The sequence below is a fragment of the Trachypithecus francoisi genome, unplaced genomic scaffold (assembly GCF_009764315.1).
Source record: "Trachypithecus francoisi isolate TF-2019V2 unplaced genomic scaffold, Tfra_2.0 Lachesis_group6, whole genome shotgun sequence".
Lineage (NCBI taxonomy): Eukaryota > Metazoa > Chordata > Mammalia > Primates > Cercopithecidae > Trachypithecus > Trachypithecus francoisi.
The window spans coordinates 32,758,509-32,828,794 of record NW_022681471.1 but is presented as its reverse complement, the minus strand read 5'-3'; the positions used below and the strand labels follow the sequence as shown (position 1 = coordinate 32,828,794).

At 45.0% G+C, this 70,286-nt stretch overlaps 4 protein-coding genes across 4 annotated transcripts in view; 2 read left to right on the top strand and 2 right to left on the bottom strand.

Annotated features, from left to right (window-relative positions):
- Positions 1–906, bottom strand: part of RNF113A (ring finger protein 113A) — a 1,296-nt gene extending 390 nt beyond the window's left edge. The window contains exon 1 of the mRNA XM_033200969.1: positions 1–906. This exon is cut by the window's left edge and continues 390 nt beyond it. Coding sequence (XP_033056860.1) covers positions 1–698 — 698 coding nt within the window. The 5' untranslated portion in view covers positions 699–906.
- Positions 842–6,689, top strand: NDUFA1 (NADH:ubiquinone oxidoreductase subunit A1). The gene is made up of 3 exons (XM_033200971.1): positions 842–1,097; positions 2,391–2,480; positions 6,534–6,689. The coding sequence occupies exons 1-3, from the start codon at positions 996–998 to the stop codon at positions 6,552–6,554; spliced, it is 213 nt and encodes a 70-aa protein (XP_033056862.1). The 5' UTR covers positions 842–995; the 3' UTR covers positions 6,555–6,689.
- Positions 6,690–22,234: 15,545 nt separating this feature from the next.
- Positions 22,235–46,060, top strand: AKAP14 (A-kinase anchoring protein 14). The gene is given in 9 exon segments (XM_033200968.1): positions 22,235–22,363; positions 22,530–22,642; positions 28,049–28,227; positions 28,326–28,353; positions 28,355–28,415; positions 39,571–39,750; positions 44,424–44,439; positions 44,442–44,475; positions 45,017–46,060. Coding segments are annotated over 7 exon segments (633 nt in total). The 5' UTR covers positions 22,235–22,363; positions 22,530–22,642; positions 28,049–28,058; the 3' UTR covers positions 45,162–46,060.
- A 3,170-nt stretch (positions 46,061–49,230) lies between these two features.
- Positions 49,231–69,119, bottom strand: NKAP (NFKB activating protein). The gene is made up of 9 exons (XM_033201281.1): positions 68,558–69,119; positions 64,207–64,287; positions 62,094–62,164; positions 61,446–61,586; positions 59,661–59,728; positions 57,426–57,531; positions 57,253–57,328; positions 54,715–54,864; positions 49,231–49,571 (listed from the first exon to the last, which is right to left on the bottom strand). Exons 1-9 carry the CDS (start codon positions 68,941–68,943, stop codon positions 49,397–49,399), a joined length of 1,254 nt encoding a protein of 417 aa, XP_033057172.1. The 5' UTR covers positions 68,944–69,119; the 3' UTR covers positions 49,231–49,396.
- Between the last annotated feature and the right edge of the window lie 1,167 nt (positions 69,120–70,286).

The following is a 70,286-nucleotide window of genomic DNA, read 5'->3' as shown; positions in this document are numbered from 1 at the left end:
TCGATCTGCCACCCATGCTTGTAATCTGAACGGTCATGGAGGAATTTGCAGCTGTCTCCGAAGCCGCAGAAGCCAGTCTCTTTGTAGTCCTTACAGATGTCGGGCTGGTAATCCCAGCGCACGGTGGCACGTAGATGCTCGGGCGCTCGGATGGGGCCCTTCCTCACCATCCCGGAAGAGGCATTGCCCATAGACGTATCCTTGGGCTTCATGTATTTCTGATAATTGTTGATTCCCCGATAGATCTTGTCATCCTCCTTGCCCCTCAGCTCCTCCTGGATCTTCTGGCTGCGCTCAAAGATGGCTTGTGCATCGCGCTCTTTCTCTGTGTCCAGCTCATAGACAGCTGTCGCCCCCATATCCTCTGGTCCCACGGGTTTCGCGGAGCGGGTGGATTTATAAACCACGCCGAGACTCTCGGGCTCATTTGCCTCCTCCTCCTCGCTGCTCAAGTCGCCGTAAGCTGCCTTCTGTTTACCACTGTCACGAGTCTTCTGTATCATTGGATTGTGGGTCGCCCGCTTCTTTTCCGGTCGAACCACAGTGCAGCCTTCGTCGCTACTGCTGCCGCTGTCTCCGGGCTCTGGGTCGCAGGCCGGGCGCTTTCTGCGTCCAGCAGCCCCTTTCCGCCCAGGCTTTTTGAAAAGGAAGGTGCACACCTGATCCGCCGTCTTCCCTGGAGAAAACTGCTCTGCCATTTTAGAGTCCCGAGCTCCGAAACGGCCGTGGCTGCCTGGGTTGCACTTGGCCTCTGCACGTCACTCCACGTCGCGCGCTCCGCCGGGAGTTGAAGCAAAAGACACTGACGGAAGAGAACTGCGAGAGCGCGAGCGCCAGCCTCTCTTGAGCCCTGGCAGATTCCGTCGCTTCCTCCGGAGCCGTACGTGGCACCGCCCCGCTCGCGGGCGGCCGCGGGGCTTAATGGGAAGGAAGCCGATCCCGGTCACCTTTCTAGGACCCAGAAGTAGGGTTTTGGCCTAGGTAACGGGGCAGAGATGTGGTTCGAGGTACTCCCCGGACTCGCCGTCATGGGCGTGTGCTTGTTTATTCCAGGACTGGCTACTGCGTACATCCAGAGGTTCACTAACGGGGGCAAGGTAAGGCGGCTTCCTGGGCCCGGGGGCCGACTCCACGGGCTGATTTCCGAAAAGGGTGGTGGGCAGAGAGGCAGTCAGCCTGCGGACCCTCTCTCCGAGGCCGGCCCTCTGCTTTCTTCCGGTTGCCTAGAAGCCGAGGCTTGCGAAACGAAGCGCGGTAGAAACCACATCCTGCTCTAGTGAAAAACAGCGTTTCTGGGTATATCAAAGTGGGCCTTAGGGCAGAGTAGCGACGCGGGGGCCGGAAAGGTAGATTAGAAGAGGTGGTTCAAGCATGAGAATCGCTCACTGCAACCTCCGCCTTCCGGGTTCAAGAGATTCTCCTGGCTGGGCGCGGTGGCTCACCCCTGTAATCCCAGCACTTTGGGAGACCGAGGCGGGCGGATCACCTGAGGTCGGGAGTTCGATACCAGCCTGACCAACATGGAGAAACCCTGTCTCTACTAAAATACAAAATTAGCCGGGCGTGGTGGCGCATGCCTGTAATCCCAGCTACTCGGGAGGCTGAGGCAGGAGAATCGCTTGAACCCAGGAGGCGGAGGTTGCAGTGAGCCGAGATCGCGACACTGCACTCCAGCCTGGACAACAAGAGCGAAACTCCGTCTCAAAAAAAAAAAAAAGAGAGAGAGATTTTCCTGTCGCACCCTCCTGAGTAGCCGGGACCACGCCCGGCTGTTTATTTATTTATTTTGGTAGAGACGGGGTTTCATCATGTTGGCGGGCGAGGCTGGTCTCGAACTTCTGACCTCAGGTGATCCACCCGCCTTGACCTCCCAAAGTGCTGGGATTACAGGCGTGAGCCGCCGCTCCCGGCCACCCTTGACTTTTTTATTCCCCACTTTTTCTTGCAAGCGTTTAGGAATTTACTGCAAGGTCTTGTTTTTTACATCAGGATTCATTTTCCCCTCTTAGCCCTTCACATCATCTCTAGAGTACAGAGTATAAGTTTATTTACTTTTTGAATTTGTGATTGTCCACGTGTGATCTACAGCTGTTGTTTCTTAGTGTCCCAAAAGGCAACAACTAGATATTTCTTCTTCTTTTTTTCTTTTTTTTAAAAAGGAAAAAAATTCATGTTGGTTAAAATAGTGTAAGAAGTCACGGTCACCAACTTAATCCTAAAGTTTAGTGGTCTGATTTCATTTAGGAGATTCTGTTCTTGTACTACTAATTTGCATTTTTATTTGAATGATGATTCCATTTCTTTAGAATGTCCCTTCTAAAAATTGTAATATCCATCAATTGGGTCACTCACTTTTATAAACTGCAACAATAATTGTCTCTTATTTGAAGGAAAAAAGGATTGCTCATCTTGGGTATCACTGGAAACTGATAGAAAGAGATAGGCGCATCTCTGGAATTAATCGTTACTATGTGTCAAAGGTAAGAAGCCACTCTGATGCCAGCCTTCTGCCAGGGTTGAGGTGGGTTCTGGTAATGCCTTGCCAAGGGTCATACAGTGCTAATATATAATTAGCATTTTCTTATCTACTAGTGAGGTTGGCATCTTTTTACATATTTAATCTTTTATGTTTCTTATTTTTTTTAGTTTTTCTTACTGCCATATATTTCTTATTCTGTGGATTGTTGCCTATATCCTTTGCCTATTCTATTGTTTTGTCTTTTTTCTTTTCAATCTATAGTTCTTTATATATTCTAGACTTTAATTTTTTGTCTGTTTTATATATGACAAACGTTTTTCCCAGTCTGCTGTTTGTCTTTTCACTTTATGATGTTTTTCATCAGGTAGTTTTAAATTTTGATATTCAATTTATCATGTTTTGTTGTTCTGGATTCTGAGTTTTTATGTCTCCCGTACAAAGGCCTTTTTACCTAAGGTTATAAAAATACGTTAAAAAAAAAAAAAATAGAGACAGTCTTGCTGTGTTGCCCTGGCTTGCCTCAAACTCATAGGCTCAAGTGATGTTGCCTCAGCCTTCAAAGGAGCTGGGACTACAAGTGTGCCATACCTGGCTCATAAAAATAGTTTTAAAAAGTAATTTCTCCTAATATTGTTAGTTTCTTTTTAAAAAATTAGTTATTTGGTCCCATCTACAGGTCATTTTGGAGTATAATGTGAAGGGAGGATTAACTTTACTTTTTTTCAAGAGGTAGCTAATTATCGCAATTACCCATTTATAGAACAATTTAGTAGTCCTAGCTACTCAGAAGGCTGAGGCAGGAGGATAGCCTGAGCCCAGGGGTTCAAGGCTGTAGTGTGGTAGGATCGTACCACTGCACGCCAGCCTGGGTGAGAGAATGAGAGCCTGTCTCAAAAAAAAAAAAAAACCCACCAAACACCCAGTTCATTTTTATTTGTAATACCACTCTGGTATACTAAATTTCCATATACACATAGGCCTCTTTCACAGATGTGCTTTTCTGTACTCTAGGTCTGCCTGTTCCTGCAACAATACCTCATTAAAAAGAATTACTATATTTTATATATATATATATATATATTTTTTTTGAGGCGGAGTCTCGCTCTGTCGCCCGGACTGGAGTGCAGTGGCCAGATCTCAGCTCACTGCAAGCTCTGCCTCCCGGGTTTACGCCATTCTCCTGCCTCAGCCTCCCGAGCAGCTGGGACTACAGGCGCCCGCCACCTCGCCTGGCTAATTTTTGTATTTTTAGTAGAGACAGGGTTTCACCGTGTTAGCCAGGATGGTCTCGATCTCCTGACCTTGTGATCCGCCCGTCTCGGCCTCCCAAAGTGCTGGGATTACAGGCTTGAGCCACCGCGCCCGGCCAATATAATTTTATATTTGATTCAGTTATGGCATTGCCATTTTTGTTGGTCAAAAGCGATCAAGCAGTAGCATTTTCATAAGGTTCAACCTAATCGTATGTTTTTGTTTTTGTTTTTTTTTGAGACAAGGTCTCACTCTGTCACCTAGTCTGGAGTGCAGTGGTGCAATCTTGGCTCACTGCAACCCCCACCTGCCAGGTTCAAGCGATTCTTGTGCCTCAGCCTCCTGAGTAGCTGGGATTACAGGCATCCACCACCATGCCAGCTAATTTTTTTTTTTTTTTGTATTTTTGGTAGAGACGGAGTTTCACCATGTTGGCCAGGCAGGTTTCCTAACTCCTGACCTCAAGTGATCCACCACCTCAGCCTCCCAAAGTGTTAGGATTACAGGCGTGAGCCCCTATTCCTGGCCCTGATAGTACGTTTTTATATTTTGTAAGAGTAGTTCATTCTCATAATTCTTTTAAAATGTTTACTTTTTTTTTTTTTTTTTTTCCAAGACAGAGTCTCACTTTGTCGCCCATGCTGGAGTGCAGTGGTGCGATCTCGGCTCACTGCGAGCTCTGCCTCCCGAGTTCACGCCATTCTCCTGCCTCAGCCTCCGAGTAGTTGGGACTACAGGCGCGCACCACCACGCCCGGCTAATTTTTTGTATTTTTGGTAGAGACGGAGTTTCACCGTGTTAGCCAGGATGGTCTTGATCTCCTGACCTCGTGATCCGCCCACCTCGGCCTCCCAAAGTGCTAGGATTACAGGCGTGAGCCACCATGCCCAGCCAAAATGTTTACTTTTTAATATTTTCTCCTTGCTCATTTATTCCTCACAGCAAACCTAAGTAAATAGTATTTCCATTTTATAGACAAGGGTCAGAGTGATTAAATAATATTATAGGGACTCAACCTGGGTGATACGCCTCTCAGTGGAGGGGTAGTTGAGAATCTAATCTAATGCACATGATAATAGATATCTACTTATCTGGAGCCATATTTCTCAAAGTATGGTCTAAGAATAACCATCAGAATCACTGGCATGTGAGACAGAATTAGGATTTCTAAGAGATGGCTCCAAGAAGATGCAATTTTAACTTCTCTTAAGGCAGTTCTTCCTGTAATAGTAAACCAATACCTGGACTATGTTATTTAATACCTTTTTTTTTTTTTTTTTTTTTGAGACGGAGTCTTGCTCTGTCGCCCGGGCTGAGTGCAGTGGCCGGATCTCAGCTCGCTGCAAGCTCCGCCTCCCAGGTTCACGCCATCTCCTGCCTCAGCCTCCCGAGTAGCTGGGACTACAGCGCCTGCCACCACGCCCGGCTAGTTTTTTGTATTTTTTAGTAGAGATGGGGTTTCACCGTGTTAGCCAGGATGGTCTCGATCTCCTGACCTCGTGATCCGCCCATCTCGGCCTCCCAAAGTGCTGGGATTACAGGCTTGAGTCACCGCGCCTGGCCTTAATACCTTTTAATACCTAGAAGAGGTGTCATCACTGATTAGTCTTTTTTTTTTTTTTTTTGAGACAAAGTCTTGCTCTGTTGCCCAGGCTGGAGTGCAGTGGCACGAGCTCGGCACACTGCAAGCTCCACCCCCCAGGTTTAAGCGATTCTCCTGCCTCAGCCTCCCGAGTAGCTGGGATTACAGGCACGCTGTAATTTTTGTACTTTTAGTAGAGACGGGGTTTCACCATCTTGGCCAAGCTGGTCTTGAACTCCTGACCTCGTGATCCACCCGCCTCGGCCTGCCAGAGTGCTGGGGTTACAGGCATGAGCCACCGTGCCCGGCCTCATCTTTTAATTTATAGCTTCTGAAGTATTTGGTTGTCAACTTAGTGAGATCCAGTAGGTATTTTGAATAGATAGTGTAGTGCTTGTCGGAGAGGGTTCTGGAGTTGGGGTCCCTGGACTTGAATTCTGGCTCTGCTAATTCCTTATGGACTTAAGCAGGTGACTTTTAACCTCTCTGAGCCTCCATTTCCTCGTTTGTAAAAAAATGGAATGAGAATAATAGTATCTATCTCATGTTGGCTGTTATTTTTTAAAACAGATTTTACCTTGTCCTCTGACTCATTGAGGTGCTTTGTAAAAGGATCCAGGTGGAGGCTGGGCACAGTGACTCACGCCTGTAATCCTAGCACTTTGGGAGGCCGAGGCAGGTGGATCACCTGAGGTCAGGAGTTCGAGATCAGCCTGGCCAACATGGCGAAACCCCTTCTCTACTAAAAATACAAAAAATCAGCTGGGCATGGTGGCGCACGCCTTTAATCCCAGCTACTTGGGAGGCTGAGGAAGGAGAATCACTTGAACCCAGGAGGTGGAGGTTGCAGTGAGGCGAGATCGCGTCACTGCACTCCAGCCTGTGTGATGGGAGCGAGACTCCATCTCAAAAAAAAAAAAAAGAAAGGATCCAGGTGGTAAGGAGTTGCTTGACTTTAGTTCTGATTGGGGGTGGGGGAAGGTTTGTTTACTATAAAGCAATATGCTGCTGTCAGAAAATGAAAACTAGAAATCATTACAAGTTATTCTTTAGTGATTATAAAATTTAATCCAATGTATTGTTGCAGTTAGAGAAATGTGGGATGTGGAAGCACTCTTTTTAATAACAAAATGCCATTTAGTGACACTGGAAATAAAAGTACATGGCATGTCTTTGATGGGAACAGACTTGTCACATTCTCCTTTTTAAACTGTTTTTCAGGGTTTGGAGAACATTGATTAAGGAAGCATTTTCCTGATTGATGAAAAAAGTAACTCAGTTATGGCCATCTACCCCTGCTAGAAGGGTTATACAGTGTATTATGTAACATGCAATGTGTTATGTAGTGCTTAATAAAAATAAAATGAAAAAAATGCATTTCTTTTTTTTTAAATATGTTACACAAAATCAAGCAATCTACCCAATGTAATCTTTATCACTGAAAAAAAACTGGAAGGCAATTGTGAGGCTTGTACAGACATAATGTACATCCATAATGTACATCAAGCATCTGTCTCTGTGCCTAGCACCTAATACTTCATAAATTGTAGTTGCTACTACTGTAGTAGACACTAGTATATTTTATTTAACTTTATTTATTTTTTATTTTTTATGTATGTATGTATGTGTGTATTTATTTATTTATTTATTTTTGAGATGGAGTCTCGCTCTGTCGCCCAGGCTGGAGTGCAGTGGCCGGATCTCAGCTCACTGCAAGCTCCGCCTCCCAGGTTCACGCCATTCTCCTGCCTCAGCCTCCCGAGTAGCTGGGACTACAGGCGCCTGCCACCTCGCCCGGCTAGTTTTTTGTATTTTTTAGTAGAGACGGGGTTTCACCGTGTTAGCCAGGATGGTCTTGATCTTGTGACCTCGTGATCCGCCCGTCTCGGCCTCCCAAAGTGTTGGGATTACAGGCTTGAGCCACCGCGCCCGGCCTATTTGTTTTTTAGACAGACTCTTGCTCTCTTGCCCAGGCTGGAGTGCAGTGGCTCAATCTCGGCTCATTGCAATCTCCACCTCCCAAGTTCAAGTGATTCTCCTGCCTCAGCCTCCTGAGTAGCTGGGATTACAGGCACCTGCCACTGCACCTGGCTAATTTTTGTATTTTCAGTAAAGACGGGGTTTCACCATGTTGGTCAGGCTGGTCTTGAACTCCTGACCCTATGATCCACCTGCCTCGGTCTCTCAAAGTGCTGGGATTACAGGTGTGAGCCACCGCACCTGGCCAGTTTTTATGTTTTTAGTAGAGATGGGGTTTCACCATGTTGGCCAGGCTGGTCTTGAATTCCTGACCTCAAGTGATCCATCCGCCTTGGCATCCGAAAGTGCTGGGATTACAGGCGTGAGCCATTGTGCCCGGCTGACACTAGTAAATTTTACAAACATAGTTTCTTCAGAGATGACTGGGGAATACAGAAAAAGTATTTTTTTCTAGTTCCTTTTCTGAGTGGATCCTACAATATTTAAAATTCCAGTTGGTTAGGTTTGAGCTGAGAGGGGTGTAAGAAAATAATTCCAGGTTGGGCGCGGTGGCGGTGTGAGACAGGAGAATGGTTTGAACCCGGGAGGCAGAGGTTACCTTGAGCTGAGATTGTGCCACTGCACCCCAGCCTGGGTGACAGAGTGAGACTGTCTCCAAAAAAAAAAAAAAACCAAATTCCAGCTGGGACATGTTTAAAACAGATTGCACCTTCAACCTTCATGCATTATGTATAGTATCTAACAAATAGTATATGCTTAAGTTAATTTTCGTTTTAGTATACGGCAACAGCAATCATTTGGTTTATTAAAATGAGAGTGTACTGAGCACTTGAAATAGAGATGCATGTTCAACGTTAAAGGTAACTAAAGATGAAGATCTGAAAAGATAAAACTAAAGATGGTGATAACTCCGTGTGTATAAAGCAACACCACAGATGACACTTCCAGGTGAGAATACTAAGTTGCTTTTCATCGCTTATCCAGTTAACATTTGATCTGAACATGCCTGCGCTGTGTGATTGCCATTGATTTCATTGTATAGGGCGGGGTTTATAGAAGGAAGTGGCGTTTAAACTTACAGTGGTGGCTAGATTGTGCCATCCCTTGATCGGCAATGACCTTTACTTTTTACTGTATAAGGAAAGCCTGGTCATGATTACAAATTTAATACAACTGTATTATCATTTAGTGCTTCACAGGCCTTGGGTAATTGACTGTTAGAAAACTATCCCTGGCCGGGCGCGGTGGCTCAAGCCTGTAATCCCAGCACTTTGGGAGGCCGAGACGGGCGGATCACGAGGTCAGGAGATCGAGACCATCCTGGCTAACACGGTGAAACCCCGTCTCTACTAAAATATACAAAAAAAAAAAGAGCCGGGCGAGGTGGCGGGCGCCTGTAGTCCCAGCTACTCGGGAGGCTGAGGCAGGAGAATGGCGTGAACCCGGGAGGTGGAGCTTGCAGTGAGCTGAGATCCGGCCACTGCCCTCCAGCCTGGGCGACAGAGCGAGACTCCGTCTCAAAAAAAAAAAAAAAAAAAAAAAAGAAAAACTATCCCTGGCCGGGTGGTGGCTCACACCTGTAATCCCAGCACTTTGGGAGGCCAAGGCAGGTGGATCACCTGACATCGGGAGTTCAAGACATGACCGATCAACATAGAGAAACCCCGTCCCTACTAAAAATACAAAATTAGCTGGGCGTGGTGGCGCATGCCTGTAATCCCAGCTACTCTGGAGGCTGAGGCAGGAGAACTGCTTGAACCTAGGAGGCAGAGGTTGCAGTGAGGCGAGATTGCGCCACCGCACTCCAGCCTGGGCGACGAGCGAAACTCTGTCTCAAAAAAAAAAAAAAAAAAAACTGTCCCTCGAAAGGACGAAAGAGGACAGGTAGTACACATAGGGAGTTGTGGATACAGATGTGTTGAAAACATGACTGATCTGTTACTACTTTTATTGATTTTTAGGTCTGTTATTTCTCCATTTTGCCTGTGGGCAGGGAGCATCCCCTGAATTTTTATGTCCTTAGATGACTGTCACAGCTGCACAGCTGTATAGTGAGGGGCTACAAAATAACAGGTAGAGTTGGTTAGGTTCACGGTTAGAGTCCAGATTCTTCACTGCCCTTTTTTGTAGCGTCTGCTATGAAATTGAGCTTTATTTTTGTACTCTACTGCTAGGGGATGAGCCAGATTAAAGCACTTTGAAGATAGAAGATTTAACGGTGGTGTGTAGTCTAGATTTCTTTCTTTTTTTTTTTTTTGCAAGTGCAATTAGAAGGATTTTCTTACAGCAGCTCTAACTGATGTGGTACAGCTACTGATCTCAGATCCATCTGTCACCAGTTTTTAAGGCCTGTTAAAATGCTGCTTAGGAAACAATCCCATTTGCTCGGTTTTATTTACTATCATTAAGTTTTTTAAAAATAGATGTTATATTCAACTAGCTCAAAATCCAACAATATGAGGTATGCAGTGAAAATAGTTGCTCTAATCCCCTGCCCAGCACCTGTCAATTGTCACACCACCCCAAAGGGTTTCTTTTTACTTTATTTTTTTTTGAGATGGTGTTTTCGCTCTTGTCACCCAGGCTGGAGTGCAGTGGCGTGATCTCAGCTCACTGGCAACCTCTGCCTCCTGGGTTCAAGCGATTCTCCTGCGTCAGCCTCCTGAGTAGCTGGGATTACAGGTGCCTGCCACCACGCCCAGCTAGTTTTTGTATTTTTAATAGATACGGGATTTCACCATGTTGGCCATGAACTCGAACTCCAGACCTCAGGTGATCCACCTGCCTTGGCCTCCCAAAGTGCTAGGATTACAGGTGTGAGCCACTGCGTCTGGTGTGGGTTTCTTTTTACTTTAAAAATAATCCTTTTTGACTAGGTGTGGTGGCTCAAAAAAAAAAAAAAATCCTTTTTTATTAAACCCAAACCAAAAATGTTCAATAGTGTTTCTTTTTCTTTCTTTTTCTCTTTTTTTGAGACAGGGTCTCACTCTGTCACCCAGGCTGGAGTGCAGTGGCGAGATCTTAGGTCACTGCAACCACTGCTTCCTGGGCTCAAGTGATCCTCCCACTTCAGCCTCCTGAGTAGCTGGGACCACAAGCACTTACTCCACACCTGGCTAATTGTATTTTTCATAGAGACAGGGTTTTGCCATATTGCCCAGGCTGGTTTCGAACTCCTGGGCTCGAGAGATCGGCCAGCCTCGGCCAGGTATGAGCCACCACACCTGGCCAATAGGGTTTCTTTATGCACATACAAATACAAACGGGCTCTTCTGTCTTGTATGCAATGGTAGTGTCTGACACATACTATTCTCACTTCTTTGGAAGTTTGGAAGAATGGTTCTTGTTTGAAATTACATCTACCAGGTTGTTACTTGTAGGGTCAAATAAAGTAGTCAATAGGAAGAGACTGAAAAAAGATAGAGGAAGCCATACATATTCAGAAGGAAGAGGAAGAGAATGGCGCTGCCTTTTCTTTGGGAACCAAATGATCATTTAGCCAGTGGCAGAGCTGGGACTGGAATCCTGATGTTTTGACTCCCAACCTAGTGTATTGTTCTTTGTGGCTTACTTCACTAAACACTAATTGAGTAAATGCTACATGGCAGGTGCTGTACCTCAGATTTGAATATGACACCACAGGCCGGGTGCGGTGGTTCACGCCTGTAATCCCAACACTTTGGGAGGCTGAGGTGGGCAGATCACTTGAGGCCAGGAGTTCGAGACCAGCCTGGCCAACATAGTGAAACTCCATCTCTACCAAATCATAAAATGACTTAAAATAAATGAATGTGACACAGAACTGCTCTGCAGGAACTTAGTGGGAGTGACAGACAATTATGTGAAGGATAAGTGCTGTGACAGAAGTTTGCAGAAGGTGCTGTGGGAGCGCAGAGGTGGGGTAACCCAGCCTTGGGTTGAGGGGAAAGGAAAGAGCTTAGGGATACGTTTCCAGAGGATGTCTACACTAAGCCGTCTGGAAGGCTGGATAGGATTTATGAGACAGAACTGAGGGGAGCACATTCCAAGCAGAGAGAACAGCATGAGGGTGGGGACACAAATAGCATGGCTATGTGGGAAACTCTACAAGCAGTTCTGCAGAGCAAAGAGTGCGAGGCAGAAGAGAGGGACTAGAGAGGTTGGCAGGGCCCAGAACCTGAATGTCTACCACTGGGTGTTGGAATTCCTCCTGAGGGCGACTGGGGAGTCTAGCAGGAAGCAGGAGAGTGATGCGACTTGTGCACATCTGCCTGGCTGCTCTGCACAGGTTGGGTTTAAAGCAGTGGTTCTCAGCTGGGTGAGTTTGCGTCCCAGGGCATATTGGAACATTTGCAGACATTATTCCTGGAGGCAACAGGAGGTATGGGTGGGGAGGTGTTGCTGCCATCTAGTGGGTAGAAGCCAGAGATGCTTCTAAACATCCTAAATTGTACAGGACAGTCCCACATGACAGTTTCCGGTAGCCTTAAGTGTCAATAGTGCCAAGATTGAGAAACTCTGAAAACAGTAGCAGGGTCTCCATTAAGGAACACAGTAGGAAGTATTTTTTAAAAAATTCTGCCTGGGCACAGTGGCTCACACTTGTAATCCCAGCACTTTGGGTGGTTGAGACAGGAGAACTGCTTGAGCCCAGGAGTTCAAGACCAGCCTGGGCAACAGCAAAACTCCTTATCTGTTTTGAAAAAAGTATTAAAGAGTCCAGGCGCAGTGGTTCACACCTGTAATCCCAGCACTTTGGGAGGCCAAAGTGGGTGGACCACTTGAGGCCAGGAGTTTGAGACCAGCCTGGCCAACATGGTGAAACCTCATCTCTACTAAAAATACAAAATTAGGCCAGGCGTGGTGGCTCACACCTGTAATCCCGGCACTTTGAGAGGTCGAGGCAGGTGGATCACCTGAGGTCAGGAGTTCGAGACCAGCCTGGCCCTGGCCAACATGGTGAAACCCCATCTGTACCAAAAATTACAAAAATTAGGCGTGGTGGTGTGCACCTGTAATCCCAGCTACTTGGGAGGCTGAGGCAGGAGAATCACTTGAAGCCGGGAGGTGAAGGTTGCAGTGAGCCGAGATCAAGCCACTGCACTCCATCCTGGGTGACAGAGGGAGATAAATAAATAAAATCAAAAATTGTTGGGCCTTATGGCGGGCACCTGTAATCCCAGCTACTAGAGAGGTTGCAGCACAAGAACTACTTGAACCCAGGAGGCAGAGGTTGCAGTGAACTGAGATGGTGCCACTGCACTCCAGCCTGGGTGACAGAGTGAGACTCCCTCTCAAAAAAAAAAAAAAAAAAAAACCCATTACAGAGAGAAAAAAGTTTTAAAAATTCCTAATTATTCGGAAACGTATGGGAGCAATTTCCCTTCTCCCTCCCTCTCCTGGTTCTTTTTTTGATCCAGATCTCTGTTGGCTCATCTGTAAACTTGAACCATATCCTTCCCCTGGAAGCCTTTGTTTTTCCAAGGAAGTATCCTAATGTACTTTTTTTCTTTCTTTCTTTCTTTTCTTTTTTTTTTTTTTGAGATGGAGTTTTGCTCTTGTTGCTCAGGCTGGAGTGCAGTGGCGCAGTCTCGGCTCACTGCAACCTCTACCCCCAGGGTTCAAGCAGTTCTCCTGCCTCAGCCTCCCAAACAGTTGGGATTACAGTCATGTGCCACCACACCCAGCTAATTTTTTGTATTTTTAGTAGATACAAATCTACTTGGCCAGGCTGGTCTCAAACTCCTGACTTCAGGTGATCCACCTGCCTCGGCCTCTCAAAGTGCTGGGATTACAGGCGTAAGCCACCATGCCTGGCCTCCCAATGTACTGTCAGTGATGTGCCTCAGCTTGAGAAGGCACAAAACAACATGTTTCTTTTCCAAACAGATGATATAAGATGTGGCGACACAGAATGTTGGGAGTAACTTCACGTCAGGAAGCTGCACCACCTGTGGGTTGTGTGGCCTTTGGTCGGTCACATCACCGATCTTAGCTTCAGTTCTCCCATCTCTCAAGTGAGGACAGTATGTGCTCTGCATACATCCCTGGGTAGCTGAGAAGATCTCACAAAATCATGTATGTGAAGTAGTTTGTAAGTGTACAGCCTTGTGCATGTGGAATGGACCATTGCTGCATTTTGAGTACCCCTTTAACAGCTCTCCAGCCGACCCCCAAATCTCTCAGGCACTTACACAAAAGTGATGTTGGGAGGACCCTCAGGCCAGGTCTTTGGTCCCCTGTTAGAGTGGTCACAGCTAGGGAATCCCAGAGCACTGCAAGGACAACAGACAGTAGGAACTTTGATGAAGACACTAATTGTTTGGAAGGTGTTTTCTGAAAGCAGAGGTGAAAACGCAGTTTCATGCTACTGTGAGAACTGAGTGCCTAGTTACCTCTCTAAACTCTTGCTACTTGCTCTGCTCTAAGGGAAGGTGCTGAATGGACTTAAGACTGAAGCTGACCATTCTTACCAAGAAGCTTCTGGTTGAGGGTAAGGGATGGAGGATGAGAGTTAAACATCAGTTGGTTTTCAAGATTCCATATCACTCTGATACTTCTGTGAACTGAGAAATTATTCTCCTGTACTTCTGTGGGAAACAAGGCTCATGGTACAATTTTAGGGTTGTTTTTTTTTTTTCTATACCAAGTGTATAGATGTGGATTTTAGATATCGAAAGAGACTGTCATTCAGCGTATTGGTTTGGGTCTGTGTGTGCTTGTGTAATGCTCCCTCTGTCACCTCATCCATATCCTCCAGGCCAAATATTTTATCTCTGAGGTTTGAATACTCTAGAATATTCCTTTTTTTTTGAGATGGAATCTCACTGTGTCACCCAGGCTGGAGTGCAATGGCATGAGTGGTGGAGTGCTTGGCTCACTGCAACCTCCGCCTCCTGGGTTCAAGTGATTCTCCTGCCTCCGCCTCCAAGTAGCTGGGATTACAGGCACCCCCCACCACGCCTGGCTAATTTTGTATTTTTAGTAGAGACGGGGTTTCACCATGTTGGCCAAGCTGGTCTTGAACTCCTGGCCTCAAGTGATCAACCCGTCTCAGCCTCCCAAAGTGCTAGGGTTACAAATGTGAGCCACCACATATGGCCAATTGTCACATTTTGATGCAGTTTTGATAAAAGGCAGGGAAAAAAATTCCTATAAAGAATAAATCCTATGTTATGTTTACATAATCTTTAATTGTTAAGTTTTTTGGCATATTTCTGTACCCTATATGTCTTATGCTGTTGTCTGTAATACTCCTTCGTCCAACCCCAAATACTCTTCTGCAACAAAAATCCAAATAATTGCTTTTAGGATTTCCACAAATCTTGATTCACCGTTAGACACATAATTGTTCTTTACAGGGCACCACTGAGAAAATGGCCCAGCAGATATTACTTGTATAAACTCAAGTAACTCTTGCTTTATTAGTTTGAACACATTTGGTATCATCTGTTGTTTTGGTTCTTGGTAGGTGCCTTCCTCAGTTCCAGCAAACATGGAGAGACCAATTATTATATTTGGGCTGGAGAGTGGTCAGGCAATAAAATTTATAAACAACCATGCAATTTTAATTATGACCCCAAATAACTATAATCCCAAAGGCAACAGCGAGAAGGTAGGGAGAACACTGGGAACACTGAGCATTACTGCCCCAAGAAAACAAAGATATTTTCCATGTGATTAAGAGTTTCTTCGCCGGGCGCGGTGGCTCAAGCCTGTAATCCCAGCACTTTGAGAGGCCGAGACGGGCGGATCACGAGGTCAGGAGATCGAGACCATCCTGGCTAACACGGTGAAACCCCGTCTCTACTAAAAAAATACAAAAAGAAAACTAGCCGGGCGAGGTGGCGGGCGCCTGTAGTCCCAGCTACTCGGGAGGCTGAGGCAGGAGAATGGGGTGAACCCGGGAGGCGGAGCTTGCCGTGAGCTGAGATCCGGCCACTGCACTCCAGCCTGGGCGACAGAGTGAGACTCCGTCTCAAAAAAAAAAAAAAAAGTTTCTTTGGTGGCCGGGCGCGGCAGCTCACGCCTGTAATCCCAGCACTTTGAGAGGCCAAGGCAGGCGGATCACCTGAGGTCAGGAGTTCGAGACCAGCCTGACCAACATGGAGAAACCCTGTCTCTACTAAAAATAAAAAATTAGCCCAGGCATGGTGGTGCATACCTGTAATCCCAGCTACTCGGTAGGCTGAGGCAGGAGAATCGCTTGAACTTGGGAGGCGGAGGTTGTGGTGAGCTGAGATCATGCCATTGCACTCCAGCCTGGGCAGCAAGAGTGAGATTCTATCTCAAAAAACAAAACAAACAAACAAAACAAAATAAAAAACCCCAACCAAACAAAAAAACAGAGTTTCTCTGGTATACAGTGCCTATCCGCTCTGTACCACCTGCCATGTTGCTGGGGAGTGTTTCATTCAGCAGATAGATTTTCCCTCTAAGCCTAATAAACTTCGTTTCTAGAGGCCAGAAGTCACCCCGGCTACCAGAAGCTTCCTCTTCTCTCTTACATCTAAGAACTTAGTATTTGGGGTGGGGTTGGTCTGGTCTCTAGGGAAACCCTGGAGTTTTCATACAGTGCCTACAAGAGCAGCCCACTCTAGTTATGACCGTGGATCTCAACCTCAAGACATCACTATCAAAAATCCAGCCATCGGATTATAAATCATGCTACTATAAAGACACATGCACACGAATGTTTATTGCGGCACTATTCACAATAGCAAAGACTTGGAACCAACCCAAATGTCCATCAATGATAGACTGGATTAAGAAAATGTGGCACACATACACCATGGAATACTATGCAGCCATAAAAGAGGATGACTTCATGTCCTTTGTAGGGACATGGATGAAGCTGGAAACCATCATTCTGAGCAAACTATCGCAAGGACGGAAAACCGAACACCGTATGTTCTCACTCATAGGTGGGAATTGAACAATGAGATCACTTGGACACAGGGTGGGGAACATCACACACCGGGGCCTGTCGTGGGGTAGGGGGAGAGGGGGAGGAATAGCATTAGGAGATATACGTAATGTAAATGACGAGTTAATGGGTGCAGCACACCAACATGGCACATGTACACATATGTAACAAACCTGCTTGTTGTGCACATGTACCCTAGAACTTAAAGTATAATAAAAAAATGTTTTTTAATCCAGCCATCAGGAACAGTTTTGCCATAGTACTTTTGTTCTGAGGGAGGCACTATTCAATGAGGTACTCATGCTCAAGGATGGCCAGGATATTCTGAGAGGTTTTTGTGACATCATGACTCTCAAGGACCCACCCACCTGGGCCTGACTACCACAGTACTCAGGTCTTGGCCTTTACTGTTAGAGGATGGGCCTCTGCTTGGGAAAGGCCCTGGTTTCCTACCACCTCCTCCCTCTTTCTTCACTCCCACTAGGGCAGTCCGGTGGCCTTTGAGACGTGAAGCAAAGTCACTTGCTTAGAACTGAGGCAGGAGAATAGGGTCTGGAGGCAGGGAACCTAAGGCCATTTCACGCTGACTTCCTAGAACTAAATTGAAAGGAAAGCCCTAACTTTCCACGCCTAAGTAACAAAAGAACCAGAGGTTGCTCCCCTTGCAAACCCCCACCTTTCTGTGTGGCAGATGGGAAATTGAAAGTACCTCTGATTGGTTGAAAAAAGCAGATGGGAAATTGAAAGTACCTCTGATTGGTTGCTTTTTGCAACCAATCAGACGTTTGCATAGGAGTGTAACTTTGTAACTTCACTTCAACCTCTGATTGGTTGCTATCCTAACCAATCAGACGGATTGGGGACCAAGTCTTCGTTTGTATAGAAGGGCAACTTTGTAACTTCACTCTAGCCTCTGATTGGCTGCTTTCCACAACCAATAAGATGTTTGCATAGGAGTATGACCTTTGTAACTTCACTTCAGCCTCTGATTGTGGGCTACAACTTCATGAACATGGGGGTGAACACCAAGTGACCAATGGTAAACCTCTAGTGGGTATTTGGACCCCAGAAGATTGTGTATCAGGGCCCTTAAGCCACTGCTCTGCCGTTCTCACACTGTGGAGTATATTTTCACTTTCAATAAATCTCTGCTTTCCTTGCTTCTTTCTTTCCTGGCTTTGCTGTGCGTTTTATCCAATTCTTTGTTCAAAATGCCAAGAACCTGGACAATTTGCAGTAAAGACCCTCTACTGGTAACAGAACCTGCCCAAATCCAACATGCCTCATGTTTTGGGTAAGAAAGCATTTCATTGTCCCCTGCTTTGACTTACTTGCTATTTTTTCATGTGAACACACTTTGTCTTCCCAACTACATTGTAAGTGCATCGAGGGTGGGAACCTCGTCTTAAGTCAGTTTTACTTCTCACAATTCCTGCCACCTGCGCACTTTACAGTCCCTAAAAGATACATGGTGGCCAACTGGGTTCATTTGACAAGCAGAGAATGTCAGCGTTTAGCTTAGGCTTGTGGCTAGCCTAGGCTAGACAGAGCCCTCTCTTCCTTGTGCTGTGATGTAGACTACCCCTGCCTAGGGCATCTCCCTGGATTTTCTTCAGTTCAAGAAGCTAGGCCAGGCGCGGTGGCTCACGCCTGTAATCCCAGCACTTTGGGAGGCTAAGGTGGGCAGGTCAGTTGAGGACGGGAGTTCGAGACCAGCCTGGCCAACATGGCAAAACCCCGTCTCTACTAAAAATACAAAAATTAGCAGGGTGTGGTGATGCATGCCTGTAATCCCAGCTACTTGGGAGGCTGAAGCAGGAGAATCGCTTGAACCGGGAGGGGGAGGTTGCAGTGAGCCAGGATCGTGTCATTGCACTCCAGCCTGGGCGACAAGAACAAGACTCTGTCTCAAAAGAAAAGAAAAAAAAAAAAAAAAGGGAAGGAGAAAGAAGAAAGAAGAAGAAGCTAAGAGAGTGTGGGCCAGGCGCGATGGCTCATGCCTGTAATCCCAGCACTTTGGGAGGCTGAGGCGGGCGGATCACTTGTGGTCAGGAGTTCGAGACCAATCTGACCAACATGGTGAAATCCAGTCTCTACTGAAAATACAAAAATTAGCTGGGTGCGGTTGGGAGGGTGAGACAAAGAATCGCTTGAACCCAGGAGGAGGAGGTTGCAGTGAGCCGAGATCGCGCCACTGCACCCCAGCCTGGGCGACACAGTTAGACTCCGATTAAAAAAAAAAAAAAAAAAGAGTAGAGCGTGTGGATCTGCAAGGCTCTCCAAAGCAGTTCTCTCTAGTGGGCACGACATCCTTGATACAAATTCCCCCCTCCCCTCCACTCCCCACATGCAGGACAAGGGAAGCGCTGGCCCTCTCGCTCCCTGGCGGTCTGTCTAGCTCCCGGCAGCCTCGGAAAGCCCAGGACAGTAGGGCAGTGTACTTGCGACCAGCCCCGCCCATCGGCTCCTGGGGAGCGGAGAGGACTCACTCCACGTGGCCAGGCCTGCATCAGGCGCTGGCTCTGTCGCCCAGGCTGTAAAGCAGTGGTGCGATCATGGCTCACTGTAGCCTCGACCTCCCGGGCTCAAGTGATCGTCCATCTCAGCCTCCCAAGTCCCTGAGTCCACAGAAGCGCGCCGCCACGCTCGGCTAATTTTTGTTATTGGGGCGGCGCGTCTTGGTACAGTCTCCACGTTCTTCAAGAAGAACGCGGACGCATCGCTGGACCACGCGCCAGCGGGCAGCAGGCGCCGCCTCCCTGCCCCCCATAGTCCGGATGCTTCCAGAGGCCCGTGGCGGGGTGTGGCGCGGGGGGGTGGGGAGTCGGGTGGAGTTACGGCTTCCCAAGCAGCCAAGTCTGTTTTCTTCCCGAGGAGGGAGGGGCTGAGCTTGGCAAGCCTCTAATCAGCTTCTCCTGCTCTGCCCCGCCTGCTCCTCCCAGCTCTCCCCTCCATCTGGGCTTGCAAGCCATTTTCTCCACTCATACCTGCACTAGCATCTGAGCAGGGAGTAGTTTGGAAGAACCTGTCCTCCGCGCTGCGTGAGGATTCAAAAGGCCTCTGGACCTAGAGAGCCCTGGAAGCCAAAATTTGTGCGTTTCAGTAAGGGGCTTGGCTGCGGGTAAGAGGTAAAGTTCTGGACACAGAAGTTAAGCTTCTGCTTCAAAGAAGGAGCCTTTCTAATCTGCTGGGAAATCTCTCCAGGTTCCTCCACGAAAGCATTTTGCCTGCGTTTGTCTCCTCTGGGCAATAAGGAATCCTACTCCCAACCCGTTGGGGTGGCTTACCCCTGTAATCCTAGCACTTTGGGAGGCTGAGGCAGGAGGATCGCTTGAGGTCAGGAGTTCGAGACCAGCCTGGGTAACATAGTGAGACCTAGCCTCTACAAAAAATTAGCTGACCGTGGTGGTGTGTGCCTGTGGTCTCTGCTACTTGGGAGGCTGAGGTGGGAGGATCACTTGAGTCCAGGAGGTGGAGGCTGCAGTGAGCCGTAATCACACCACTGCACTCCAGCCTGGGTGACAGAGTGAGACCCCATCTCTCCCCTCCCCCCACCAAAAGAAAAATGAAAACAAAACAAGGGGGGAAAAAAGTCCTGGCCCGGTGTGGTAGCTCGCACCTGTAATCCTGGCACTTTGGGAGGCTGAGGCTGGCGGATCCCTTGAACTCAGGAGTTCAAGACCAGCCTGGGAAAAATAGCAAAAACCCGTCCCCACAAAAAAATACAAAAATTAGCTGGGCATGGTGGCGGGCGCCTATAATCCCAGCTACTCAGGAGGCTGAGGCAGGAGAATCACTTGAACCTGGGAGGCGGAGGTTGCAGTGAGCCGAGATAGTGCCACTGCACTCCAGTCTGGGCAACAAGAACAAAACTCCGTCTCAAAAAAAAAAAAAAAAAAAAAAAGAAAGGCTATCTAATCATTATAGAGCGAGATTATGATGTACCAGGCATTGTTCTTGGTCTTCACATGAATTGTCTGGTTGATCCCCATAAAACCCCTATTCTGTAGGCATTGTTATTAACCGCATTTTATAGACAAGGGAACTGAGAAAGAAAAATGTTAAATTGTTCCTGAGTGTAAGCTGATAAGCACTATATCTCTTTCATCTTTGATTCATAAAAGACATCTTTGAAAGCTGTGAGAGGAAAATGAAAACTTGGGACCCCAATTCACTCTGCCAAAAGGAAAAAAATTAAACTGAAAGCTGCGTCATGAAAGAAGCTGCCTTTTCTTTTGTTCCTGAGCAGACAGCTACAAATAACAGGTTAAATATCTTCACCTGTAGCTACTCTATGTTTACTTTATCTTATGTAAAGTGCTGATTTAATGAGCAGGAGACGGATACATAACTGATTCTTCCCCTACCTGCTCTTTTTCTCTTGCAACATGTGGATTCAATAATGTGACCATACCTTCCCTCTCTTCCCTCATGCTTGCATTTTCCCTTTATTATTATTTATTATTATTATTATTATTTATTTTTTTTGAGACGGAGTCTCACTCTGTCGCCCAGGCCGGAGTACAGTGGCCGGATCTCAGCTCACTGCAAGCTCCGCCTCCCGGGTTTACGCCATTCTCCTGCCTCAGCCTCCCGAGTAACTGGGACTACAGGCGCCTGCCACCTCGCCCGGCTAGTTTTTTTGTATTTTTTTAGTAGAGATGGGGTTTCACCGTGTTAGCCAGGATGGTCTCGATCTCCTGACCTCGTGATCCACCCGTCTCAGCCTCCCAAAGTGCTGGGATTACAGGCTTGAGCCACCAGGCCCGGCCTATTATTATTTTTTGAGACGGAGTCTCGCTCTAGTTGCCCAGGTTGGAGTGCAGTGGCGCGATCTCGGCTCACTGCAACCTCCACCTCCCGTGTTCAAGTGATTCTCCTGCCTCAGCCTCCCGAGTAGCTGGGATTACAGGTGCCCACCACCATGCCCAGCTAATTTTTGTATTTTTAGTAGAGACGGGGTTTCACCATATTGGCCAGGCTGGTCTCCAACTCCTGATCTCAGGTGATCTGTCTGCCTTGGTCTCCCAAAGTGCTCGCATTATAAGCGTGAGCCACTGCACCTGCCCTTGCATTTCTCCTTTAAATACTGAAGCCTGGGCTGGGCGTGGTGGCTCAGACCTGTAATACCAGCACTTTGGGAGGCCGAGGCACATGGATCGCCTAAGGTCAGAAGTTCAAGACCAGCCTGACCAACATGGTGAAACCCCGTCTCTATTAAAAATACAAAAACTAGCTGGGCGTGGTGGTAGGCGCCTGTAATCCCAGATGCTTGGGAGGCTGAGGCAGGAGAATTGCTTGAACCTGGGAGGCAGAGGTTGCAGTGAGCCGAGATGGTGCCACTGCACTCCAACCTGGGCAACAAGAGCGAGACTCCGTCTCAAAACAAACAAACAAACAAAACCTGAAGCCTGGTCGGGTGAGGTGGCTCATGACTGTAATCCCAGCACTTTGGGAGGCTGGAGCAGGAGAATAGCTTGAACCCAGGAGTTCGAGACCAGTCTGGGCAACAGAGTGAGACCTTGTCTCTACAAATAATTTAAAAATTGGCCAGGTGTGGTGGTGGCACACCTATAGTCCCAGTTACCTGGGAGGCTGAGGTGGGAGAATCACTTGAGCCCAGGCAGTTGAGGCTGGGGTGAGCCATGACTGTGCCACTGCATTTCAGCCTGGGTGACAGTGAGACCCTGTCTTTAAATAAATAAATAAATAAATAAATAAATAAATACTGATGCCCTCAAGTCATCTTTGGAGAGAGGCACAGACCTGTCTCCAGACACATCCTTAACCTTGGCAAAATAAACTGGTAAATTGAGACCTGTTTCAGATAACTTTTTGGTTTGCAAAGCAATGAAGAACACATGGGAAGTCCTAACCTCAGAATTTGGAAATGAAAAAGTAAAAGCTCAGCCAATGAAGTCAGACAGCTTTGGATTTGAGTTTGGGACAGTACTTGCTGTGCCTCAGTCTGTTCAACTGTAATATGCAAATACTAATACTTACCTCATAATGCTATTGTGAGGAGGAAATGACTTCAGACACTGAAGGCTTAACACAGTGACTGGCACATCATAGGGATGCCCAATACATACCAGCTGTGAGGCTTATCACCACTGTTCTTCCTGGCATGGCCCTGCAAGCTCATCTTCAGCTGAAGAGAAGCTAGGTATGGCTACCACAGTTTGGTCCTATTATTGCGGTCAGACAGTTGCTGTGATTGGCTCTCCCCTCCTTCCCTCACCCCCTCCCATCTTACCCTCTGTTATTAACATAAGCAGTCAGAAACATGTAGGCTATGCTTCCATTGGTTGAAATTGTTGTTTCCTTGGCAGCACTTGCAAACATTCCATCTGGCAATCTGAGAGAAGCTACTGAGAGAATCCTGAGACATCCCCAGCTACCTACCACTGCTCCTGTTCCAAGCAAAGAAGATCTGCTCACTCCGGTACTGGGGTTTCTCCGGGATGGGGGAGTCCACAGAAAGGACTTGCAGTGGTTCTCCCTATTCATCACCCAGACCCCAAACATTACCATTCCCCCGTCTCTTTCCACCCACCCTGCCTATTTGGCCTCTGAGAGGGGAGGGGAGGGCAGGGGAGGAGAGGGGAGGAGAGGGGAGGGGAGGGGAGGGGAGGGGAGAGGGAGGGGGAGGGGAGGGGAGAGGAGGGGAGGGAAGGGAAGAAAAAAAAATAAGAGGGGCCAGGGGGAGGGTGGCTTAAGAATGGTGTGTGCCCACAGACGTGTTAGGGTAAAAATTGAGCTTCTTCCTGGGCACTGCTCCCCATCTTCCCTCTCCTGTTGGAGCACAGGCTCCCCAGGGAAAGTCTTAAGGAGGTCCTTCCATGCATAAAGCACACACCCCATGTGCTTCGTGTTGGAGGTCACAGATTTGACTTCTCATCAATTTATCAATAGGCAATTTGCTGAAAGCAAAGTTACTGAATGTCTAAGTTACCAAATGGGCAATTTTCTTTCCTTTCCTTTTTTTTTTTTTTGAGACAGAGTCTCGCTCTGTCGCCCAGGCTGGAGTGCAGTGACGCGATCTCAGCTCACTGCAAGCTCCACCTCCCGGGTTCACGCCATTCTGCTGCCTCAGCCTCCCGAGTAGCAGGGACTACAGGCATGCACCACCATGCCCGGCTAATTTTTGTATTTTTAGTAGAGACGGGGTTTTGCCATGTTGGCCAGGCTGGTTTCAAACTCCTGACCTCAGGTGATCCTCCCACATTGGCCTCCCAAAGTGCTGGGATTACAGGTGTGAGCCACCGCACCCGGCCCCAAATGGACAATTTTGTTTCCTTCTTTCTTTCTTTTTCTTTCTTTCTTGAGGTGGAGTCTCGTTCTGTTGCCCAGGCTGGAGTGCAGTGGCGAGATCTCGGCTCACAGCAAACTCTGCCTCCCGGGTTCATGCCATTCTCCTACCTCAGCATCCCAAGTAGGTGGGACTACAGGTGCTCACCACCACGCCCAGCTAATTTTTTGTATTTTTAGTAGAGACGGGGTTTCACTGTGTTAGCCAGGATGGTCTCGATCTCCTGCTCTTGTGATCCGCCCACCTTGGCCTCCCAAAGTGCTGGGATTACAAGTGTGACCCACTGCACCTGGCCACACCCGGCTAATTTTTTGTATTTTTAGTAGAGACGGAGTTTCTCCATGTTGATCAGGCTGGTCTTGAACTCCCGACCTCAGGTCATCCACCCGCCTTGGCCTCCCAAAGTGCTGGGATTACAGGCGTGAGCCACTGCACCTGGCGCAAATGGACAATTTTCTAAAGAATCAAGTTAATATATGGCTACCTTACCAAAGTCTATTGAAATTACCAATTTACCCAAAAACCTTTGTGCAGTTGTCTTTACAGAGTTTATAGCAGATTGCTCTGGCCAAATTGGCATGGCCTAAGTAAGGGCTAGGGAGAGTCAGTTCTCTAGTGTTAAGGGTCTTTAGGCTCTCACTGCCCACCTTTAACCTCTGGCTGCTCTGGAGTGGGCAGCCTGGAAATGCTCTGTGTCCTCCAGCAGGTGATCCTATCTACCTCCAGCTGCAGCAACAGGGAACGGGGCAGAGGCAAACTGAGCTTAAAAATGCTAATATCAATCTGGGCAACATACTGAGACCTATAAAATAAATAGCCTGGTGTAGGCAGGACACGGTGGGAGGCTGGGTTGGGCAGATCACCCAAGGTCAGGGGTTCAAGACCAGCCTGGCCAACATGGCGAAACCCCATCTCTACTAAAAATATAAAAATTAACTGGGCATATTTTTGTATTTACAACATGTGTATTTTGTATTTATACACCTATAATCCCAGCTACTCAGGAGGCTGAGGCAGGAGAATCTCTTGAACCCAGGAGGCAGAGGTTGCAGTGAGCCGAGATTGTGTCACTGCACTCCAGTCTGGGTGACAGAGTAAGACTCTGTCTCAAAAGAAAAAAAAATAGCCAGGTGTGGTGGTATAGGCCTTTAGTCCCAACTACTCAGGAGGCTGAGGTGGGAGGATCACTTGAGCCTAGGAAGTTGAGGCTGCAGCTAGCTGTGATTGCACCACTGCACTCCAGCCCAGGTGACAGAGCAAGACCCTATCTCAAGAGAAAAAAAACAGGAAAAAAAAAAAAAAAAAAGGCTTAAATGAACAATGGCCAACATTATTCAGGGATGTTCAAAGGCTGTCCCAGTGGTTCTTGAACTGATGGCCGTGGGAGCCAGGTTGCCTTTTGTGGTATCTACTACCCCCTGGGACCAATGATGATGTCAATAAAGGAAACGGAGTTGCCCTTTGTCCAGGCACAGTAGCTCACACCTGTAATCCCAGCACTTTGGGAGGCTGAGGCAGGTGGATCACCTGAAGTCGGGAGTTCAAGACCAGCCTGGCCAACATGGTGAAACCCCGTCTCTACTAAAAATACAAAAATTAGCCGGGCATGGTGGCGGACGCCTATAATCCCAGCTACTCGGGAGGCTGAGGCAGGAGAATTGCTTGAACCTGGGAGGCAGAGGTTGCAGTGAGCCGAGATTTTGCCATTGCACTCCGGCCTGGGCAACAAGAGTGAAAACTCCGTCTCAAAAAAAAGAAAAGAAAAGAAAAGAAAAAGTTGCCTTTTGTGAAAGAGGCTCCCAGAGAGAGAGTGTAGTAGGTCACTGGACTCTAGATGAAAATGTGAGAATAAGGCCAGGCGTGGTGGCTCACGCCTGTAATCCCAGCACTTTGGGAGACTGAGGCGGGTGGATCAGGAGGTCAGGAGTTCAAGACCAGCCTGGCCAAGATGGTGAAACCCATCTCTACTAAAAATACAAAAATTAGCTGGGCATGGTGGCAGGCGCCTGTAATCCCAGCTACTCAGGAGGCTGAGGCAGCAGAATCGCTTGAACCCGGGAGGAAGAGGTTGCAGTGAGCCGAGATGGTGCCACTGCCCTCCAGCCTGGGCAACAGAGCAAGACTCTGTCTCAAAAAAAGAAAAGAAAAGAAAGAAAATGTGCGAATAGGGCCCTACTACTCTTTCTGAATCTTGGAGGGAGAAGAGCAGCACAGTTGAGAGCATGGCTGTGGAGCCAGACAGTGTGGGGTGTACAGCTCAGTTTCCTCATTTTACATGGCAGCAATAGGCCCTCTATCTGTGACTCAGGGTTCCTGTAGGAAACTGTTGGTGTATTAAAATGAAGACAGCTGCAGAAGGGTTAAGTAAGGAAATATTTACAAAAGTGTGGCCAGAGTGCAGGGCAACGAGGAAGGTGCAGCTCCCTAGGGCTAGTAACAGTGGGCCTAAAAGGTTGAGGGGGGAGAATGCTTACCCTTACCACACTTAGAAGCTGGGAGAGTGCTACCCTGAAAGACACTGGGGACTTCATGCAGCCAGCCATCAGCCAACTTGCAGGGGGAAAACCACCAGGAACATATATTTTGACTTCCTGATCTCCTTATTGTGTGGAACCCCTAGAAGCCAGAGGGCACCATTTATGGGTGCAGTCAAGTTAGTTTTCCAGGGCAGGAAACAGGGGGAGATGCAAGGACAGTGGATTTGGAAGGGCAAATGGAAGGTGCCCAGCACACTCTTTCATAGGGCTGTGATGACAGTTAAATGAAACATAGCACATTAAACACGCCCAAATTGGGAGCTGTTATTTATAGAAAAAAATAGCTTCCTTGGAGAGAGATATCCACTTTCATGTAGCCCTTCCACCCAATGGAAGGATTGCTTGCAACATACTTATTTTTTATTTTTTGAGACAGAGTCTCGCTCTGTCACCCAAGCTGGAGTGTAGTGGCACGATCTCGGCTCACTGCAACCTCTGCCTCCTGGGTTCAAGTGATTCTCCTGCCTCAGCCTGCCAAGTAGCTGAGATTACAGGTGTCCGCCACCATGCCTGGCTAATTTTTGTATTTTTAGTAGAGATGGGGTTTCACCATGTTGGCCAGGTGGGTCTTGAACTCCTGACTTCAGGTGATCCGCCTGCCTCGGCCTCCCAAAGTGCTGGGATTATAGGCATGAGCCACTACACCTGGCCCAGGCCAATTTTTGTATTTTTAGTAGAGATGGGGTTTTGCCATGCTTGCCAGGCTGGTCTCAAACTCCTCATGTCAGGTGATCTACCCGCTTTGGCCTCCCAAATTGCTGGCATTACAGGCGTGTGCCACTGTGCCTGGCCATATTTTTTATTTTTTCTGAGACAGGTCTCGCTCTGTCACCCAGACTGGAGTTCAGTGGTGAGATCACAGCTCCCTGCAGCCTCAACCTCCCAGGCTCAAGTGATTCTCCCACATCAGCCTTGTGAGTAGAAAGCTGGGACTACAGGCACACATCACTATGCCTGGCTAATTTTTTAAACTTTTGTAGAGATGGGGCCTTGCTATGTTGTCCAGGCTGATCTCAATCTCCTGCACTTAAACAATCCTCCCACTTTGGCCTCCCAAAGTGCTGGGATTACAGGCTCGAGCCACTGCACCCGGCCACCTGTAAGGAATTTAAAGCTGTGCTGGAAATAAGCAATTTTTTTATAAGGAAAAAGACTTAAACAGTAGCAAGAAAAGAAAGGATTTAAGACTCAAGGGAAAAGATGTAAAAAAAATTGAAAATGAGCAAAGACTTCTAGCTCTGTGATGGACCCATGTTTACAGCCCTAGTAACACAAAATTCACATTGTTAATACACGTTAAAGGCATCTGGAAGATTATAGCTATCATTTATGATAAAAATCTTACTAGAACAGGAACAGACGAATGTTTTCTTGATGTGATACATCTCAAACCATAAACCAGCATCATACTAATGGTGGAACACCAGAAAGCAAGGCCATTAAAGTCAGACACAATAGGAGGATGCTCATTATTTCCATTATTTCAACTTTCTTTTTTTTTTTTTTTTGAGACAGAGTTTTGCTCTGTCGCCCAGGCTGGAGTGCAGTAGCTCACTGCAAGCTCCGCCTCCGGGTTCACACCATTCTCCTGCCTCAGCCTCCCGAGTAGCTGAGATTACAGGCATCCGCCACCATGCCCGGTTAATTTTGTATTTTTAGTAGAGACCGGGTTTCACTATGTTGGTCAGACTGGTCTTGAACTCCCAACCTCAGGTGATCCACTCACCTTGGGCTCCCAAAGTGCTGGGGTTATAGGCGTGAGCCACCGTGCCGGGCCTCATTATGGTTTTGAGAATGTGAGAATCCTTGGTTTTCAGGAAAAGTAGATCTCAGCAGCCAGGCACAGGGCTGACTCCTACCCTTAAACCCCCAATCCCCTCCCTAGAGGCAATTACTGCTTACTGTCTCTTGTGATTCTTCAAGAGATGGTCTGTACTTACATGAGTGCGTTCACATGTGTGTACACATACATGCATGCAGTGAGTAACTTCTTCTTCCCCAGGAAAAAGCAAATGAGTGAGACTCAAAATTCAACAAGCCAGAAAGCAATGGATGAGGATAACAAAGCCGCAAGCCAAACAATGCCGAATACACAAGATAAGGACTGTGAGGATAAATTGACTCAAGTAGCTCTAGCTCTGGTTGAGGATGTCATCAGTTATGCTGTTAAGATTGTGGAAGGTAGAAATCCTGTTGTTTGGATGCCTAAATAACTGTCTCATATAGCACCACACTATGGGGCAACTAACAAATTCACACCTTTTTTTTTTTTTTTGCAGAGGAGCAAAACCCTTTGAAAAACATCAATGGTGACTCACGGTGAATTCACTGTGGAAAAGGGTCGTAAACAAATTGACGAATATTTTTCGGTAAGTTAGGCCGACCACTCCAGCATGGTACACCAGTGTGAAGAACAATAAAGAGACTCTCAGCAGACCAAAAGTTTGAAGTCTGGAAAATCTAGGAGATGGTATCAAAGGGGGTGACTAGAATAAGTAAACATCATCTCTATCTCAGTTCCAAAATCAAGGTGGGATAGTCTTTGAAGGTGAAATGCACAATCACAATCATTTTCCCTGTGTCTGTATCATTCTAACCTTACATTTCCCTGGGAAAATCTGCTCTTCCTACTTAAGTAATTTGTCCATGCTAGTGCATTAAATGGGGGGCCTAGTGGCCTAAGGAGGGAGATGCTCATCCAAAATAGGAGTTCTCCACCACCATTATTTTATTTATTTATTTTTAGAAACAGGGTCTCACTCTGTCACCAAGGCTGTAGTGCAGGGGCTCGATCCTAGCTCATTGCAGCTTTGAACTCCTGGGCTCAAGCAATCTTCCCACCTCAGCCTTCCGAGTAGATAGGCGTGTGTCACCACACCTGCCTAATTTTTAATTTTTTGTAGAGACAGGGTCTCGCTATGTTGCCCAGGCTGGCCTCAAACTCTTGGCCTCAAGGGATCCTCCTGCCTTGGCCTCCCAAAGTGCTGGTATCACAGGTGTGAGCCATTGCACCCGGCCTCCACCACCAACTTTAGAATGCTCCTGTTAACAGAGGGCATGCAGATGGATCAAAAGACTTTTTAATTTGGCTTTGGAATATATTGCCTGCATAGTAAGATGTACAATTCATGGGATGTACAATCCCATGAATTCCTTTGTTTTTCTGCCTGTGTCTGACTCTGACTCTGCTCATCCTGGCAGCTTTGCTGAGAAGGCCCTGGATTACTTTGCGTAACTGGTGAGTGAATAAAGGAGAATGGCTTAGGCCAGGCGCAGTGGTTCACATCTGTAATCCCAGCACTTTGGAAGACCAAGACGGGAGAATCAATCACTTGAGCCTACGAGTTTGACACAGCCTGGGCAACATAGTGGGACTCTATCTCTATAAAACTAAAAAATTAGGCCGGGCGTAGTGACTCATGCCTGTAAGCCTGGCACTTTGGGAGGCCGAGGCAGGCAGATCACAAGGTCAGGAGTTCAAGTCCAGCCTGGCCAATATGGTGAAACCCTGTCTCTATTAAAAATACAAAAATTAGCTGGGCATGGTGGTGGGTGCCTGTAATCCCAGCTACTTGGGAGGCTGAGGCAGGAGAATCGTTTGAACCCAGGAGGCAGAGGTTGCAGTGAGCCGAGATTACACCACTGCTCTCTCCATCCTGGGCGACAGAGCAAGACTCTGTCTCAAAAAAAAAAAAAAAAAAATTAGCCAGACGTGGTAGTATGCACCTATAGTTCTAGCCGCCCAGGAGGCTGAGGTGGGAGGATCACTTGAGCCCAGGAGGTCAAGGCTGCAGTAAGCTGTGATTGCGCCACTGCAGTCAGCCTAGGTGACAGAGTAAGACCCTGTCTCAGAAAAAAAAAAAAAAAAGAAAGAATGGCTTGAAATCCTTCTCATTGTGCTTCTATGGAACAGAGACCAGTTGAAATTGGTGGAGGCGAACTCCTTTACCCCTGGGAAAAGTTCCAGCTGTCTCTGTTCCCCAGGCCAGCCCCTCAAAGCCTACAGCCCTCAGGGCAGTTTCCGAGGCCTTAGGAAGGCCTGGTCAGGTGTGAAGGAGGAAAAGTCAGGAAGGCCGGGCGTGGTGGCTCAAGCCTGTAATCCCAGCACTTTGGGAGGCCGAGACGGGCGGATCACGAGGTCAGGAGATCGAGACCATCCTGGCTAACACGTGAAACCCCGTCTCTACTAAAAAAAAGACAAAAACTAGCGGGCGCAGTGGCGGGCGCCTGTAGTCCCAGCTACACGGGAGGCTGAGGCAGGAGAATGGCTTGAACCTGGGAGGCGGAGCTTGCAGTGAGTGGAGATCGCGCCACTGCACCTCCAGCCTGGGTGACAGAGCGAGACTCTGTCTCAAAAAAAAAAAAAAAAAAAAAAAAAAAAAGTCAGGGATTTCTGGCTCCACTCCCTCTATGCTCCAGCGACACCACTCACCGTTCTCATTAGGAGGGGTATCTTGAGCATAGTGAAGATGAATGGTGCAAGTTATTCTTGAGCCTTCCTGCTGTGGAGCACATCTCCATTTGGGGTTGGGCAAAGGCCCCTGCCTACTGCCCTCAGGGTTCCTGAATCAAACTAGAATGGAACACATAGCAAGTAGGAAAAATTTCCCTTGCAAATCCCATTGGTCATTCTGAGTAAAAGGCAAAAGTAAGTCGTGACAGTGGTCTATAAGGCCCAATATGATCTGAGTTCCCTTTCCCCTCCCAACTTATGGTTCAGCTCCCATCACTCCTTCCCCCTCTTACCTTCTTCCCTCGGCCACACTTGCCTCCTTGCTGTTCCTCGACTGCCAGCATGTTCCCCTGTCAGGACCCTTGCTCTTGCTGTTCCTTCTGCCTGGAACCCTCTCCCCTAAGATATATACCCATGGCTCACTACTTTACCTCCCTTCAGATCTTTGTTAAAAAATATCACCTGCTCATTGAGGCTTTTCTTGGCCACTTAATCTAAATCACAACCCTCTCCACTTCTCTGACTCATTTTCCCTTCACACTTCTTTCTGCCTAAGATACTAGAGTCTATTTACTTGTACTACTGCCTGTCTTCCACCACCAGACCATATGGTCTATGAGGGCAGGTTTCTGTTCACTGCTCTGTTCCCAGCCCCTAGCAATGTCAGGTACACAGATGCTCATAACTCTGTGTTGAATACCTGAAGGGATTTATTATCGCATTACCATATTTCTTCACAGATGAAGAGCCAGGTCAAAGGATTGTCTTACCTATTCGTAGGGCTGTTGTTGAGAATAGAGACAATTAAAAAGTAAATGACTGAAAGCTAAATATGTTATATTAGCTCATGATGTAAAATCGCCCTGTTCCCAGCCCCACAGTAGAGATGGGGTTTCACCGTGTTAGCCAGGATGGTCTCGATCTCCTGACCTCGTGATCCACCTGCCTCAGCCTTCCAAAGTGCTAGAATTACAGGCATAAGCCACCGTGCCCAACCCTTTTTTTTTTTTGAGACAGAGTTTCACTCTTGTCACCCAGGCTGGAGTGCAATGGTGCGATCTCGGCCTACTACAACCTCCACCTCCTGGGTTCAAGTGATTCTCCTGCCTCAGCCTCCCGAGTAGCCGAAAATACAGGCACCTGCCACCATGCCAGGCTAATTTATTTTTATTTTTAGTAGAGACAGGGTTTCACCATGTTGGCCAGGCTGTCTCGAACTCCTGACCTCAGGTGATCCACCCACCTCAGCCTCCCAAAGTGTGGGATTACAGGCGTGAGCCACCGCACCCGGCCAAAGTGTGAGGCATTTCTGATGGAGCGCTTTCTCAAGCTTATTGCCAATTTCCCAGGGTCCATTACACATCAGGGGATTAAAAATTAAGAGTTGCCATTTACTGAGTACTGCTATGTGTTAAGCACTGCAGTGCACATCATCATGCATTATCTCGTTTTAAATCCTCACAACAAAACTGTGTGTGGGTAATATCAGTGTACCCATTTAAAAGATGCGAACTTTGCACAAATTGCCCAACCTCTTTCTGATTGAGCAGCAAAATGAAGTTATGATCACATGTCTGTCTGATGTATTTTTTTTTTTTTTTTTTTTGAGACAGAGCATTGCTCTGTCACCCAGGGCTACAGTGCAGTGGCCCCATCTTGGCTCACTGCAACCTCTGCCTCCTGGGTTCAAGGGATTCTCCTGCCTCGGACTCCCGAGTAGCTGGGACTACAGGTGCATGCCACCGTGCCTGGCTAATTTTTGCATTTTTAGTAGAGATGGGGTTTCACCATGTTGGCCAGTCTGGTCTTGAACTCCTAACCTCAAGTGATCTGCCCACCTCGGCCTCCCAAAGTACTGGGATTACAAGCATGAGCCACTGCGCCTGGCCTGATATATTCTTTTAAAAATATATTTATTTATTTATTTATTGAGACAGAGTCTTGCTCTGTCGCCCAAGCTGGAGTGCAGTGGCACAATCTCAGCTCACTGCAGCCTCAAACCCCTGGGATCATTGATCCTCCTGCCTCAGCCTCCTGAGTAGCTAGGACTATGGGTACATAGCACCATGGCTGAGTAAATTTTTTAGTTTTTTGTAGAGATGAGGTTTCACTTTGTTGCTCAGGCTGGTCTTGAACTCCTGGCCTCAAGTGGTCCTCCTGCCTCAGCCTCCTAAAGTGCTGGGATTACTGCCAGTCACTGGCAGTGGCCACTGCACCCGGTGTGAGCCACTGCACGCAGCCAGTTCTATCTGATATATTCTTTTTACCATAGTAGGAAAAGTACTTTTTTTTCTTATTTGTTTTTTCTCATCAGCTTCTACTGACCCAGAAAAGTACTTTAGATGACAAAAATAATGCAGACTTTTATTATTATTAAAATACAAATTCAAATGATTTTAAGTACTACAATGTGAATATGAATAATTAAACCTGGTATCAGAAGGCTGGTACAGGCCGGGCGCGGTAGCTCACGCCTGTAATCCCAGCACTTTGGGAGGCCAAGGCGGGCGGATCACTTGAGGTCTGGAGTTTGAGACCAGCCTGGTCAACATGGTGAAACCCTGTCTCTACAAAAATACAAAAAAATTAACTGGGTGTGGTGGTATGCACCTGTAATCCCAGATGCTTGGGAGGCTGAGGCAGGAGAATCACTTGAACCTGGGAGGCGGATGTTGCAGTGAGCTGAGATCGCGCGTCTGCACTCCAGCCTGGGTAACAGAGTAAGACTCCATCGGGGCCGGGTGGGGAAGAAGAAGGATGTATAGTTGTGGGGAGGGAACACTTACACATTGCCAATGGCAAAGTTGGTTCATTCTCTTCAGGAACACAGTCTGGCAACAGGAATATACAAATGGGTTCCTTAAAAAGAAAAATCAGAGAATACCCATCACCTCACACAGTTAAAATTACTTTTATAATAAAAAATAAATCACTATAAAAAATGCCCAGTGAAAAAAAATGCCCAGTGAGCAAAACGATACAAATTAGAAAATGAAATTACCCATAATACCCTTTTCTGTTACCCCAAAGGTCACTTACCATGGATAACAGTTTTGTGCATAGACTTTTTTTTTCATTGTTTTTTGCCTTATGCATATACTTCCATGTGTCTGTTGATTTTGAGTGACCAGTAGTATGTAGCTGGCTAAGCCATCCATGATCGAGTAGTACAGTGACATACTGTTTCCTAGAAGTGAGTATATGAAGCAGTATTATGTAAAAATCACAAAACACACTCACTGCTGCTACATAAAAGTCTGCTGCCTGCACACGGCTAAAAATGGGAGGAGATTCGCCTGATGAAAATAGTTAAATTTAATGTCATGTGTAAGACTGCCTTCATTCATAAAAGGGGGGAAAAATCCACTAAGAGCCAAGCTGAGAAGAAGAGACTCTTAGAACTGAGGCTTCTGGTGGGGTGGAGAAAGCACTGAGCAGGCTGCTCAGGAGTCCTGGGTACCAGTCCCAGTTTATTGTGTTAGACTGTCCCTACCCACTTCTAGGCCCTGGTATCCTCATCCGCAAAGTGAAGGGCTGCATTAGATTATCTCTAGGGACCAATTCAATGTTATAAAGTCTGTGATTGTGTGACAGATTAAACATTAGGGCTAGAAAAGTATATTGAGTAATATAGAACAGCTGAAAAAAAAAAGGGCATGCTCTGGCTGGGTGCAGTGGCTCATGCCTGTAATCCCAGCACTTTGGAAGTCTGAGGCAGGTGGATCACCTGTGGTCAGGAGTTCATGACCAGCCTGGCCAACATGGTGAAACCCCATCTCTACTAAAAATACAAAAATTAGCCAAATGTGGTGGTGCGCACCTGTAATCCCAGCTACTCGGGAGGCTGAGGCAGAAGAATCACTTGAACCCAGGAGGTGGAGGTTGCAGTGAGCTGAGATCACCCACTGTACTCTAGCCTGGATGACAGAGCAAGACTTCATCTAGGAAAAAAAAAAAAAAAAAGAGCATGCTCCAATAAGCCATAAGAGGTTGACTGTTGGGCCCCTTCATTAAAAGGAGTAATGATTTTGGGGCTAGGCGTGGTGGCTCATGCCTATAATCCCAGCACTTTGGGAGGCCGAGGCATGTGGATTACCTGAGGTCAGGAGTTCGAGACCAGCCTGAATTGCTACTAAAAATACAAAAATTAGCTGGGTGTGGTGGTGAGCAACTGTAATCCCAGCTACTCGGGAGGCTGAGGAAGGAGAATCGCTTGAACCCAGGAGGCGGAGGTTGCAGTGTGCTGAGATCACATCACTGCATTCTAGCCTGGAAGACAGACAGACTCTGTCTCAAAAAAAAAAAAAAAAAAAGGAAGGAATAATGACTTTGGGAGGCTGAGGCCAGTGGATCACTTGAGCCCAGGAGTTCGAGACCAGCCTGGGCAATATAGGGAGACCCCCCATCTCTACAAAAAATACAAAAATTAGCCAGGTGTGGTGGTGCATGCCTGTATGTAGTCTCAGTTACTTGGGAGGCTGAGGTGGGAGGATCACTTAAACCTGGGGAGGTTGCAATGAGCCATGATCGTGCCACTGCACTCCAGTCTAGGTGACAGGGTAAGACCCTGTCTCAGAAAAAAGGAATAATGATACATGAAAGAATACACAGCTCCTGATCTCAAGGAATCTCGAGTCCAGTGCTCCTCTCTGGACTGAAACAGCCAATTGTGTACAAGTTTGAAATAAGCTGAGGCAAAAGGCCAGCCTACATTTTTTTTAAAGGAGGGCCTGAAATCTTTTTGATGTCTCCTCCTGTACTCCCTCTCCACATTACTGGGATTTGTTAGACTCTCCCAATTCCTTCCTTCTGTAAGCCTTCATCTTAATTCAGGCTCTTCTTTGATTCAGAAGCTTCTGGTGCCCCGAGAGCCAGCCCAAGGAGGTTCAGTTGAATTGAATTTGTTGAATACCTGTGAAATCCAAGGCCCTGTGCCAGGAATCAGGGATGCATTTTGACTTCTGTGGGCCCTAGGCACTCTTCCCTTTGTAGGCCCCTTTCTCCTTCAAAATATGGAAAAACTCAAGACAGCACTGGTATAAAGATGAATATAATCATGACCCTAAAATTCATATTTTCTGCTTCTTTTTTTTTGAGACAGAGTTTTGCTCTTGTTGCCCAGGCTGGTGTGCAATGGTGCGATCTCGGTTCACCACAATCTCCGTCTCCCGGGTTCAAACAATTCTCCTGCCTCAGCCTCCCGAGTAGCTGGGATTACAGGCATGTGCCACCACGCTGGGCTAATTTTGTATTTTTAGTAGAGACTGGGTTTCTCCACGTTGGTCAGGCTGGTCTCGAACTCCCGACCTCAGGTGATTCGCCCTCCTCGGCCTCCCACAGTGCTGGGATTATAGGCGTGAGCCACTGTGCCTGGCCTTTTTCTTCTAATTTTAAAAGAAATGAACACATTTTTTTGTGGGCCCTAGGTATTGAGCCTACTATGTCTTAAAGATAAGTCAGCCCTGTTAGAAATGTTTTAATATTGGCCGGGCACGGTGGCTCACGCCTGTAATCCCAGCACTTTGGGAGGCCGAGGTGGGCAGATCACTTGAGGTCAGGAGTTCAAGACCAGTCTGACCAACATGGTGAAACCCTGCCTCTACTAAAAATACAAAAATTAGCTGGGTGTGCTGGTGGGTGCCTGTAATCCCAGCTACTCAGGGAGGCTGAGGCAGGAGAATTGCTTGAACTTGGAAAGCGAAGGTTGCAGTGAGCCGAGATGGTGCCATTGCAGTCCAGCCTGGGTGACAGAGTGAGACTCCGTTTCAAAAAAAAAGAAAAGAAAATTTTTAATATGGAGACTACAACGCAGACAGTTCCTTATGGCTGTACTATGAGGGGGAAGTCTCAAGTGCCATAAGAGAGGCAGAAAACAAATTCCACCAGTGCTCAAAGGGAAAGGGTGTGAAGTCACCTCTGGTTGGAAGAGGGATCAGAAAGACTTCTTGGAGGTGGTAGTTTTGAAAACAGAATTTATCAAGTAGGTGATAGAGAGAAGCTTCTCAAGAAATTACAACAGCCGGATCAAAAGCATGGTGTAAATGTGGGGAATAGTGCTAGTTATAGTTTGATGGGAATATGAGCATTTTGTTGAGAAAAGTGTGACATGAAACTTTTTTTTTTTTTTTGAGACAAGGAGTTGACCAGCTTGGAGTGCAGTGGCACGATCATAGCTCACTGCAGTCTCAGATTCCTGGGCTCAAGCGATCTTCTTGCCTCAGCCTCCCAAAGTGCTGGGATTACACTACGCCTGGCCATTGTGGGAGGTCTTAAATGACACAGTGAAACATTTTCATTTTGTTTGGCAGGCAATGGGGAGCTGCGGGAAGTTGCTTTTTTTTTTTTCCTGAGTTGGAGTTTTGCTCTTGTCGCCCAGGCTGAAGTGCAATGGTGTGATCTCAGCTCGCTGCAACCTCCGCCTCCTGGGTTCAAGGGATTCTCATGCCTCAGCCTCTGAGAGTGTAGAGAAGTAGCTGGGACTACAGGCCCCCACCACCACGCCCGGCTCATTTTTGCATTGTCAGTAGAGATGGGGTTTCACCATGTTGGCCAGGCTGGTCTCGAACTCCTAACCTTAGGTGATCTGCCTGCCTCAGCCTCCCAAAGTGGTGGGATTACAGGCATGAGCCACCAAGCTTGCGCCCAGCCCAGGGAGGTTTTTGAGCCGAGCAGATATGACTGAAGCTGTGCTTAAGGAAAATAACTCTGGCTTCATTGTGGGTAGGGGATTGGAGAAGTGAGGTTGAGGACAACAGAGTCTAGATAGGTTATTGCCTAAGTCCAGGTGAGAAACACTGAGAGCTGAAGTAGAGCAGTGGCAGTGGGACTGGAGAAGAATGGATAGATTTGAGACACATTTCAGGTAGAATAGATATGATTGAAGGTTAATAAAAAATGGATGAATTAATTAAGGAAGGAAGGAATGAAGAACTGAATGAATGCTACTTTTTTTTTTTTTTTTTTTTTTTGAGACGGAATTTCACTCTTGTTGCCCAGGCTGGAGTGCAATGGCATGATCTTGGCTCACCGCAACCTCCTGACCTCAAGTGATCCGCTCACCTCAGCCTCCCAAAGTGCTGGCATTACAGGCATGAGTCACCGTGCCCAGCCTAAATGCTACTTTCAATAATGTAGTTAACTTTAGTTGTGTACAGTTGGCTCTCCATATCTGCAGGGGAATACGTTTTCGGACCCCCCCATGCATATCAAAATCCACGTGTGCTCAAGTCCCTTAGTCGGTCCCCCATCCATGGATTTAACCAACTGTGGATCGAAAAGGTTGGCCCTATGTATTAGAATCTGCAGCGGTGGGACTGTATTCCCATCTCAACTCCAAGAATAGGCCCAAAGGAGACGTCCCAAGGAATATTTTGTTTCTCAACTCTCATCACTGCGAAGATTTGTGCCTTGAAAGGGGGAAGCGCCCAGGAGTGGTGGCTCATGTCTGTAATCCCAGCACTCTGGTAGGCTAAGGCAGGCAGATTGCTCGAGCCCAGGAGTTCAAGGCCAGCCTGGACAACATAGCAAGACCTGGTCTCTAAAATAAATAAATAAATAAAATTTTAAAAAGAAAAGGGGGAAGCTTCTCTAAGGGTGCAAACAAGGAATCCCTCCTTTCTGTAGGATGTGGATTATTCTATTGCCTCCCTGAACTTATTTTATATACCACCTATGGCTACAATTAAGTGAGTCGGATTTTCACAAATGGCTAAAGTCAGCCTCATTACTTTCCAGTCACACATTTAGGTCTCCTGGGGTGAGCAGAACAAGTGTTCTAATCACTTTCTAATTATTTTCCAATTAATTGAACCTGCCTCCTGTAAGGGGGTCTGAAGCAACATCTGTGTGTATGTACACTTAGACATTGAAGTGTGTGTCCTTGCTGGCGTGGTGGCTCACGCCTGTAATCCAGCATTTTGGGAAGCCAAGGCAGGTGGAAGACTTGAACTCAGGAGTTTGAGACCAGCCTGGGCAACATGGCGAAACCCCATCTCTATCAAAAATACAAAAATTAGCTGGGCATGGTGGTGCATGCCTGTCATCCCAGTTACTCGGAGGTTGAGGCAGGAGAATCGCTTGAACCCAGGAGGCAGAGGTTGCAATGAGCCAAGATTGTGCCACTGCACTCCAGCTGGGTGAAGAAGTGAGGCTGTATCTCAGTCAATCAATCAATCAATCAATGTGTGTCCCTACAGTCCAAGGTTCAATCTCAACTGATGTTTGCATTCTTCATTTGTTTCATTTCAGCTTAAACTTTTCTCTCCTCCACCCATGGTGATAATTGGGTACTGATCCTAGTTTGACTCCAGTAAAAAATATTAGGAGTGGCCAGGTGCAGTGGCTCACACCTGTACTCCCAGCACTTTGGGAGGCTGAGGTGGGTAAATCGCTTGAGGTCAGGAGTTCAAAACCAGCCTGACCAACATGGTGAAACCCCGTCTCTACTAAAAATACAAAAAGAATTAGGCGGGCGTGGTGGCGTACGCCTGTAATCCCAGCTACTTGGGAGGCTGAGGCAGGAGAAGTGCTTGAATCTGGGAGGCAGAGGTTGCAATGAGCCGAGATCATGCCACTGCCCTCTAGCCTGGGCAACAGAGACTCCATCTCCAAAAAAAAAAAAAAAAAAAAAAAAGGAGCGGACTCCAGAACAGAACTGTAACCCCAATGTTATATGCCACACTTATCCTTTATTTTTATTTATTCATTTTTTTAGGGATAGGGTCTTGCTGTGTCACCAGACTGGAGTGTAGTGGTGCAATCACAGCTCACTGCAGCCTCAAACTCCTGGACTTGGATAATCCTATTGCCTCAGCCTCCCCAGTAGCTGGGATTAAGGGTGCGTACCACCGTGCCTGGCTAATTTTTAAATTTGTTTTGTAGAGATAGGGTCTTGCCACATTGCCCAGGCTGGTCTGGAACTCCTGGCCTCAAGCAATCCTCCTGCCTTGGCCTCCCAAAGTGCTGGGATTACAGGCATGAGCCACTGCACCCAGCCATGCTGCATTTATCTACAGGACTTGAACAGAAGCCTTTTCTTTTTCTGTGTGCTTTTTCTTTTTTCTATGAAACAGAAGTGTGTTTCTAAAAAATGCTGGGCACACGGCGTAGAGTTTATAGAGAGGAAAGACTTAATTCACAGCTTCCTATACATCTACTATGTACACTGGAGTATCTCAACTGCTGGGCTACCTGTAGCACAAATCTCTGCTGGTACCTACTTCACCATGAAGGTCTCCAAAACCAAACCGCCGGTAAGTTCTTCTTTTTCTCTCTTCAGTGAGAATGGAAACTTCTCTTGTCAAGGTCATCAATAATCCCATTTTTGCAAAATTTAATAGTCATACTTCTGTCCTTATCTCACTGGCCTATGCACAGCACTTGCCGTAGCTGATCACTGCCTGCTCCATGAAACTTTCCATTTGGCTTCTAGAACAACATACTTTCCTGATTTTCCTCCTGCCTCACTGACCATTCCTTCACAGTCAGCCTCTACTGGTAGTTTCCCTGCCTCATACCAACCTCTTCATGTTGGAATGTCCTGAAACTCAGACCTTGGACCTCTTCTCTATACTCTGTTCTGTGGTTATCTCATCCAGTCTCATAGCTTTAAATGCCATCTAGAGCTTATGATCCCCAAATTTGTATCTCTAGCACAGACCCGTCCCACGTGAATGTTTAATAAACATCTAATATATTGCATGTAAAACTGAACTTCTGATTTTCCCTTCCAAGCCTATCTAGTTGCAGTCTTCATCTTGGTTAAGGGCCAAAATCCTTGATGTCATCCTGACTCTTCTCTCATATCCCTCATCTAATCTATTAGGAAATCATATTGGCTCTACTTTCAAAAATATATCCAGAATCCAAAATTTTTTTTTTTTTTTTTGGATAGAGTTTCACTCTTATTGCCCAGGCTGGAGTGCAGTGGTGCAATCTTGGCTCACTGCAACCTCCACCTCCTGGGTTCAAGTGATTCTCCTGTCTCAACCTCCCAAGTAGCTGGGATGACAGTCGTGCGCCACAATGCCTGGCTAATTTTTGTATTTTTAGTAGAGATGGGTTTTCACCATGTTGGCCAGGCTGGTCTCGAACTCCTGATCTCAAGTGATCCACCCACCTCGGCCTCCCAAAGTGCTGGGATTACAGGCGTGAGCCACCGCGCCTGGCCCCCAACTATTTCTTACTACTCCACTTCTATCATTCTGGTCCAAGACACCATCCTCTCTCACCAAGATTATGTCAATAGCCTCCTAATCAGTCTCTCTGCTTCCACCTTTGCCCTCATCATGTCTCTTTTCAATGTTGCAGCCAGCCTGAGTGAGTCTTGTAAAACAAATTTTTTTCTTTTTTTCTTTTTTTTTTTTTAAGAGATGGTATCTTGCTTTGTTACCCAGGCTGGTCTTGAATTCCTGGCCTCAGGCTATCCTGCCTCAGCCTCTCAAAGTGCTGGACTTACAGGTGTGAACCACCAGCCCAGCTGTAAAACAAATTTGTCACTTTTGTGTTTAAAATTTTCCAAAAGTGCTTCTCAAACTTCTCTCTCTCTCTCTCGTTTTTTTTAAGACAGAGTCGCTCTGTCATCCAGGTTGTAGAGTGGTACAATCAGAGCTCACCGAAGCCTTGACATCCCAGGCTCAAGTGATCCTCCCACATCAGCCTTCCTTGTAGCTGGGACTACAGGTGCACACCACCATGCCCAGCGAACTTTGTGCTGGGATTACAGGCATGAGCCACCGCACCTGGCTATAAAACAAATTTCTGTCATTCCTCTGTTTTATCTACATCTGTCTGTCTATCTATCTATCTATCTATCTATCTATCATCTATCTATCTATCTACTTATTGAGACAGGGTCTCACTTTCTCACCTGGCTGGTGGGCAGTGGCCTGATCAGGGTTCACTGCAGCCTCTACTTCCTGGGCTCAAGTGATCCTCCTGCCTCAGCCCCTCAAGTAGCTGGGACTACAGGCATGCACCACCACGCCTGGCTTTTTTTTTTTTTAGTTTTCGTAGAGACAAGGTCTTGCTGTGTTGCACAGGCTGGTCTTGAACTCCTGAGCTCAAGTGATCCACCCGGCTCAGCCTCCCAAAGTGTTAGGATTACAGGTGTGAGCCACCACGCCTGGCCCATTCCTCTGTTTAAAACTTTCCAAGGGCAGGCGCAGTGGCTCATGCTTGTAATCCCAGCACTCTGGGAGGCCAAGGTGGACAGATCACAACTTGAGGTCAGGAGTTCAAGACCAGCCTGGCAAACATGGTGAAACCCTGTCTCTACTAAAAATACAAAAATTAGGCCAGGTGCGGTGGCTCACACCTGTAATCCCAGCACTTTGGGAGGCTGAGGTGGGTGGATCACCTGAGGTCGGGAGTTCCAGACCAGCCTGACCAACACGGAGAAACCCCGTCACTACTAAAAGTACAAACTTAGCCAGGCGTGGTGGCTCATGGCTGTAATCCCAGCAACTTGGGAGGCTAAGGCAGGAGAATCGCTTGAACCCAGGAGGCGGAGGTTGTGGTGAGCCGAGATTGCACCATTGCCCTCCAGCCTGTGCACCAAGAGCAAAACACCATTTCAAAAAAAAAAAGAAAAGAAAAACACAAAAATATAGCCGGCCTGGTGGCTCATGCCTGTAGTCCCAGCTACTGGGAGGTTGAGGCAGGAGAATGGCTTGAACCCGGGAGGTGGAGGTTGCAGTGACTGAGCTGGTGCCATTGCACTCCAACGTGGGTGACAGAGTGAGACTCCGTCTCAAAAAAAAAAAAAAAAAGAAAGAAAGAAATTAATTCAAAGTTTGTACAAATTACTTAGGGATCTTGTTAAAATGAAGATTCTGATTCAGCAGGTCTGGGGTAGGGCTTGAGATTGTTTTTTGCTTTGCTTTTGTTTTTAGATGGAGTCTCGTTCTGTCTCCTAGGCTGGAGTGCAGAACTAACAAGTTCGCAGGCCATGCTGAGGCTGCAGGCCTAGAGACCAGCTTTCAGTAGTAAGGCCTACAAGGCCTTGTGTGATCTGGTCCCTTATTACTTATGCTTTCCCACTACTCCTTCCCTCTCACTGTGCTCTGGCCATTCTGATCTTGCTTCTCCTCAAGTCAGGTATAGTCCTGCCTCAGGGCCTTTACACTTGCTGTTTCTTTTGACGAGAACACTCTCCCCAGGCATGTGAATTGCCTGCTCCTTCACTTCCTCTTTCACTCACTTTCCTATGCTTTTTCTCCATAGCACTTACCACCTTTTCATATTCTATATAATTGTTTTTTGCTTTTTTGTTTTTAGATGGAGTCTCGTTCTGTCTCCTAGGCTGGAGTGCAGTGGTGTGATCTTGGCTCACTGCAACTTCTGCTTCCTGTGTTCGAGTGATTCTCCTGCCTCAGCCTCCTGGGTAGCTGGGACTACAGGCACATGCCACCAAAACCAGCTAATTTGTGTATTTTTAGTAGAGATGGGGTATCGCCATGTTGGCCAGGCTGGTCTCGAACTCCTGACCTCAGGTGATTCGCCTGCCTCGGCCTCCCAAAGTGCTGGGATTATAGGCATGAGCCACCACACCCAGCCCTATAATTGTTTGATTATTGTCTATTCCCTCCACCAGAATGTAAGCTCCATGGAGGCTGGGATTTTTGTCTTCCTGTAAAACAAGGCCTGGCAAATAGTAGGCACTCAATAAATACTTGAGGGAATGATTGCTGGTATCCACTAGGTAGACCATGAATAAGAAATATGTTAACTTGATAGCTGGTGTGAAAAGAGCCAAAATAACATCCATGAATCTAGGGGAATGGTCGTCAGAGGAGCAGGGCTGGTACCAAGGATGCCTGAACCACAACAGACATAAACATTTTATTTCCTCTTTGCCTTCCCATCCTTTCCCAAAAGTTATTTGCACCTTGGCCTGATGTTAAGGCTTCGTATATGACCACAGTCAGTGAGCCATCTATGTCCTATATGCATCCTATCCTAGTACAAATGCCTATTCAGAGCGTTTGGAACCTGTGGTAACCTAAAGAGGTGCAATATGTGGAGATCTTACTTCTGGTCATATATCCCTCTACCAGCTGTCTTGCTAACTGGCCAGGTCAGAGGTCAGGAAGTGAGCTTGGTGGAAGGGAACAAGACTACACCAGAGACCACACAGAGAGAGGTCTTGGAAGAATGGCTCTTGCTCAAAATTCCAAGTATAATTTTGGAGGCGAGGATGGGAGGGACTACTGAGACAATATTACAACCTACATGATTATGCTGCTTTAAAAATGTTTCAAATCTTTTCATCTATATTAATTCATTCTCACGCCATTCCTAAGAGGTAGAGATTGTCAGTTGAGTAAAGTGGAGCATGTAAAGAAGGTTATGACTTACACTCCTATTAATGAGGAGCACAAGCCTGTCCCAACTTATTTCCAATTTTGTAAAGATTCTTAAGGTATTTGTTGTCAAAAAGATATTTTGGGGAACAGAGGTTTAAAGTGACAAAAAACTATCACCTATAGAATCCCAATTCATAAGCAAGATGAATTCTAGAAATTCAAGAGTATGCATATGGGCAAGTGTAGGGAAGTAAGGAATTAAGAGTTGGTATGATTGGGCTGGGCGCGGTGGCTTATGCCTGTAATCCCAGCAGTTTGGGAGGCCGAGGCGGGCGCATCACCTGAGGTCAGGAATTCGAGACCAGCCTGGGTAACAAGGTAAAACTCTGGCTCTGCTAAAAATAAAAAAATTAACTGGGCATGGTGGTGGGCGTCTATGAACCCAACTACTTGGGAGGCTGAGGCAGGAGAGTCACTTGAACCCAGGAGGCGGAGGTTGCAATGAGCTGAGATCATGCCACTGCACTTACGCTTGGAGACAGAGCAAGACTCCGTCTCGAAAAAAGCAAAAAGAGTTGGTATGACTGGTCTGGGGTAACAGTTGTCCTTCTCTTTTTTAGGATGCACCCATTGGTGTTTTTATGTAGGTGACCACCAAGCATTAGTTCACAGGTAATGAACATTTGAAGGTTTGTTTTAAAAGGGTGGGAGAACGGTCATCACACTCAGGAATCCATCAGTTGCACAACAACAGATAGTTCATGTAATGGTCACTTTTCTTCTTTGGACCACCAACCCCATTAGAATGGGCTGAAATTGTTCTGGAAAATTATTTTTCTTAGTGTCTGCTTTTTCATTCATTATAAGCTTGAGGATTAGTTGCTGCAGTGGGGTGGGGACAAAGTGGGTCATGTCTATTGTTTCTATGGAAAACTTCAATATCACATAAAATTAACTTATGTATAATAATTCCTTTTATAGCAGCTCTCTTAAAGTATCTTTACATATAAGCTCATTAATCCTTTCATTGACTGGGCTTAAGAAACAGTAAAGGATAGATATCGGGAACCCTAGCTACCTCCCCTCCCCCGCCAATAAAAGAGGCTTCTTGCTTACTAAGAATATAAAAGAGTAAATAGGAAATCCCTATGTTTGATTTAAAAGCTTTTGATTTAAAAATACTTTAAAAGTGTTTGTTTTTCTTCCTCTGTAGACCAGGAATGGTTCGCTTTCGAGAAAACTGGCAGAAGAATCTTACTGATGCCAAAACAGTTTCATGGAGTCGTTCTCTTCTTATTCAATCTTGTGTGATTCTTACAGGATGTCTTAGGATTGTTTTTCTCATCAGGATATATTAAAAATACAATACAGCACATCAAACCACAGAATATTTATTGAGTAATAAACTTGTGGCACACAATCCAGCTGTATTTTTTTGCATTCATTCATTTTCCATTCTGCAACCTCTATCACATTAGCAGAATAACCAGTAAGTTGTTTTATATTTTCTAAAATATTTTTTTCCGTCACTATATGCATCACTTCTGAGTCTTACAGGTATAGAGCTGAGTTTAGAGAGTTGCTAAAATTCACCTATCGGACCAAACTAAGGTTGGTCCTTGGCTGTTTGTTCCCCATCTGAGCCTAAGTCTCAAGCTCAGACACATCTCTTTATGAGCACAACTGGGGAACAACAAAATGGCAACAGTTCTACAGCTCATAATATAACCAGTCTGAAGGGTCCCCTACTCACAGACTCTTTCATTTACTGGGAGTTAAGCCTCACTGCTAAATAATATATTTTGAAACTGGAAAACCGGGCATGCTGCCTTCTATAATACACCACTATACTCATGATGGCAGGAGGGTGGCTTGGGGACTGGGGCAATGACACGGGAAGGATTCAATCATTGCCCTTACTTATCTTTGATCTTTTTCCCATCCTCACACTGAATAATCACTTGTTCCTACCTTCCCTGTGAACCTCTCTTGCCCGGCTGCAAAATTTTAAGACACCAAAGACAAAATTACATTATGCTCTGAGTGATTACTTACAAGTACATCAGAATACTTATTTACATAGAAAAGCACTGGAAAGGAAGAACACAAAATATGAAATACAATTGATACAGTACTGAAATTTTTCTTTTTTTTTTAACTGTAAGGAATTTGTGCAATAAATAAAAAAGGAGGCAAAACCATATCAGAACAACAGGCAAGGAGGTGGCAAACTAGGTAAGTCTTGGAGAACAAAAAATATATTTAAAATACAATAGCCCTACTATAACTGATTTATGGCTCAGGTGACTAAACACAATTTGAAGCAGTAACAACACTCATGAGCTGAAAATAAAATACTTTTAGCTGTTTTATTCTTCCTGCCTCTTCCCAAAGAATATGCCAATGAAGCTGTTCTTGATGTCACAATATTCATATATCACAAAATTTCTGCATTTAAACTACCTTGCCTACTGAAAATAGGAGAACATAATCATTTCATCTCTAGGAACCAGTAACCAAAAAAAAAAAAAAAAGTCTTAGAGATTATTTATTTATTTATTTATTTAGAGACATAGTCTCGCTCTGTCTCCCAAGCCGGAGTACAGTGGCGTGATCTCAGCTCACTGCAACCTCCACCTCCCAGGTTCAAGTGATTCTCCTGCCTCAGCCTCCCGAGTAGCTGGGACTACAGGCGTGTGCTACCACGCCTGGCTAAATTCTTTGTATTTTTAGTAGAGATGGGGTTTCACCGTGTTAGCCAGGATGGTCTTGATCTCCTGACCTCATGATCCACCCACCTCGGCCTCCCAAAGTGCTGGGATTATAGGCGTGAGCCACCACGCCCGGCTGAGAATAAAATTTTAAGTGGGTATTACAAAATTCAGGTTTTATTATTCAGGGAAGTAGATGGATTGAGATTCAAAACTTTGGGAACTAGTTTCTTTTTAACTTTTGAAAACTACAGATTTATTAGGCTAGGCAGCAACTATGATTAGGTATAAATAAACAGAAATTCAGGGGTCATTAATGTCGCTACATGCTCTTTATTTCAGTAGTTGCGGGTTAAAAGTAGACATTTCCTGGAACATATATTTAATAGTATTTATGACTGTTAATACTATTTAATAATAAAACTTTTGGCTGGGTGTGGTGGCTCATGCCCAGCACTTTGGGAGGCCGAGGCGGCGGACTGTTTGAGGTCAGGAGTTCGAGACCAGCCTGGGAGACAAGGTTAAACCCCGTCTCTACTAAATATACAAAAATTAGCTAGGCATGGTGCTGCACACTGGTAGTGCCAGCTGCTCAGGAGGCTGAGGTGGAGGATTGCTTGAGCCCAGGAGGCAGAGGTTGCAGCGAGCTGAGATTGCACCACTGAACTCTAGCCTGGGTGACAGAGGGAGACCCTGTCTCAAAAATAATAATAAAAAAACTTTTGCTCTATACTTTGAAATATGACTGCCTTATTTAAACACTTGAAAAACAATCACTTAAAAATATAAGGCAAGAGGGCATTTTACAATAGTATAATCAGAATGTCCTTATCACCCAGGTAATTTAAATTTATCATAGGCATGTAATAATAATGCAGATCAAACAACCTTAACAAAAACAGCCAGGCACGGTTGCTCACACCTGTAATCCTAGCATTTCGGGAGGCTGAGGCGGGCAGATCACTTGAGGTCAGGAGTTCGAGACCAGCCTGGCCAAGATGGCGAAACCCCATCTCTATTGAAAATACAAAAATGAGCTAGGTGGGGTGATGAGTGCCTGTAATCCCAGCTACTCGGGAGGCTGAGGTGGGAGGATCACTTGAACCCAGGAGGCAGAGGTTACAGTGAACCAACATCGCACCACTGGGCTCCAGCCTGAGTGACAGAGTGAGACTCTATCTCAAAAAACAAAAAACAGAAAACAGAAAACCAACCTTAATGAAAGCAGCCAAAACTTTCAGGGTTCCCTCCCCCATTCACTCTTCTGACCTAAACAAAATTGAACAAAATAAACGAAAGAACAAGATCATGATATCAAGAGTCCCACAATTTTCCATTTCTCCCCAACTTAAAAATAAACAGGTTTAACAGTGTATAAAATGAAATCTACTTAGTATATGAAAGACAGTTAAAAATATTTAATATCATTTTAGTTTCTCTTATGAAACAATTAAGCTAAAATACTGACTCGTTGTATTTTTCCTTATCAGAACTCCTATTCTTTTGGATGTCATCCTATCCTCAAGCTCCTATCAGCTCAGATTGAAATAAAGTACTTACATGGGCATAAGAGTAGACTTCTTAAGACTTTATATTTGAAAGAACCATTTTTAAGTAACTTATTAAGAATTTAGGCCAGACACAGTGGCTCATGCCTGTAATCCCAGCACTTTGGGAGGCCAAGGCGGGCAGATCACCTGAGGTTGGGAGTTCTAGACCAGCCTGACCAACATGGAGAAACCCCATCTCTACTAAAAATATAAAATTAGCTGGGCATAGTGGCACATGCCTGTAATCCCAGCTACTCAGGAGGCTGAGGCAGGAGAATTGTTCGCACCCAGGAGGCAGAGGTTGTGGTGAGCCGAAATCGCCCCATTGCACTCCAGCCTGGGCAACAAGAGCAAAACTCCATCTCAAAAAAGAAACAATTTAAAATATCTAATGTTCACATTTTCAATTCAACAAATCTGTGGGTTAGTTTGCTTTTTGGTTTGTTTGTTGGTTTTAGAGTGGAGGTAGGGACTTAAATCAAAACCCATTATTTCCAGGGCAGATCATATATTATAGTACACAAGTTAGTTTTCAAATTCCAGATTTGCTTTTCGCAGCCATGCCTTCATTTTGTTAACAAAAGTGGCCTCCTATATGTTTCTATCAAGTCCACTTGTAACACATTCAACACAGAGGGTGATAATTCCTAAAAGTTCAGTTGGGGTAAAGGTGGGGGTGGGGCAGGCATCACCTAAGAGCTAATAGTAGCACTGTCTCATGGTGTGAGATTGAAGTTTCTCATCTCACTAACACTTTTTTTCATGCCACCTCCTCCAATACGGTAGGATTTTAATCATAATTTGGATTTTTTTTTTTTTTTGAGACAGAGTTTCACCCTTCTTGCTCAGGCTGGAGTGCAATGGCACAATCTCGGCTCACTGCAACCTCCGCCTCCTGGATTCAAGCAATTCTCCTGCCTCAGCCTCCTGAGTAGCTGGGACTACAGGTGTGCGCCACCACTCCTGGCTGATTTTGTATTTTTAGTAGGGACAGGCTTTCACCATGTTGGCCAGGCTGGTCTCGAACTCCTGTCCTCAAGTGATCCCCCTGCCTTGGCCTCCCAAAGTGCTGGGATTACAGGCGTGAGCCACCATGCCCAGCCCATAATTTGAATTTTAAACCAGAAAGTTATTATGGTCAATCCAAAATAACCCAAAGATTGCTGAAGTTATATCAATAAGCAGCTTTTTATTGAAGGACTGAAAGAATTAAATAGAAGGCACAGTAGCACTGTAAAGCTTTCTCAGAACATAATAATTTTTTCTATGTATGTGTGGACCCAGACTTTCTTTTTTGTTGTTAAAAATGTCTTCTGGACAATCAGAAAATCCTTATTTGTCATCCTTCCCTTTGGTCTTTCTGTAAACCATTTCCCGAAAACTGGCCAGAATCTTGTTCTCTCTCTTTCGTCTCTCTTCTTGGTTAAAGGATGCAAGGGCTCTCTTCTCATCAGCACTATAGATCTGGTTCTCTTTTCGCAGTCGCACAGCCTCCATTCGGCGATGCCTGGAGAGAATTTTATTTTTGGCTTAATTTCTCAGTAATTATTTTCATAGTACATCCTCATTAATCCTTTCTTACCCAGAGTGGTCTATTTAACAGCTGACAAATAAAAACTGTTTTTGAAATGGGTTAAATTTCCAAAAGATCATTTATTAATATTTTAGCTGCCTAACACGTCCTTTTGTTTTGTTTTGTTTTGAGACAGAGTCCTGCTCTGTCGCCCAGGCTGGAGTGCAGTGGTGCAATCTTGGCTCACTGCAACTTCCACCTCCCTGGCTCAAGCAATTCCCCTATCTCAGCCTCCTGAGTAGCTGGGATTACAGGTCTGGCTAATTTGTGTATTTTTAGTAGAGATGGGGTTTCACCATGTTGGCTAGGATGATCTCGAACTCCTGACCTCAAGTAATCCGCCTGTCTCAGCCTCCCAAAGTGCTGAGATTACAGGCGTGAGCCACCGTGCCCGGCCCTGATATGTCTTTGATTCATTTCCACTATTCAAATAATGATCTCTGATATTCTGTCAACATAGTACATGCTATCCTTTTTTTTTTTCTTTTTTTTGAGATGTAGTCTGGCTCTGTCACCCAGGCTGGAGTGCAGTGGCGCAATCTTGGCTCACTGCGACCTCTGCCTCCCGGGCTCAAGTGATTCCCCTGCCTCAGCCTCCCGAGTAGCCAGGACTACAGGTGTGTGCCACCACGCCTAATTTTTCTATTTTTAGTAGAGATGGGGTTTCGCCATGTTGGCCAGGCTGGTTTCGAACTCCTGACCTCAGGTGATCCACCCGCCTCAGCTCCCAAAGTGCTGGGATTACAGGTGTGAGCCACCGTGCCCGGCTGCTATCATTAATTTCAAATAGTAAGGGTATACGTCTAATTTGTTTCCAGTAAAACAACCAGAAATGGTCAAATTATTAAACTTCCTAGGTGATATATCCATTTGCCTTTGTGGAATTGATAGCAGGATAGATAAAACATTTAACTAGTCATTAATCAGAAGGAACTTCCTTCAAGGTTCTACTTTACTATACAACCAAAAAAACCAGGTCTAGGCTGGGCACGGTGGCTCATGCCTGTAATCCCAGCACTTTGGGAGGCTGAGGCGGGCAGATCACCTGAGGTCAGTTCAAGACCAGCCTGGCCAACGTGGCGAAACCTCGTCTCTACTAGAAATACAAAAATTAGTTGGGTGTGGTGGCGGGTGCCTGTAATCCCAGCTACTCGGGAGGCTGAGGCAGGAGAATCGTTTGAACCCAGGAGGCGGAGGTTGCAGTGAGCTGAGATCGCACCACTGCACTCTAGCCTGGGGGACAGGAGTGAAACTAGGTCTCCAAAAAAAAAAAAAAAAAAAAAAAGAACCAAGTCTAAATCTATAATTGAAGAGCAGTTTTTGTCAGTGGATTTAACTTCTGAGCCTCCCTCTGTCACTCAGGCTGGAGTGCAGTGGCATAATCTCGGCTTATTGCAACCTCTGCCTCCCAGGTTCAACCGATTCTCCTGCCTCAGCCTCCTGAGTAGCTGGGATTACAGGCACCCGCTACCACGTCCAGCTCCTTTTTATATTTTTAGTAGAGACAAAGTTTCACCATGTTGGCCAGGCTGGTCTTGAACTCCTGGCCTCAAGTGAATCGTCTGCCTCGGCCTCCCAAAGTGCTGGGATTACAAGTGTGAGCCACTGCACCTGGCTGCTGCACTGTTTTTTATATTTGGTGATACAGGGTCCTACTTTCATCTTTTTTCATATGAATAACCATTTCTTTCCTATTCATGTACTGAATGTTTCTTTCTTTCCCCATTGATCTGACATGCTATCTCTTTCATACACTGAAGTTCCAAACATGTATCTTTGGCTCTGAATTTTATTTTTTTTTTTGAGATAGTGTTTCGCTCTTGTTGCCCAGGCTGGAGTATAATGGCGAGGTGTCAGCTTACTACAACCTCTGCCTCATGGGTTCAAGTGATTCTCCTGCCTCAGCCTCCCAAGTAGCTGGGACTACAGGCACCCACCACCACACCCAGCTAATCTTTGTATTTTTAGTAGAGATGAGGTTTCACCACGTTGGCCAGGCTGGTCTTGAACTCCTGACCTCAGGTGATCCACCTGCCGCAGCTTCCCAAAGTGCTGGGATTACAGGCGTGAGCCACTGCGCCTGGCCTGAATTTTATTCCATTGAACAATTCAGTTGTTCTCCTATGCTTTCTAAAGTGCTGTAAGCTTCATAATAAATCCTCCTATCTTGTAGGCAAAATCTTACCTTCCTCCTCTTCTTTTTCAGGAGTGACTTGGCTATTCTTGTCCTTTTAGTCTAACATATACATTTTAGAACTGGCTTATTAAGTTTCATGAAAAACTGTGTTGTGATTTTGATTGGGACTGTATTCAATATAAAGATCAATTTGGGAAGAACTGACAACTTTACAATATTGATTTCCTATCCATGAACCTGGTATCTCTCCAGTTATTTAAGTTTTCTTTAATCTTACCTTCTTGCTCTTCTTCTCAGAAGTGACCTGGCTATTCTTGTCCTTTTAGTGTAATATATACATTTTAGAACCAGTTGAATAAGTCTCATGAAAAACTATGTTGTGATTTTGATTGGAACTGTTGAATATACAGACCAAGTCTTACATTTTTCTCCATAGAACCTGGGGCATCTTTTGTTAAGATTTATTCTTTTTTTTTTTTTTTTTTTTTGAGACGGAGTCTTGCTCTGCCACCCAGGCTGGAGTGCAGTGGCCGGATCTCAGCTCACTGCAAGCTCCGCCTCCCGGGTTTATGCCATTCTCCTGCCTCAGCCTCCCGAGTAGCTGGGACTACAGGCGCCCGCCTCGTCGCCCGGCTAGTTTTTTTTTTTGTATTTTTAAGTAGAGACGGGGTTTCACCGTATTAGCCAGGATGGTCTCGATCTCCTGACCCGTGATCCGCCATCTCGGCCTCCCAAAGTGCTGGGATTACAGGCTTGAGCCACTGCGCCCGGCCGAGATTTATTCTTAAGTCCTTCATATTCTGACACTGTTATAAACTTTCTAGGTTTCTGCTGTTGGTAAATAGAAATGAAATTCATTTTTATTGGAACTGTATTGAATATACAATCTCTTTTTTTTTTTTTTTTTTTTTTGAGACGGAGTCTCGCTCTGCCGCCCAGGCTGGAGTGCAGTGGCCGGATCTCAGCTCACTGCAAGCCCCGCCTCCTGGGTTTACGCCATTCTCCTGCCTCAGCCTCCCAAGTAGCTGGGACTACAGGAGCCCGCCACGTCGCCCGGCTAGTTTTTTGTATTTTTAGTAGAGACGGGGTTTCACCGTGTTAGCCAGGATGGTCTCGATTCCTGACCTCGTGATCCGCCCGTCTCGGCCTCCCAAAGTGCTGGGATTACAGGCTTGAGCCACCGCGCCCGGCCTGAATATACAATCTCTTAATAATGTTTTATAGTTTTCCTCACAGAGTGTTGGGCATCTTTTGTTAAGATTTATTCTGAAGTCCTTCATATTCTCTGATACTATTACAAATGTTGTTTTCTTCTTATCTAGTTACATTTTCTAGTTATCTGTTGCTGGTAAATAGAAATGCAATGGATTTTTGTGTATTAACCTTATATCCAACCATTTGTTAAACACTCCTCTTATTTATAATTTATCTGGAGATTCTTTGGGATTTTCTATGTAAACAATCAAATCATTTATAATGTCATTCACAAAAAAATGACACTTTATTTTTTGAGACGGAGTTTCACTCTTGTCACCCAGGCTGGAGTGCAATGGTATGATCTTGGCTCACTGCAACCGCCTCCTGGATTCAAGTGATTCTCCTGCCTCAGCCTCCTGAGTAGCTGCGACTACAGGCATCCGCCACCATGCCCAGCTAATTTTTGTATTTTTGGTAAAGACGGGGTTTCACCATGTTGGCCAGGCTGGTCTTGAATTCCTGACCTCAGGTGATCCACCTGACTATGCCTCCCAAAGTGCTGGGATTACAGGCGTGAGCCACCGTGCCTGGATAAAAAATGACATTGTTATATCGTCCTTTCCAATCCTTATTATTATTATTATTATTGTTGTTTTTTCAGGCCAAGTCTCACTTTCCAGGCTGGCATGCAGCAGTGCGATCTTGGTTCATTGCAACCACCGCCTTCTGGGTTCAAGCGATTCTCCTGCTTCAGCCTCCTGAACAGCTGGGATTACAGCTGCGCACCACCACGTCTGGCTAATTTTTGTGTTTTTAGTAGAGATGGGTTTCACCATGTTGCCCAGGCTAGTCTTGAACTCCTGGGCTCAAGTGATCAGCCTGCCTTGGCTCCCAAAGTGCTGGGATTACAGGCATAAGCCACCGTGCCCGGCCTTCCTTCCCAATCCTTGTGTCTCTAATTTCTTTTTCTTGCCTTACTGCATGGGTCCTCCAATGTAATACTTCAAATATTCGTCCTCAGAATTACAAGATTCTGGAGGTGCTTCAGGGTTTCTGCAAATATTTGCCTTCAATGTCATTTAAAAATAGTTATCTACTTTAAAAAGTTTATCAAGTTTTAAAGAATCCAAAATTCAATTTGATCTAAGTACTCCTGCCCTATTAGCTCATTCTCCTGGTTCTTCCTGGAACTTTTCCCTTTCCTAATTTTATATTCGTTTCCCCATGCTGAATCCAGTGTCTTTTTAAAATTTATATTTATTCATTTATTTATTAGCCAGGACATGTTCTCAGCTGACCAATGTCTTTTATCATCTTTTTCTGTTATTCAGTCTCAGAAATCTGGGTCCATAAAGAACTGGAGACAAACTTGTAACCAGGAAACACTGTCTTGCGAAAATATTTCCCTAATTGCTACATTCCTCATGGGACAGTGATAAATAGCTGAATTTAACTATATCCTCCAGTGGATAAAATATCTGTACCCAAATACCAATTAGGAAAGGACATTAGAAAGACTGATTCTTTGAAGTCAGAGATATAGCTGAGTTTGAGGCTGAGTTGCATATATACTTGGAATTGCAGAAAACCATGTTATACTAACAAAACTAATATCAAACCAATATTTATACTCTACTTTTAATAGGAAACAGTCACTTAATGAGAATCAATTATGAAAATATAATTCTGGTAGTAAAAAAGAAGATCTAATCATGGAAACTGAGCTTAATGCCAATAACATACCTGCTACCACTCATTACATAACCTGAGCATTCAAATGATGCAATTTCTTCACTTGTCAAGCCAATTTCACCTCTTCGTGGGATACGTTTTCCAGCTTTTACATATTCAGCCATAGCTGCACCTTCACCAGGTAACAGAGCATGGCCATAGCTACAAAGTAATTCAGAATTCACAAAAGGTCCATTAAATCATCTTAATATTAAAAACTCATAATCTAAAGAGAGCACCAAAAAACCCCACATTTTCTCTCAGACAAGAGTAGGAGTAACAATGCTCAGCAGTAGTGTGCTAGGAAGCTCAATGTAAATTGCTTTATCCTAATTAGTGTATTAAATATTGCATTGCACTATGACCTATACAACCAACCCAGAAATGCAGACATATTTTGAAAAAAAGAACTGATGTGAGTATAGATTCACAGTTTACAATTATGGATTAATTTATCCATACAGGTATTGTCATTACTGGTTCTGGCTCCAGCTGATTCCCTTTCCCTTTTTCCCTTAAAAAATCCAAAGTATGCAGGGCACGGCATCTCATGCCTATAATCCGAGCACTTTGGGAGGCCGAGGTAGGCGGATCACCTGAGGTCAGGAGCTCGAGACCAGCCTGGCCAACATGGTGAAACCCCGTCTCTACTAAAAATACAAAATTAGCCGGGCATGGTGGTGCATGCTTGTAGTCCCAGCTACTCAGGAGGCTGAGGCAGGAGAATCACTTGAACCCAGGAGGTGGAGGTTGCAGTGAGCCGAGATCGTGTCACTGCACTCCAGCCTGGGCGACAGAGTGAGACTTTGTCTCAAAAAAAAAAAAATTCCAAAGTAGGCTGAGTGTAGTGACTGCTGCCTGTAATCTCAGCATTTTGGGAGGCTGAAGCGGGCAGATCACTTGAGGTCAGGAGTTCGAGACTATCCTGGCCAACATGGTGAAACCCCATCTCTACTAAAAATACAAAAATTAGTCTGGGCGTGGTGGCAGGTGCCTGTAATCCTGGTTACTTGGGAGGCTGAGGCAGGAGAATCACTTGAACCTGGGAGGCGGAGGTTGCAGTGACCCAAGATCATGCCACTGCACTCCAGCCTGGGCGACAGAGTGAGACTCAATCACGCCACTGTGCTTCAGCCTGGGAGGCAGAGACTCCATCTCAAAAAAACAAAACAAAACAAACAAAAAATTCTAGGCCAGGTGTGGTGGCTCACGCCTGTAATCCAGCACTTTGGGAGGCTGAGGCAGTGGATCATGAGGTCAGGAATTTGAGACCAGCCTGACCAACATGGTAAAACCCTGTCTCTACTGAAAATACAAAAAAATTAGCCGGGTGTGGTGGCGCCAGCCTGTAATCCCAGTTAGGAGGCTGAGCAGGAGAATCGCTTGAACCTGGGAGGCAGGGGTTACACTGAGCCAAGATCATGCCACTAAACTCCAGCCTGGGCGACAGAGTGAGACTCCGTCTCAAAAAAAAAAAAAATTCCAAAGTAGGCTGAGTGTAGTGACTGCTGCCTGTAATCTCAGCATTTTGGGAGGCTGAAGCGGGCAGATCACTTGAGGTCAGGAGTTCGAGACTATCCTGGCCAACATGGTGAAACCCCATCTCTACTAAAAATACAAAAATTAGTCTGGGCGTGGTGGCAGGTGCCTGTAATCCTGGTTACTTGGGAGGCTGAGGCAGGAGAATCACTTGAACCTGGGAGGCGGAGGTTGCAGTGAGCCAAGATCATGCCACTGCACTCCAGCCTGGGCGACAGAGTGAGACTCAATCACGCCACTGTGCTTCAGCCTGGGAGGCAGAGACTCCATCTCAAAAAAACAAAACAAAACAAACAAAAAATTCTAGGCCAGGTGTGGTGGCTCACGCCTGTAATCCAGCACTTTGGGAGGCTGAGGCAGTGGATCATGAGGTCAGGAATTTGAGACCAGCCTGACCAACATGGTAAAACCCTGTCTCTACTGAAAATACAAAAAAATTAGCCGGGTGTGGTGGCGCCAGCCTGTAATCCAGTTAGGAGGCTGAGGCAGGAGAATCGCTTGAACCTGGGAGGCAGGGGTTACACTGAGCCAAGATCATGCCACTAAACTCCAGCCTGGGCGACAGAGTGAGACTCCGTCTCAAAAAAAGAAAAAAAAAATTCTGCTGGTAAAAAAAAAATAAGAGAAAAAAAGGAATAAAAAATTCTGTGAGGATCAAAGAGAAATAGAAATCACACCTACTTGTGGAGGGGAAGTATTGGGAATCAGCATATGCATCTCCTTTTGAAAAGTGCTTCGAAGGATAGTAAGGATTTTAACAGGAAGAAACTGGGGATAAGGAAGAAAACAAAGGGCAGGGAAAAGAAGGGAAGGCATACTGGATGAAGAAATAAGCTGAACACTGCATAAAAGTTGCAAAGTGCACATTAAGCACAGGGAATATTTAGTAGTCAAGCTCAGCCAGAACCCGAAGTAGATATAAGGGAACAGAGTCAGATAAGCTTGGCAAGGTAAGTTAGAACCAGACTTTTTGGAAGGTACTTTAGATATTATAAACACACTGCTACTTACTTCAAAGGTTTATCATCTTGAGAGGTAAGTGTTTTTGGAGCCTCTGGGCCAATTAAATCTGAGGGTTCTTCAGCCTCTGCATGAAAGATATTAAGAAACACATTCACATTCTGAATAATTGGTTACTTTAATGTTTCATCTGTTCTGAGTTAAAGTCTATCAGAAGAACCTACTTGTTCGATCCTTCCAGGGATTTTCCAGAAACTCTTCTTGGGATTCTTTAGAGCTTGAATCACTGGACTCTTTTCTGCTCTTCTTAGACTTCTTTTTCTTATATTTCTCCTATAGGGATTATAATTGATGCAAATTCACTTATCTTCCTATGTTAGAGGGCATCTTTTCTTTTTCTTTCTAAATTTGAACTGGTGACTATATATCTAATTTTTCAAGGCAAAGAAAGGTGACAATAAAATGATCTGAGTTCCCAGAGTATTCAAACTTGCAAGATAATTTTACTTAAAAAAATCTGCTTCTAACTTATCCTTGGAAACATAGCAAGACCTCGTCTCTATTAAAAAAAAAAAAAGTAGCTGAGTGTGATGGCACACACACCTGTAGTCTAAGCTATTCAGGAGGCTGAGGAGGGAGGATCACTTGAGCCCAGGAGTTCAAGGCTTCAATGAGCTATGATTAGCCACTGCACTCCAGCCTGGCAACAGAGCAAGACACTGTCTCTAAACAATTTTTTAAAAAACTATTATTATCTAACCAATCATCTTTTGCTATAAAAATTATCACTAAAGGAGGCTGGGTGTAGTGTTTCACCCCTGTAATCCCAGCACATTGGGAGGCTGAGGCGGGTAGGTCACTTGAGCCCAGGGGTTAGAAACTAGCCCTGGGCAACATGACAAAACTGTGTCCCTACAAAAAATATAAAAATTAGCCAGTGTGGTGGTGGCACACGCCTGTAGTCCAGGTATGGGGAAGGTGGGGTCAGAGGTGGGAGGATGGCTTGATCCTGGAAGGTTGAGGTTATAGTGAGCTGTGATCGTGCCACTGCACTCCAGCCTGGGTGACAGGGTGAGACACAGTCTCAAAAAAAAAAAAAAAATTCACTAAAGGGAATAATGAAATACAGTTCTGACGTTGTAGAAAGACAACAGAAAGAAAGCCTAAAAAGTCCCAAAAATTTGAACATTATGAACAATTTATGTGTAATGGATTAAAATATGTCAAATATGTTTAAATCCTTGGGTTCATAAAACTATTAAAAAATTCAATTCATTATTTGAAAAGTAATAAAACAAAAACAATCAAGCAATTATCCTGCTCTTACTATATAAACTGTATTTCAGGGTATCTAAATAGTTGATGAGGGTAAGTTTCTCTTAAAGAATTATTCGCCTAATAAATGAAGGATAAAGCCAGGATTACTATCACCATTTTACAACCCCTAATGAATAATGGATCGAGATAATGACCATCAATGGCTGTTAATACGATAAAAAGAGACAACCAGACATTATTTGCCTCCTGACAGTACACAGCACCACCTATGAAGTATTCTTGCCCCAAACTCAAATCTGAACCTTGTCAGGCCTCTAGACCTATCAATCTATTAGAAATACGGAGGACAGAACATGCCAAAAAAACCGTAAGAATACAGTCATTGCAATTTAGGGACATTATTTGGATCCTGATTGGAATAAACTACAGAAAAAACGGCTGAGAATTGAGGAATTATTATTAAATGTTTTAGGCACAATAGTAGCATTCTGGTTATGGGTATTTTTTTTTTTAAATATAGAGACAGGGTCTAGCTATGTTGCCCAGGCTGGTATTGAACTCTTGGACTCAAGCGATCCTCCTGCCTGGCCTCCCAAAGTGCAGGGATTACAGACATGTGCACTGTGTCTGGCCAGTTTTTTGTTTCGTTTTGTTTTGTTTTAAAGAATGCCTATCTTTTAGAGAAAGGTACTGAATTGCTTATGGATGGAATGATATCTGAGATTGGTTCCAAAATAAATGATGGATGGCAGATACTGACCATGAGTTGATAATTATTTAGACTGCATGACAGGTGCAGGAGGGATCATTATACTATTTTATGTAATTTTATATACATTTGAAATTTTCTGGCCAGGTGTGGTGGCTCACACCTGTAATCCCAGCACTTTGGGAGGCCAAGGTGGGAGGATCACTTGAGGTCAGGAGTTGGAAACCAGCCTGGCCAACATGGTGAAATCCCATTTCTACTGAAAACACAAAAATTAGTCAGGCATGGTGGTGGGTGCCTACAATCCCAGCTACTAGGGAGGTTGAGACATGAGAATCGCTTGAACCTGGGAGGCAGAGGTTGCAGTGAGCCGAGATCAAACCACTGCACTCCAGCCTGAGCAACAGAGTAAGACTCTGTCTCAAAAAAAAAAAAAAAGAAAAGAAATTTTCCATAATAAAACTTAAAAAACTGACGATCTGTGTTTCTTCTTCTTTTCCTTTTTCTTGGCTTTCTTTGCTCTCCTTTTGTTATCTTCATCTGCAAATTAAAGCACATTACAATTAAGAAAAAATTTAACTCTAAAATCATAGTACTTTTGAGTAGGTAACTACCCTATTGCTGTCCATTTATTGTTACAAAGAAATTACCTAATTGAAACATTTATTGCTATTTGTCAGGAACTATAGGAGGTACTATGAACATAGAAATTAAAGTCACTAGGTATTTGGTGATATAGGGTATTATTATTAATTTTATTGCGTGAGATAGTGTGGTAGCTAAGTAGGAAAATGCCTCTTTTTACGGGACACATACAGAAATATTTAGGGTGAAAGTGTGAGAATATTTGTAATTAACTTTGACTATCTCAGTGAAAAGCCTGTATTTGAAGCAAATATGTAAAAATACTAACAACTGCCAGATCTAGGTGATAAGTATATGGTATTAATTATACTATTCTCTTTGCTTTTCTGAATATTTAAATATTTTCATAATAAAAAGGGAAAGAAAACTATGTGTGTGTTGGAGGCGGGGAGAGAGAATACTTTCCCGGAGCTCAGTCTAATGGAGGAGACAGGTAAAGAGATCAATACAATCTGGAGTGATAGAGGGAAGCTTGGGGAACCCGGACACACAGAGGAGTCTCAAAATCAGACTGATTTGGGGAGGGTGGCTGAGGAATGGTTGATAAGGAAAGGTGACTCTTAAAGTAGTTCTTTGATTACAAAAGTAACGTATGCCCATTGGTGCAATGAGTAAACCAAGCTGGATGGAGGGAGAGACTGGCATTGTAGGCAGAGGGCCTCTCTACCAAGTAACAATTAAGAGAAAGAACATGGAATACTGAGGAGACAGAAAGTAGTTTTCAGATTACAGAGGATGCTGCAAGAGAGTGTCACAGGGTATATGTGATTAGAGAGAAGTGAGTCAGGGTCTGAACTTCACCCTGAAGGCTATGGAGTGCTATTGAAGGATTTTAAGTAGGTATTTGGTGATATAGGGTATTATTACTAATTTTATTGTATGAGATAGTGTTATAGTTAAGTATAAAAAAATGCCTCTTTTTAAGGGATGCATACAGAAATATTTGAAAGCTCTGTCTTCCAGCATTGAGGAAGAGAAGTGACAGGGAGGGTCAGGAAACTTGGGCGATATCAGAGGAAGGTGAATCTTTGTGTAATGTGTTAACCTCAGAGGAGGCACCTTCTGGTCAATCATCAGACTTTTTGTAATGCACTACCGCAGATAGGGTGCCTTCCACAAATAGGCAGCCAGCAAGAAGTAGGCACTTTATGGCATACCTTTTTGAAAACTGTACAGAGGTGCTCACTGGGCACAAGAATTAAACAAAAGAGTCCTTCCACTGGGCTGATGCAGCCCTGTAAGGCTTACTTTGGTACAGCCCAACCCCCTGACTTGGTCTGGTGCCATGGGCCTTGTAAAACTTTGCACAACCAATCCCAATACGGAGTCAGATTGCTTAGGTTTGAATCCAAACTGTGTGACCTTAGGGATAGTACTTGTAATCTGCTCTGTCTCCTTTTCCTCATCTATAAGATGTACCCTAGAGTTATTGTATGGATTAAATGGCAATAATGAATATAAAGTGCTTATTGGGGTACCTGGCACAAGGTTAGCAAGTGTCCAAAAAATCTTCAGTATTATTATTGTTTCCAGGAACCTTCTTCTAAAATAAGTTTTAAGAAGTAAAACTAGTTTTGAAGCAAGGCTTACAGAATGCTGTTGGCTTTCTTACCACTGGAGTCTGTTTCAGAATCAGAGTCACTGTCGCTGTCTTCAGAATACTTCTTATGTTTTCTTTTTGATGATTTTTTCTTTCTCCTTTTCTTGGACCTTTCTTTTGAATGGCTAGACTTTTTCTTCTTCTTTTTTTCTTCTAAGAAAATACAAATAAAAAAGTTATAGTCTATAAAGTATTCTGAACATCAAAAGAAACAGAAGATGGGCAATTTGAGTAAAAGCAAAGTCCAATGTTCAACTATTTACAAACTGATTTTTTAAAATCTCTCAATAAAATAGCTCTGTATAGGCCGGGCGCGGTGGCTCAAGCCTGTAATCCCAGCACTTTGGGAGGCCGAGATGGGCGGATCACGAGGTCAGGAGATCGAGACCATCCTGGTTAACACGGTGAAACCCCATCTCTACTAAAAATACAAAAACTAGCCGGGCGAGGTGACGGGCGCCTGTAGTCCCAGCTACTCGGGAGGCTGAGGCAGGAGAATGGCATAAACCCGGGAGGTGGAGCTTGCAGTGAGCTGAGATCTGGCCACTGCACTCCAGTCCGGGCGACAGAGCGAGACTCCGCCTCAAAAAAAAAAAAAAAAATAAAATAAAATAAAATAGCTCTGTATTTAAAAAATATCCTTTTTTTTTTTTTTAATACCTTCTGAAGTAGAAGCTGAAGTAGTGCTTTTCTTTGGCTCTTCATCCTCCACTGGTGTATGTTCATCAGAACTGAATTTAAATAAAATGGTTATAAGAATTAGGAAAGTGATGAGATATGGACCATGGAGTATAAAAATATGAACTCCAAATATTTCAATAACAGCATTGATTGTCCAAGAACCATTAAAAGCAAGCATTGGAGATCCTAAGGCAGAACTTGGGAATCAAAAAAAACAAAACAACAACAAAGCAAGCACTGAATTACTTTCATAAACGTGCAGTTCAAGGGTCTACCATCTTTGTAATAATAAAATAACTTATCATCTGCATAACACTTTAGAGTTTACAGAGTGCTATTTAAACAAAGTAGCATGGAGGATTTATATTTTCATAAGAAACCACAGGGAAAAGTAGAGAAACAGGAACCATAGGAAAGATTAAAGAAACAGGATATAAGAAGGCTGAAGAAAGACTTTATAATTTTATTTTAAGCATGTAAAAGACAAATGGTAAAGCAGCAACTGTTCTATCTCCTCAGAACAAAAACCTAACAAACTACAGTCTAAAGAGATTTTGTTCTGTTGCAGAGAATTCTGAAAATGAGTATTATTTAAATTCTACAATAGTTTAGAAAAGGAGTTTCCATATCATATAATATTTTCCTCTGAAGATCACACTTGGAGTAATTTAAATATCGTCTAGAAAATTATTTTGGCTAGGCGTGGTGGCCCCCGCCTGTAATCCCAGCACTTTGGGAGGCTGAGGTGGGCGGATCATGAGGTCTGGAGTTCAAGACCAGCCTGACCAACATGGTGAAACCCCATCTCTACTAAAAATACAAAAATCAGCCGGGCATGGTGGCGCGCACCTGTAATCCCTGGTACTCGGGAAGCTGAGGCAGGAGAATCACTTGAACCTGGGAGGCGGAGGTTGCGGTGAGCCGAGCCGAGATCATACCACTGCACTCCAGCCTGGGTGACAGAGTGAGACTGTCTCAAAAAAAAAAAAAAAAAAAAAAAAGAAAACTATTTTTAGGGTTCCTTCCAACTCTAATTCAATGCATTCAGGTTCTTCAAGCATTTTCTTTTTTTTTTTTTCCCTCTTAAATAGAGATGGGGTCTCGTTATTTGCCCAGGCTGGTCTTGAACTCCTGGGCTCAAGGAATCCACCTGCCTTGGCTCCCAAAGTGCTGTGATTACAGATGTGAGCCACTGCACCTGGCCTCTTCAAGCATTTTCTAAAGGTATCTGTAAGAAAAAGTTTCAGATAATAATGCTTTATTATTCAGTCACAAATTACAGGTTTACCTGTCAAACACATTGTCTCAACTCAACCTAAAGTTGGCACAGAAATAGGGAAGAAGAAACATATGAGTAGCATCAAAGAGAAAAGAAATAAGCAAAAAGAAAAAGCATTAAGCCTGCAGACAGTATTGGATATAGGAATATAACCAAACAAAACCATACTGGTATATTCATTTTAAAAAAACTCTTGGTAGGCCAGGTGCAGTGGCTCATGCCTGTAATCCCAGCACTTTGGGAGGCCGAGGCAAGCGGATCACGAGGTCAGGAGTTCGAGACCACCATCTCTACTAAAAATACAAAAATTATCCGGGTGTGATGGCAGGTGCCTGCTATTCAGGAGGCTGAGGCAGGAGAATCACTTGAACCCAGGAGGCAGAGGTTGCAGTGAGCTGAGACTGCACCATTTCACTCCAGCCTGGGCGACAGAGCAAGACTCCATCTCAAAAAACAAAAACAAAAACAAAAACAAAAACAAAAAACTCTTTGTAATGCTAATATCTGGCATGCAATCTGCCACTGAGTTGAGAAAAAATAATTCAAAATAATGTGTATTATTTAACAATGAACCCTCCTACTAATAGAAAATTTATACTTCATGAATTCTTTTAGATTATGCTAAAATCTACTAGCAACATGTTTTAATCTTTAGATATGTTCTATGTTTTTAAAATGTAAGGGGTAGATGAATATAAATCACAAGAAAGAAAAATGTGAGATATATTAAAGTTCTTCACTTAAACATTTTGATAATAGATTCAGGATTTAAACACATATTATAACTTTAAAAATATATTTTTTAACCACTACTCTGGTTCAGGATTCTTTGGGGAAAGTCCCCATACTTCAGGAGCTCCCAATTCTCCAATTCTCTCTCTCTCACTTAATCTCCTAGCAGATAAAGATATGTAAATTATAACTCAATGGCTGAGTTGTTTTCTAAATATATAATCAAATTCAATAGGAGTCCAGTTAAGCTTTTTTTCCCCTTATATTTTAAACATGAATAAAAACTTGGTTTAAATGTAAACTCATCACTTAAGTCTGATGTTCTGATGATACTATCAAATGGTACAGACTATAGAAATGATGGCCTGGGAGACTGTCAAGTGCATCCATTCTGCTGAATGCATGACACAGCTCTTAATTGCTCATTTCATCATCTGTAATATGTGACAGAAACAGTTTCACATTTGTAAGTAACTTCATTTGTTTACAGATTTATGGAAGGTGAAGAGAAGTCTCTTTTGATTTGGTCCAACCTTCAGTTTTCAGAAACCGAGGAATTAATGAAGAAAATAAAAATGATGCATTAGACGTAGAAAACAACTGAAGTTCTGAAAATGAAAGAAAAGTTTTTATTTTATTTTATTATTAATTTATTTTTTTAGACGGAGTCTTGCTCTGTCGCCCAGGCTGGAGTGCAGTGGCGCGATCTTGGCTCACTGAAACCTCCACCTCCTGGTTCAATTCAATCAGGTGATCCACCTCAGGTGCTGGGATTACAGGTGTGAGCCACCACATCCAGCCCGAAAGAAAAGTGTTTTATTTTTTGTAGAGATGAGGTCTTGCAGCCCGGCACGGTGGCACATGCCTGTAATCCCAGCACTTTGGGAGGCTGAGGTGGGAGGATTGCTTGAGATCAGGAGTTCAAGACCACCCTGGCCAATATGGTGAAACCCCATCTCTACTAAAAATAGAAAAATTAGCCAGTCGTGGTGGCGCATGCCTGTAATCCTGGCTACTAGGGAGACTGAGGCAGGAGAATCGCTTAAACCCAGGAGGCAGAAGTTTCAGTGAGCCAAGATCGCGCCACTGCACTCTAACCTGGGAGACAGAGCGAGACTCCATCTCAAAAAAAAAAAAAAAAAAAAAAAAAAAAAAAAGAGGTCTTGCTTTGTTGCCCAGGTTGATCTTGAACTCCTGGCCTCAAGTAATCCTCTTGCCTCAGCCTCCCAAAGTGTTGGGATCAGAGGCATGAGCCACTGTACCTAGTCAAAAAGTTTCATTTAACAAAAAATGTACTTGGGGCTGGGCGTGGTGGCTCACACCTGTAAACCCAACACTTTGGGAGGCCAAGGCAGGTGGACCACCTGAGGTCAGGAGTTCAAGACCAGCCTGGCCAACATGGTAAAACCCTGTCTCTACTAAAAAAAAATACAAAAATTAGCTGGATGTGGTGGCGTGCACCTGTAGTTCCAGCTATTCAGAAGGCTGAGGCTGGAGAATCCCTTGAACCCCGGAGGTGGAGGTTGCAGTGAGCCAAGGTCACGCCACTGCACGTGATAGCCTGGGTGATAGAGCGAGACTCTTATATCGAAATAAAAATCCAAAAAAAACACACAAAAAAACTATACTCAATGAGATACAAGGTTTGTTCCCTCTCTGTTTTCCTTTTAGTTCCTTTTGGAAAAGGACTGGATTTTGTATCTATTCTTTGAAGGACACTAAAATTTGTTTCTTCCTTTGTTTATGCCTGTGGTTTCTTGTTCTAATTTTTGTTATTCCTCATAAACTAAAAAAACAAAACAAAACAAAGACTAAGGCTCATTCTTTCAAAGTTTAGCTGCTTGTGATTCCATTTGTTTTTAAAAATCCTTACAAAGTAAATATAATGGGAATGAGTGTTTGAATAAATTGTTTTTGCTTCCTTAATCAGGGGAAAAGGTATTATAACTATGCAGAGTCAGACTGAGAGGGTTCTCACCTGAAGTAACAGACAATTTAAAAGGTAACATACTTATAGCCGTACTTGGAATTTATGGATTATGGGGGGAAGAACGCCTACCAAACTGTAAACAGTAGGAAGTCCTGTTGTCACCTGGTTTCATCTGTAATGTTAAGATAAATTATTGGCTGGGCCCAGCACTTTGGGAGGCCGAGGTGGGTGGATCACCTGAGGTCAGGAGTTCGAAACCAGCCTGGCCAACATGGCGAAACCCTGTCTCTACTAAAAACACAAAAATTAGCTGGGTGTGGTGGTACATGCCTATAATCCCAGCTATTCAGGAGACTGAGACAGAAGAATCACTTGAACCCAGGAGGCAGAGGCTGCAGTGAGCCGAGATTGCACCACTGCATTCCAGCCTGGGAGACAGAGCGAGACTCCATCTCAAAAAAAAAAAAAAAGATAAATTATTTTCTAAATGTACATATGCAAGTTTCATCTAAGCAGTTCTGACATCTTTTGGTGAGGATTCTCCAAGAAGAAACCATTTACTTTTTGATTGACATAGCCTGTGGGTATGTTTCTGAAAAATCTAACTTGGAGAGATGGGTCTCCAACCTAACTCAGGACTGTTTTTACTCCCATGCAAGAAACATTAATAACACTTATGGAATAGTTACTATGTTCCAGGCACTTAATTATTAAAATCCCAAAATCTGTAGTACTTATTTTATCCCCTTTTTAATGATGAAGAAATGGAACCCAGAGAGGTTAAGTAACTTGACCAAGGTCACACAGCTATTAAGTGGCAAATAAGGGCTTCATACTCAGTCTGATTCTGGAGTTTGTCCTTTTCCTTTCTTTCTTCCTTTTCTTCTCTTCAGTTTTTTTTTTTTTTTTTTTTTTGCTTGTTTTTTTTTTTTTTTTTTTTGAGACAGGATCTCCCTCTGTCACCGAAGCTGGAGTGCAGTGGTGAGATCATGGCTCACTGAAGCCTTGACCTCTCCAGCTAAAGTGATCCTCCCACTTTAGCATCCCCAGTAGCTGATATTACAAGCACATGCCACCTTGCCCAGCTCATTTTTAAAACACTTTTTGTAGAGACAGGGTACCCTATATTGCCCAGGCTGGTCTTGAACTCCTGGATTCAAGTGATCCTCATGCCTTGGCCTCCTAAGTGTTGGGATTACAGGCATGAGCCTCTGTGCCCGGCCAAAAATGCATAGTTTTAAGGAGAAAGGAAAAGGCTCATAATTATGCTGTGTAAGTCTTAATATCTTACGTTTATTGTTAAATTATGTGTCAGGCACAGTACTAAGTTATTTACGTGCACTTATATGTTTAAAAGACGAGAAACTTAGAAATACTACAGGAATTGAGAGGTAGGTTAAAGTTCCAACAGCTGGGAGATGTCTTGATTCTTTTTCCTCCGGCAGTGGGAGGTAATAAAGTATAGTGACGAAAAGGACAGGTTTGGCGGGGCATGTGGGGTCATACCTGTAATCCCAGCACTTTGGGAGGCCAAAGTGGGAGGATCACTTGAGACCAGGAGTTCGATACCAGCCTGGGCAACATGGTAAAACCCTGTCTCTACCAAAAAATATAAAAATAAGCCGGGTGTGGTGGTGCACACCTATAGTGCCAGCTATGAGGGAGGCAGAGGTGGGAGGATCACTTGAGCCCAAGAAAGTGGAGGCTGCAATGAGCCAAGACTGCACCACTACACTCGAGCCTGGGCGACAGGGCTAGACCCTGCCTCTAAAACAAAACAAAACAATCCCCAAGCTATGCATTCTTCCACTCCAATACTTACTTTCATTAGAGATCGTCTCATTCTGGCGTCATTTTTCGACGTCAAGACTGAGACCACTTAACAAGACCTTCCTCAAGGTGGGGTCATCTATAGCTTATCAGATCACTTTTCCTACATGCATCTAATCGTCTTGTCTGAGTGGAAGGTTTATTTCCTCTCCAACTTAAACCCTTGATTTCATCCCTTCCTAATTCCCCACAAAACATTTCTACATACATATCCTGTTATCTCAGACCTGTGAGTTCCTTCATTCAACAAGCAATGGTTGAGTGCCTATAAAGTATTAGGCACTATCACAGAATTATCTTCCGTTCACTGGCTCCTCCTTTCCATGAGCTCAGTCTAGTGGTGAATAAATATATTCACGAATGATAATGACACCACCAGGTAAATGCTACAATTCTGGTAGTTATGAGGCTCTGGGCAATATTCGCTAACAAGACGGGAGGCAGAAGGGGGTAGCGGGAGACCAGGACATCACTGTATGAAGGGGCCTGAGGATAAGGGAAAATGAAAAGGACGAATAAAGGGTTGTCGAGGGTGGATTAAAGAAGGGATGAAAATGGGTGCAAGGCAAGCAGAGTGAGCGAAATGCGAATGGTCAGAAACGGAATGAGTGATAGATCGGACTCTAAAGGCACGTAGGCTCGTACAAGACAAAGTGCGGCCGTCTCACTCACTTCTGCCGCAGGCTCTCCTCCCTCTCCTTGTCGAGGAGGCTAGGCCAAGGTTTGTCGCTCCCGTAGGGGCGCGAGTAGCTGCCATAATAGACTGACGAGGAGGCAGAAGCGAAGGGGATGCCCCGGGGTGCAGAGGGCCGCTCTCGAGAACGCGACCGGGAGCGTGAGCGGTAGGACTGGTTTCGGGAGCCTTGGCTGAGGCCACCCAACTGATGGCTGAGTCCATTCCGGTCCCCGGACCGAGAGCAAGAGTGCGAGCGAGAGCGGCGGCCCCGCGGGGAGCGGGCAGATTTGCTGGGCTTCGGACTCTTGGACGAACTGCGACGTCTTCCCCCCGAGCCCGAGGCCTCCCTATCCGGGGTGCGCGAGCCGGACACCGGAGCCATTGCTACTGGGAGTCCCCAGCAGCAGTGGGAGAAGGGGGCGCTCTCGCGAGCCTAGGAAGATATATGTTGCCTTGGTTCCCGGGACCTGCCGCTGAGGAACAGCCCAAATCTGAGGAAACCTTGGAAACAGTTCTGGGTACGTTTGCAAAACCCTTCCCCGGATCTAGGCGGTCGTCGCCGACAGGAAGCGATATGTGTATCAATATAAATAAGCCGGTGGGGCAACTAGATTGCATACATCCTTCCAGTTCCGAGTGAGGTTCCTCAAGTCTAAGCAAGAGACCAAGTCCTTTCTCAGCCTTGAATTTGAAACACTTGAAGGGAAGTATATATTCCCTGAATATATATTTCAAACACAATATACCGTATACATTTCACTGAGTGGCCGTATGAACAACACAGTTAATTCTGCTTGTGTTTCATGTGCTTTCTGTATGCATTTGTATATAAATATGTGTGTGTGTATGTCATGTATGAAAGTATGAATGTATATTTTCTTTTTCTTTCCAATCCCAAGCAAATAAGGAGGGTTTTCACGACTGGGGATGAACTATGATGTCTAAGCTCCATATTGCCGTGTTAGAGGGCGCAAATTTTGTTAACGGCTCGCGCCTGATAAACTCCAATTAAGTTTCCCGCCTAGAGAAAAACTGTATACTTATCCCCTAGCCACCCGTCTTCACCGATGTGCCCCAGCAAAAGGATTTTTTTTTTTTTTTTCTTGAGACTGGAACTCACTCTGCTCACTCTGTCGCCCAGGATGGAGTACAGTGGCAAGATCTCGGCTCCCTGAAACCTCTGCCTCCCGGGCTCAAGCGATCCTCCCACCTCCGCCTCCTGAGTCGCTGGGACTACAGGTGCGTGCGACAGCAAGCCTGGCTATTTTTTTTTTTTTTTTTTGAGGGGGATCGGGGAGAGACAGGGTTTCATCTTGTTGCCCAGGCTGGTCTCGAACTCTTGGGCTCAAGTGATCCGCCAGCCTCGGCCTCCCAAAGTGCTGGGATTATAGGCGTGAGCCACTGTGTCTGGCCTGTATTTTTTTTTTCCCCAAAAAGTGTCATTTTATTTTTTATTTTTTTTTGTATTTTTGAGACGGGCTCACTCTGTCACCCAGGCTGGAGTGCAGTGGCATATCTCGGCTCACTGCAACCTGTGCCTCCCAGGTTCAAGTGATTCTCCTGTCTCAGTCTCCTGAGTAGCTGGGATTATAGACATGTGCCATCACGTGCAGCTAACTTTTTATTATTTTTAAAATGTGTACAAATCTATAGGATACATGTGAAATTTTGTTACATGTATATAATGTGTAGTGATGATGTCAGGGTATTTAAGGTGTCCATTAT

What these genes read in the sequence shown, in the direction of transcription:
- NDUFA1 (XM_033200971.1), top strand. Translation starts at nt 996, where the DNA reads ATGTGGTTCGAGGTACTCCCCGGACTCGCCGTCATGGGCGTGTGCTTG. An exon ending in GGTTCACTAACGGGGGCAAG is followed by an intron (nt 1,098 to 2,390) that starts GTAAGGCGGCTT and finishes TCTTATTTGAAG; the next exon opens with GAAAAAAGGATTGCTCATCT. An exon ending in ATCGTTACTATGTGTCAAAG is followed by an intron (nt 2,481 to 6,533) that starts GTAAGAAGCCAC and finishes ACTGTTTTTCAG; the next exon opens with GGTTTGGAGAACATTGATTA.
- NKAP (XM_033201281.1), bottom strand. Translation starts at nt 68,943, where the DNA reads ATGGCTCCGGTGTCCGGCTCGCGCACCCCGGATAGGGAGGCCTCGGGC. An exon ending in CCAAAGAATCCTGAACCAGA is followed by an intron (nt 62,165 to 64,206) that starts GTAGTGGTTAAA and finishes ATTTAAATTCAG; the next exon opens with TTCTGATGAACATACACCAG. An exon ending in AGAAGAAACACAGATCGTCA is followed by an intron (nt 57,532 to 59,660) that starts GTTTTTTAAGTT and finishes TCCCTATAGGAG; the next exon opens with AAATATAAGAAAAAGAAGTC.